The sequence below is a fragment of the Filicampus tigris genome, chromosome 10 (assembly GCF_054856515.1).
Source record: "Filicampus tigris isolate MCC_2025a chromosome 10, RoL_Ftig_1.0, whole genome shotgun sequence".
NCBI classification, from domain to species: domain Eukaryota; kingdom Metazoa; phylum Chordata; class Actinopteri; order Syngnathiformes; family Syngnathidae; genus Filicampus; species Filicampus tigris.
Genome location: NC_141226.1, coordinates 390001 through 460000, shown reverse-complemented (window position 1 = coordinate 460000; position 70000 = coordinate 390001). Strand labels below are relative to the sequence as shown.

The following is a 70000-nucleotide window of genomic DNA, read 5'->3' as shown; positions in this document are numbered from 1 at the left end:
AAGAAGTAAGAGAGAAAAAAAATAATAAACATTTAAGAATAAATAAATATATATATATATATATATATATATATATATATATATATATATATATATATATATATATATATATATATATATATATATATATATATATATATATATATATATATATATATATATATATATATATATATATATATATATATATATATATATATATATATATATATATATATATATATATATATATATATATATATATATATATATATATATATATATATATATATATATATATATATATATATATATATATATATATATATATATATATATATATATATATATATATATATATATATATATATATATATATATATATATATATATATATATATATATATATATATATATAGGCGGCACGGTGGTCGACTGGTTAGCACGTCCGCCACACAGTTCAGAGGTCGTGGGTTCGATCCCGGCTCCGGCCTCCCTGTGTGGAGTTTGCATGTTCTCCCCGTGCCTGCGTGGGTTTTTTCCGGGCACTCCGGTTTCCTCCCACATTCCAAAAACATGCATGGTAAGTTGATTGGATACTCTAAATTGCCCCTAGGTGTGATTGTGAGTGCGGATGTTTGTCTCTGTGTGCCCTGCGAGGAGAAGCGGTACAGATAATGGATGGATATATATATATATATATATATATATATATATATATATATGGTCGGCAGGTAGCACGTCTACATGCACACTGGGGTCAAGCCAGCCGCCCCTAATTTCCTTTATATCAGGCATTACGGTAATAGGTTGCTGACGAGCAGCGAAAGCCCCCTTCAGAATAAAAACACTCCATTACGCTGAACTGGACGTCAATCCTTCGGGTTAGAAATAAATATTATCAATGTTATCTGTGTTGTGGCCGAATTTGTGTTTTGCCGTGTTACTGTTGTTGGTTCTGAGGCTAAATGAAAGCATCGCGCGGTTCGCTGTATGGAAGGGGGTGCGGGCAAGAGAGGAGCAGCGGAGGACGAAGGAGAAGGAGGCCGTGACATTTTTTTGATTTAACGGTTGATGTACTATATTGGCGTCGGCTGCGGTCCACAGTAGCCGTTTGGACTAATAAAATGCGTTAATTATACTACGTCTGAGGGCGTGTTCTTGGAAGACGCTACAATATATTGAATAAGCTCTCTGTTATAACGCAGCTAGTCCACTTCTGAGAGAATGTAGAATGGTTAATTTGAATCTTGAGATGCAAGAGTATATGAAATATAATATAAATATGTCTGCAAGTATAATTTGTTTTTATTTTTTATTCAAACTAAACCAATTGACTTTGAAAAAAAGTCCATTCGCGAATGACACAAGACCACCCCAGCTGTCCACCAAAGGAAGTCCCATCCAAATTCGATGTCCATCCATCCATTTTCGATACCGCTTATCCTCACAAAGGTCGTGGGGCGTGCTGGAGCTTATTCCAGCTGTCTTCGGGCAGTAAGCGGGGGACACCCTAAATTGGTTGCCAGCCAATAGCAGGGCACAGAGAGACAAACATCCGCACTCACAATCACACCTGGGGCAATTTAGACCAATCAACTTACCATGCATGTTTTTGGAATGTGGGAGGAAACCGGAGTACTCGGAGAAAACCCACGCAGGCACGGGGAGAATATGCAAATTCCACACAGGGAGGCCGGAACCAGGATTGAACCCACGACCTCCGAACTGTGAGGCGGACGTGCTAACCAGTCGGCCGCCGTGCCTCCCCAAATTTGAAGCTCCATTTCAAAATAAACGTCCTTGAAATATGCACATTTCACTGTCATCAGGCCTGATTTTAAAAATTCATTAAAAATATTCCTTCAGCTATCATAATAACAGACCAGTTATAGAGGACACTAGACAACCACGGCTGTCCACCAAAACAAGTCCCATTTACATCTGATGTGGCATTTCAAAATAAAAGCCTCTTGAAATATGCACATTTCACTGACATCAGGCCTGATTTAAAAAAAAAAAACGTTAAAAATAATCCTTTAGCTATCATGACACCAGGCCAGCTCTGTATGACACTAGACCACCCCGGCTGTCACCTAAATAAGTTCCATCCAAATCTGATGTGGCATTTCAAAATAAAAGTCCCATTTTTGACTGTCATCAGGCCTGACTTTAAAAATTCATAAAAAGTATCTATTATTATTGATATTGTTATTACTATTATTTGTCATAGTAGTAGTAGCCATCGTAGTTGTAGTAGTAAAAGTTTCATATAGTAGGACACATGGATGCATCCATTGGGATATTTAAAGAGTAAGTCAACCCAAATATGTTTTTTTCAAGAATATGTTCGATGCAAGTCCACTAGTTGAAACAAGGCATTCTGATTAGTATTGTGCAATTTGAGTTCAGCAGAGGCGGCACGGTGGATGACTGGTTAGCACGTCCGCCTCAGAGTTCAGAGGTCGTGGGTTCGATCCCGGCTCCAGCTTCCCTGTGTGGAGTTTGCATGTTTTTCCCATGCCTGCGTGCGTTTTTCTCCAGGTACTCCGGTTTCCTCCCACATTCCAAAAACATGCATGGTAAGTTGATTGGACTCTCTGAATTGCCCCTAGGTGTGATTGTGAGTGTGGATGTTTGTCTCTGTGTGCCCTACGATTGGCTGGCAACCAATTCAGGGTGTCCCCCGCCTACAGCTGGGATAGGCTCCAGCACGCCCCGCAACCCTTGTGAGGATAACCAGTATCGACAATGGATCGATGGATGGAGTTCAGCAGAAAAATCTATCCCTTTTTCACGGCTGACCTGTGCTATGAAGCTGAGCAAATACCTGAGCCCTGGGCAGTTGTGATGTCATTTTCAGTCAACAGACGTTCTGGAGTCAACCAGTCTTCTCTCAAACGTCTCCAGTTGGTCCAAAATGCTGCTGCCTGCCTACTAACTGGAGCTCGGAAGATCAAGCACATAACACCAATTCTGGCCTCCCTTCTGGCTCCCAGTTCATTTTAGAGATGGCTAAAAACGAGTGGACTTTGCTGTTTAACTCATATTCCTCAAACACAATATTAATCAGTATGCCGGGTTTCAATTAGTGGGCCTGCTAGGAACATATTCTTGAAAAAAATGTGTTTGGGTTGATTTTCCCCTTAAGTTGCATAAATGTAGATGTATATAAAAATATAATATTAATATTGGTTTAGATTCTGGAGCCTATCACAGCTGACGATAGCTGAAACTGGTCGCCAGTAAGTCGCAGAGCACACACACAGTGTCACTGAGCGGGAAGCAATCCCATGCTGCCCGCACACAACTCAGGAGAGTATACCACTTCACCATCAGCAACTGCATTAATCTGTGAGTGTTTTAAACATGTACTTTCAAATGTGGGTTCAATGTGGGATTAATGCGGCCCGTGAACTCAATGTGTTTGACACATCGACTCTATACCATTTACCGTTCACTTTCACTCAAACAACAACTGACACTGGTATGGAGAAAATTACTCTTTGACACTATGCAATACCGATCACAATCAATATTATAAATAAGTAGTCTAAGATCTTTAGATTAATCTTCAAGGCTTTAAATGTGTTTCTTTACACAGTTTGTGAATCAACAACTTCATTTGAAGAGCAACTTTCTAACTTTGATGCATCCATCCATCCTTATCCCTGTGTCAGGTCAGAGAGGATGCAGCTTTAGCAGGGAATCCCAGAGTTTCGTCTCCCCAGCCAATTCTCCCAATTCTTCTTGAGGATCCCAATATGTTCCCAGGCTGCCCGGGATACATAAGTGTCCTTGGTTGTCCCCAGGGCCTCCTGCCCCAACTTTCTAACTTGGTGGAGCATTTTTTTTTTCAGGTTAATCCTGGGGAACTGAAGCAAAGGTTTTATTAAACAATAAAAAATACAATATAATTTAAGAATGAATAATTGCTTTTTTAAATATTTAGAATAAACAGTTTGTATTTCTTAAATACACATTGTGAATAACCACACACATTATTTTCTTGTCTAAAAGCAAAGAAAATTGGATGAAATAAAAGAGCTCTGCTGTAATATAATTTCTCATAAAATAAAATGTATTTCGTGAAATGTGCATATTTAAGGGGACTTTTATTTTGTAATTCCACATCAGATTTAAATGGGACTTTTTTGGTGGACATCTGGGGTAGTCTAGTGTCCTCCAGAACTGGTCTGGTATCATGATAGCTAAAGGATATGTTTTAAAGATTTTTTTTAAATCGGGCCTAATGACAGTGAAATATGCATCTTTCAGGGGACTTTTATTCTTAAATGCCACATCAGATTTGGATGGGACCGGCTTTAGTGGACAGTTGGGGTGGTCTAGTGTCCTCCAGAACTGGTCTGGTATCATGATAGCTAAAGGATATTTTTTAAGCGATTTTTTAAAATCAGGCCTGACGACGGTGAAATGTGCATATTTCAGTGGGCTTTTATTCTGAAATGCCTCATTAGATTTGGATAGGACTTGTTTTGGTGGACAGCTGGGGTGGTCCAGTGTCTTCCAAAACTGGTGTGGTATCACGATACCTAAAGGATAATGTTTAACGATTTATTAAAATCAGGCCTAATGACAGTGAAATCCGCATATTTCAGGAGACTTTTATTTTGAAATGCCTCATCAGATTTGGATGGGACTTGTTTTGGTGACAGTGTCATACACTAGTCTAGTGTCATACAGAACCGGTCTGGTATCATGATAGCTAAAGGATCATTTTTAACAATTTTTTTTAAAATCAGGTCTGATGCTTTGGTGGACAGCCGGGGTGGTCGAGCGTCATACAGAGCTGGTCTGGTATCATGATAGCGAAAGGATCATTTTTAATAATTTTTTTTAAATCACGCCTGATGACAGTGAAATGTGCATATTTCAGGGACCTTTTTTTTTTCTTGTCCAGAAGCAAAGAAAATTGGATTAAAAAAAAAAGCTCTGCTGTAATATAATTTCTCATAAAATAACTTTAGTGAAATATGCATATTTCAGGTGCCCTGCATTTGGCTGGCGACCAATTCAGGGTGTCCCCCGCCTACTGCCCGAAGGCTGATGGGATAGGCTCCAGCACTCCCCGCGACCCTTGTGAGGATAAGCGGTACAGATAATGGATGGATGAATGGACGGATATTTCAGGGGACCTTTATTTTGAAATTCCACATCAGATTTGAATGGGATTATTTTGGTGGACTAGTGTCCTCCAGAACGGGTCTGGTATCATGATATTTTAAGAATATTTTTGAACGATTTTTTAAAATCATTCCTGATGATGATGAAATATGCATATTTCAAGGGGATTTTATTTTGAAATGCCACATTAGATTTGGATGGGACCACTTTTGGTGGACAGCTGGGGTGGTCCAGTGTCCTCCAGAACTGGTCTGGTATCACGATAGCGAAAGGATATTTTTTAATGATTTTTTTTAAATCAGGGGTGACGAGAGTGCAGCTTTAGCAGGGAAGCCCAGAGTTTCGTCTCCCCAGCCAATTCTCCCAATTCTTCTTGAGGATCCCAATATGTTCCCAGGCTGCCCGGGATACATAAGTGTCCTTGGTTGTCCCCAGGGCCTCCTGCCCCAACTTTCTAACTTGGTGGAGCATTTTTTTTTTCAGGTTAATCCTGGGGAACTGAAGCAAAGGTTTTAAAGAACAAAAAAAAAGACAATATAATTTAAGAATGAATTATTGCTTTTTTTAAATATCTAGAATAAACAGTTTGTATTTCTTAAATACACATTGTGAATAGGTCCACTGATAGTGTAGTGGTACACACGCCTGAGTTGTGTGTGGGCAGCGTGGGATCGATTCCCGCTCAGTGACAGTGTCTATGTGTGCCCTGCGACTGGCTGGCGACCAGTTCGGGGTGTAGTCTGCCTTCGCCCATTGACGGCTGGGATAGGCTCCAGCAACTCCCCGCGACCCTGTATAGGATAAGCGGTTTGGAAGATGACATGACATGACATGACATGACATTGTGAATAACCACAAACATTATTTTCTTGTCTAAAAGCAAAGAAAATTGGATTTTAAAAAAAAAGCTATGCTATAATATAATTTCTCATAAAATAAAATTTATTTAGTGAAATGTGCATATTTCAGGGGACTTTTATTTTGAAATTCCACATCAAATTTGGATGGGGCTTGTTTTGGTGATAGCCGGAGTGGTCTAGTGTCATACAGGACCGGTCTGGCATCATGATAGCTAAAGGATAATTTTGTATGTCTTTTTTTTTTTTTTAAATCAGACCTGATGACAGTGAAATGTGCAAACTTCAAGGGGCTTTTATTTTGAAATGCCACATCAGATTTAACTGGGACTTGTTTTGGTGGACAGCTGTGGTTGTATAGTGTCCTCTATAACTGGTCTGTTATTTCAATAGCTGAAGGAATATTTTTAATAATTTTTTTAAATCGGACCTGATGACAGTGAAATGTGCATATTTCAAGGACATTTATTTTGAAATTGAACATGGAATTTGGATGGGACTTCCTTTGGTGGACAGCTCGGGGGTCTCGTGAGTCAATTGGATTAGTTTGAATAAAAAAAAATATATATATACTTGGAGACATATATCCACATTTCAAATACTCTTTATTTTTCAATACATCTCAAGATTCAAATTAACCATTCTACATTCCCTCAGAAGTGGACTAGCTGCGTTATAACAGAGAGCTTATTTAATATATTGTAGCGTCTTCCAAGAACAAGCAGTCAGACGTAGTATAATTAACACATTTTATTAGTCCAACCGGCTACTGTGAGCCGCAGCCGACGCCAGCCAGTACAGTACAACAACCGTTAAGTTAAAAAAGTGTCGGCTCCCTCTCCGTCCTCCGCTTCTCCTCTCTCGCTCGCACCCAGTCCTCTTTAGCGAGCCGCGCGACATGCACCGCATGATCCGACTGTGAATGTTTCTTCAACGAGGGAGCAAAACGTCAAACTTAAATAGCGAGGTTTATTATATTGTAGCTTCTTCCAGGAACACGCCGTCCGACGTAGTTTAATTATCACGTTTTTATTCATCCAAGTACAACTGCTCACGCTCTTCTTTCTCCGCTGCTTCACTCGCATGCTGTACGATGCATTCATGGACCTCGGAAGCTCAGCAACACACAAATCCGACCACAACACAGATATGCAACCCACTTTGTTACAATATGCTGTTGAACATTCAAAGATTTCAATGCCTGAAAAGTGAATACAATTTCATAAAGACTGTTTAAAGTTACTGTATTTTTCCATTATAAAAATAGTTTTAATATAGTTAGCAATAATTGTAACTGTTATTGTATGTATTTTTTTCCATCACAAAAAGTGTATGCGTGTACTGTAATGACAACTCGGCTTTAACTTGCATATTTAGATGTGTCATAGGCTGTTGCCGCTGAGTGTTTAAAGATTTCAAATAATTATATATATATATATATATATATATATATATATATATATATATATATATATATATATCCATCCATCCATTATCTGTACCGCTTCTCCTCACAAGGGTCGCGGGGCGTGCTGGAGCCTATCCCAGCTGTCTTTGGGCAGTAGGCGGGGGACACCCTGAATTGGTTGCCAGCCAATCGCAGGGCACAGAGAGAAAGAGAGGCACGGGGAGAGCATGCAAGCTCCACACAGAGAGGCTGGAGCCGGGATCGAACCCACGACCTCTGAACTGTGAGGCGGACGTGCTAACCAGTCGACCAAATAAAAAAGAAACATCCCAAAGTTTGCGAAGTTAGACGTCTTCAAAAACACCTCATTGTATGCATTGAGTACAGCTGTTGCATTTTTCTTTTTCATTAGTTGTAAGGACCTGAGGTAATTTTCTGTGAGGTCCTTTATGAAGACAGAGAAAAGAGATTTTGTCTTCTTCCATTTGGAGCTGTGGATGAAATATTTAGCTAACAATATCAGGTTGTTTAACATCAGTTCACATACGTTGTCCTTCAAAATGAGACAAAAAACAATAACATCCTTCGTAAGAGGAATAGAAAGAAAGAACGATTTTCGTTGAGATCCAGTCCTGAAAGTCCTTCCAGAAAGCCATTGTGTAAGTACATTCAAAGAAAAGATGAACAGTAGTTTCAATATCAATTTCACAGAAAGTACAATTGTTGTAGTCAATGCCAAATCTCAACCTTAGCAGCTCATTGGATGGAGAAATGTTGCTTAAAATTTTGAAGTGGACTTCTTTTATTTGGGGACTGACTGGATATTTGATGTATTGAGTTCAAATTTTCATTATGTTAGATTGTGAAAATAACTGGATAATGGAGTTCCGATTTGATCTAATTGAAAAGAGTGTCTCAGTCAGGAAAAGGCGTAATATCTTTTTTTTTCCTGAGTCAAAAGGTCATTGTTTTTAAATTTGAGAATATTCAAATCTGTCATATAAAATTGTTTGTCTATGTTTTGAACCAACAATTTGGTTGGTATTTTTATCACCTTGTTAAATTCGGCTAGAGTACTAGATAAACCATATTTAGAACAAGTTTGAATGAGACAACCAGTTCCCTCGGTCACCAAGTAGTTGATCCCACAGTGGGGAAATTTTCATCGTTACAGCAGCAAAGATATAGGTCACACAGAGACGGCGGCATAATGTAGCCGTTAATGTATAACATTAACAGTAAACATTCAGAATCAAAAACCAATGTAAATCCACGCAGTAACCATGTGTATATACACATGTATATACACACCAACATACATCTACATATAAAGTATGAAGAAAGACTTTTTTAGCCTGTACATAGTACAGAGGAAAAAAATACTTTAAGTGACAGTGCTGCAGTGAAATATAAGGAACAGCATTGGATAAAAATAAAAATACAGTAGTGGGGAATGTTGAGTATTGCACAATGTAAGATCAGGTGGAGGACTGCACAATTGCACTAATGTCCGCCAGATTATAGAGACTACTCGATGTTCTTGTTAAACAGTCTGACAACAGCAGGCAAGAAGGAGCAGCAGCGTCTCTCCTTTGCTCACCGAGGGTGTAACGGTCTGTCACTGAAGGAGCTGTGGAGTGCTGTTAGAGTGCCCTGGAGGGGGTGGGCCGGGTTGTCCAGCATTGATGACAGTGTAGCCATCATCCTCCTGCCCCCCACTGAGTCCACCAAGTCCAGGGAGCAGCCCAGGACAGAGCCCTCTTGACCAGTTTGTCCAGCCGCTTCTTGTCCCGAGTCATAAAAGTTCCTGAGGAGTGTCCCCTGAACCCCAAAAGACCTCAGTCTCCTGAGTAAGAAGAGTCTGTTCTGACCCTTCCTATAGAGAGTGTCTGTGTTGTCGCTCCAGTCCAGTTTATTGTTCAGATGAACACCCAGGTAAGTTGAGACTCTCTCAACATCTGTTCCCCGGATATTCACTGGTGCAGTTGCAGAGTGTTGGCGCCTCCAGAAATCCACCACCATCTCTTTGGATTTCCCAGCATTGATCAGGAGGCGGTACTGCTGGCACCAGTCCACAAAACCCTGAGTAAGTTCTTTGTACTCCCGATCGTCTCTGTCTGTGATGAGGCCGACAATCGCAGAGTCGTCAGAGAACTTCTGCAGGTGACAGGCAGGGGTGTTGTAGTTGAAGTCCGAAGTGTAGAGGGTGAACAGGAAGGGGGCCAAGACAGTTCCCTGCGGCACCCCCGTGCTGCAGAGGAGCACGCCAGACACACAATCCTCTGTCTTCACATACTGTGGCCGGTTTGTGAGGTAGTCCTGGATCCATGTGGTGAGGTGGTGGGCGACTCCCGCCCGCTCCAGCTTGTCTCCCAATAGGGTGGGCTGGATGGTGATGAAAGCACTGGAAAAATCAAAGAACATGATCCTCACAGTGCTCCCCGCCTTCTCCAGGTGGGAGAGTGAAGTGTGGAGGAGGTAGATAATGGCATCATCCACACTGATGCCAGGCTGGTGGAGTAAATTTTAAGATATATTAATACAGCCATAGCTATAATGCCCCTATATGTTAGGTTGGGAGATATCGCCATCAAACCATTGGAATGCTCCTAGCTGAGGGGGAGACATCCTGCAGACCTAGGGGGATCAATAGGTCACTGATTCTTCTGGGGGTGAGCCAGGGGCGCTTAGAAAGTGAACATGTGTGCAAACAGCCTTGGGACTTGCCTGGTTTAAACTGACCATCCTCAAGGTAATAAATCTTAGGGGGGTGCAATTTGAAGTAGACTTTGGGGCGCCTCTCGCCCTGTGGTCTTGAAGGTTTTTAGGCGGGAAATAGACAAAGGAATTAGCTATTCAAGTGCGCCCAATGCATGTGTAATTATCAAGTTTGATTCATCCTGCTCCCCATAAGAAGGGAGACGCGAGACGGGAGGAGCGCGCGCCGCAGCAACTCGGACAGCATCAGCTGTATTGGTCTCGATAAAATCTTGTTTCCAATCAACTGAAATGTCGGAGAAGTCTTTTCATCATCCACTCAGCCAGGCCTTGCGTCTGCTCTGGACAGACGACATCGACTGACCCTGCTCAACTAAAGAAAATACACGACAGAATTGGCGTCACGAACAGGATTCGTGCTCCACTCGGGAGGCTGCGGCCCACTGGGACACAGACGTGCGACATCCAGCCAGCTGATAATAAGGTGAGTCGTTCTGCTCACTTTGGATGTTGTACTTCTGTGTCGAGCGGCTGCTTGTGGTCCCGGGGCAGTTAGGAGCCTGTGTGTGAGCGAGTCTGATGGCTGGTTGATCATGGAAATGTGCTCCCTGAGTTTTTATTTTTATAAATATAAATAATAAAAGGGGAAAAGCCCGTCGTTAAATAAGAAACAAAATAATAGTAAGAATAAAATAAATACAGCAAACAAAAATAGGACATTAAACGGGGGAGAAATGTGCACAAGAGAAATGGAAAGACATGTCTAGGAGATGATGAGAAATTAGATGAAAAGAATTGAAATGAGAAGTGTGATTGAAAAATGTTCTGAGGGATGAACATTGGAATGTTGCTGAAGATGTCCTGCAGGGTATGTGGACATTCTTGGATGATGTGAAGGTGTTCTGAGGAAAATGAACATCTTGTATGTTGCTGGAAATGCCCTGCAGGGCACGTGGACATTTCGTATGAGGTGGAAAAATGTTCCAAAGAGAGAACATTTGAGATGAATGAGATTACGACATTTGAATTTAACTACAGATCCTGGCCAGGATGTCTATCTTAGTTTTGGTGTGAATGGAAAGAGAAAAGAGATGAAGAGAAAAAAGATGAAGTGAAAAGGGAAAAGAGATGACGTCATAAAAAGTTCGGATGAGTCCAGAATTGGAATGGAAATGGAAGCCGAGAGAATAGAGCACGCTGCCGCGCACAAGTTTGGGAACAGCGCGGGCACGGGGCATAATTGAGGCACGAGGGGCACAACGGTAATGACGGCGAGGCCAGTAGTCGTTGGTGCCTCTGTTGCTTTTAGACTGCGTCGTGTCCGAGCTGGTGCGATTCCGAAGCTAGGAGAAGCAGCCGGTGATCAATTGTGCCCTATTCAAAGCCGCGTGAAATTTGACCTGGCAAGCGGACCATATTGTCTTACGGAGTAACCGCGGGGTCTGAGAAGAAATGGATGCATACGTGGAATTTTTGGCCCAAATTAAGGGGTTAATAATGGTATACCAATAAATAGAATAAACTTATTTGGTGCGCACCATAGTAATATTTGGAAGCCTGCAGGAGTAATGTTAAAGAGATAGAAAGCGCTATAGAGAATGTAAAAGTAATACGATGACAATAATAATAGTACCAATAATATGATAATAGTGATATGATGATAAGTATTAATGATACTTATTGTAGTTAAAAGCCGATCATTTAAAATGCAGCCCTGTGCTGCTGCGTCGAGCGAAAGCGGCATCGCGGTCCTAGGAGGCCGAGAAATACATAGTCTCGTCAAGTTATTAAAATGAATATTCGTTTGGAAGACGACGCTAAATGATGATGCATGTGCGGTGATGTGTTAAAATATGTATCGTTCAATGTGTGTGAGCGTGTGCGCACGGTGGAATCCGCTCGTGTGTGTGTGCGTGTATGTCTGTCTGTGCGTAAGTAGCAAGTGGCCGTTTGAGTGAAATGTGCTTTAAAATAGAGCGTGTTGTGGTGGGAAAAAAGCGAGTTGTGAAAGAATGTTCGTAGAGGCTGATTAAATGTTATGTGTGTGTTGAAGTGAGGTGTGTAAGACAGTGCTGAATTTAAGGAAGTGGAACTAAATTCTGATTAGAGCTGGCGAGATGGTTTGTGTCATTTTTGTGTGTGGTGCTTGGAACAATACTAAGTATTTAAAGCTTTACTAACTGAAATAAGAGTTGTGAGTGCCTATTTGAAGGTTGTGGGTTGTAAGATGAAGAAACGTTTGTCCTGCTTGCTGCGTCCCTCGTCCCATGCGGGAGGAACGAGTGCGCTTATGCCCGTCTCCGAGTGCACGCTGGCAGCCGAGCGGTGAATTGCTTCCTTACGAGGCCATGTGTCGTGACCAGAGGGGATACGGTCGACTGTTTGTGCTCGTTGCAGGGGTGCACACCTGCGGTGAAGCCATGTTGGCCGAGCCCTTTTTGGGAGGACAGAGTGGCTGAGCGAGGTGGAGCATCTCAGCTCCGGTGGCAGGGGCGGAGCTGGGAGTATGTTGCGCGGGGCGGGCTTGCGTCTCCTTGTGGGAAGGGGGGTGCAGTCATGCTGTTGTGGAGGAGCAATGTGTGATTGAATGAAATGTGATTTACTAGTTGCAATTATAGGACGCCACTACAAGGCAATATTGATAAGCATATGGAATAAATAAGTTGAGTAGAACTATGTGAGCAAGGAATTTAGGAGTGCTAGAATGATAATGCTCTAATCCTGGCGCCCCTCACCACAGATAGAAAGGGGTAGTGCACGGAGCATGTGACTTGGTCAGCTCTAGGCTGGCTATGTGGAAATGCCTGGTGAGAATAGACACAGACTAATAGTAACAATTTGAATTTAGATGGTGCAGCAATAGAGATAATGGATAGATTTTGAAATATAAGCATGTGCCTTTGATGAGGAAGTGATTGAATATGCAATGTTGGATTTTTCTCAACTGACACCTTTTCTCTTTGCATGAGAAGCCGAGAATTGTGGACAACATTTCCAAAAGGACGGAGACACGCATCAGGTCTACAACCATCCGGGAGAAAGTGCCGCAAAACAGGACGTCCCCATAATCAAGGCCAGCATGGGTTTCGTCGACAGACTCCTTTTTACAAAATAGGCCCACAAACTGCTTACAGAACTGTGACATGGGATTAGTATTAATGATCTTGGCTTCAGACTGATTGAGATACATTTATCAATTGTTTTTAGATGGATCTATTTTAACCAAATATTATTCCAAGCATTCATATAAATTATTTAAGGCTACATCGTGATCAAAGGAACTGTTTTTCTACTAAAATCAAACAAAGAATAACAGAAATGATAATAATAATAATAATAATAATAATAATAATAATAATAATAATAATAATAATAACGGTAACTGACAGTGGAGGTCATTTGTAGGACATATGCGTATTAGATATCTAATAGTTTAATGCCAACTACTATTTAGAATTGGAGACTTACATTTAATTTATTAGCAAGACAGTTACAACTAAATATTGGAACGAATCTAAGAGATAAAAGGGGGGTAGCGTGTCATAGTTTCATTAATCTTCTGAGGTTGGCAACCTATGTTGTGCAGTTCTCTTGTTTGATGTAGTTCTATATTGTGCAACTACCCACTTTGTAATTAAGTTTGATTCAAGAGGAATTTATTTTGTGGCATGTCCCACTACACGAACAGACACTCAGTCTGTTGCCAAGTTTTTTGTGTCAGGAGGTCATAAACCAGTGGGGACTTCCTGATTGAATATCTTCAGATAGGAAGAGTTTGTGGATAAAACGGTCAAAATTATCAGACAAAAAATTAGGGATAAAACAGCAATTAGGAGCAGTATATCACCCGCAAAGCCAAGGTGTTTGTGAAAAAATGAATGGAATTTAAAAAAACAAAACAAAAACGAATTGCTAAAATTTGTCATCATACAGGATTGGACTGGGCGGCGACGCTTCCACTCGCACCGAAGGTGTGCCAATCTAGTGAGCTTCGTGAGTTGCATATGACGCCACGAGTTAAGTACAGACAGCATCGCCGTGCTTGTGAACAAGTGAAAAAGGGCCAATGTTTGTTAACGTTGGAGGACGAAGAGAAAGTGTAAGTCAAGCATTTAACAAGGATACATAGGAACATTTCTACAGGTTTCTACAAGCAAGATGAAACACAAGAGAGATGCGAGCCAGATGCCGATACACCTAAGGATTCCAGCGGGCGTGGTGGACTCCAGAAAGACCATGGCCACGGCAGGTTCCCTAGAGTGACCCTAAGATCCTTTTCTAGGACAGGAGCTCGATCCGTCACCTGGGACCTGATGGGTGCTGGCAGTTCAACAGAAGGAGGACAACAGTGGTGAGACCTACTTCTTTGAAGTGAGAAGTGAATGACCGGAGGTCATCGCATGTGAGTAAGTAAAACCGTGTATGAAGTATGAGCGAACAGTTTGATTGGGAATTAAAATACCACTGGGTATTTGATTCCATGTAATAGAATGTAATATAGTGGGATTGGAAACAGCAGACTGGTGTGGATGTGAGAGCAAGAATTCTCTACCTGAAAAGGTTGTGAAGGATCCGAATCTATATGAATGATTTCTTTTAGCCAACAGGTTAACCAAAAACCAAATTGGGAACTACACATTGCATAATCAGTTAAAAGTCTCAGAGTCAGAGTGCTCTGACCTGTGCATGGGACCAGCTGGTGAGGATTGGCCCATGGGCAGGGCAGCCAGGGAGGAGATTGTGTTTGGATTTTGGGGACAGTATAGACGTGAGGGCTGCAGGTTAAACCGCGCCCCTTTTCTGCCCTTGCCCGTCTCGGGTGAGAGCATTCGCGAGGATGGAAAAGCTGTCCAGATCTGCTTATTGTATGATTTCTGAACTTTAGAGATGTCAAAAAAAATTGATGAGAAAATTCAATCGACTTGTGTGAGGCTTTATTTACATTGGATACCTTATCGAAAGATATACGAACACGCATTGAGTAAGTAGTTGTTTTGTGGATTGCTAATTGGGCTTATGGACTCCAGACCTACAAAATATTCCAACAGTTAAAGTGAAAATTACAATAGCAAATTTGAATTGCTGTAGTACTGATAAGAAACTAGTTTTTAGAAACAACCAAGGTGTTGATAAACTGGACCAAATTCTCTAAAATAGGTATAGGAAGTGAGAAAATAAAACCGAGGGATATACTGCAGTCTAACGATTGGAAATTTGTCAGTGGAAAATATAGGATCTTGATAAAATAAAATACTTAAACACATGGATAACTACTTACGGCTCTATTGATTAGTTAAATAAACAAAAAATAGCTGCGTTGCAGGAATTAAATGTTAAGAAAACCCGGAGGAGAAAACTTAAAAAAGATTAAGACAAATGGTTTAGAAGGAAAAGAATACTGGATGAAAATAACTTTAAAAGGTGGGTGAAAAGGAATGTGTTGAAGAATAAAGAAATGTGAGTGACATCAGGTTGATGTTGTGGTAAAGAAGGATATTGGGCAAGAGACTGACATCAGAAAGGAAATATGGAAAATCTAGTGAGACTATAAATCTGAATTAGTGATGTCAAGATTGTGGCGTTAACAGGCAGTACTTAGATTTTGTAATTGATCGCGTCAAAATATTGGATGCATTTAACACATGCGTAGAATGAACACTGATGCATGATCCCACTCAGAAGTGCACAGTGCGCAGTAGAGTGGACGCGTGTCACCCTGGGGGAATAGAGAGAAGCATTTTGAAAGGAGATGGCAGCTTTAAATATCAGAAAGGTGAATAAATTGGTTTGCCTCGGTGAATCAGGATGAGTAGAGAAGATGACTGTCTTGTTTTGTGTTCATAAAGCCAGATAAAGGAGGAACACACGAAGTGCTGATAGCACCTACAGCATAGCATAGCATAACATCAGACAGTCACGTTCGTGTGCACTTAGGGGGTGACTTGGAAAACATAAGCTCTGAGAATATTACAAATATCAACGGTACACACACATACTTTATTTACACATATGGTTTTCAGATTTTTCTGTCACTGTTCTGAAGCTCTTAGCGCTTTTGTTTTTGTGGTGAATGGGTGGTGCTGTCACTACAGAAGGAGTGTTGATGGCTGCAATCTGGAAATTTTAATTTTCATCGCATGAAGATTTGTTGTTGTGGTGAAGAGATGCATTGCATAGGAACAGTATGTTGAATGTATATATCCGTCTTTTGTCTTTCCATTCCAACAGCGGTTTGCAGAAAGATATGCCATATTTTAGAGATGATTCGAATTGCGATTAATTACGATCAATGATTTTTATACCATGTGATTAACTTGATTGGAATTTTTAATTGGTTGACAGACCTAGTCTAAATATACACAAATTGTAAAAATGACTGCATGTGCTAGCGGCATAAAATAAGAAATAAAACAAAAAACTGAAAATATCTTAAGTAATTGGATGAATCAGTAGTTTTTGTGAAACGTGGTAAGGGTTAGTGTTGAGCATGGGGCTAGACTTGTCATTTATAGCAAGCCCTTATCTAGGGGATGGATTGTAAAGGTCAGTTTGTGACCTCGGAGTTTAGTACGGACCAGGCACGGAGTGCCCTGAGGGAACACGTTTGCAGAGAAAATTCCTCAGTTAGGAGTTATAGGACAGGAACATGTGTTGGCGATGGAAGATAACACATTTAGACAAAGCCTCATTAGGAGACATGCAACAAAGTCTCAAAGTTGGACAAGAACTTTGGGTAGAAGAAAAAAGCGCGCAGCGTCAGAAGTCATCTAGGCTTGACTAACCAATGAACTTACTCTGTTGAATAATATACGAATAACTAAAATAAAGTAAAATAAACTATAAAAAGGGGCTGATATGTTGAATCATGGTCTACCACATGCTTCAAAGGGGGGGAGCAGTGGTACTATACGCCAATAATATACAACTTATGGTTTTTATTTTTATTTAAAAGGGGATCGATGATTATTTCTCACCAATGTTTTATGAACGGCACTTTACAGGAAACTTCCAAGCAGCACATTTTTACATTTTCTTCATGTTACTTAATTTTTATTGCATGATCATTAGTTAGATGCCGGCTCCAGGTCATTATTCAAAGATCTCAAGGTGGGGTTGATATACCAATAATTGTTTTTATAAGATCTTGAGTGTTTACAGAAGCAGCTGCCCAGACTGGCTGCTGGTGGTGAGACATGGGTAGGCCTGAGAAAAAACTGACGGATGGCATGTGCCTGTGGTGTGATGACGTGTGGTCGCGATCAGCTTGACATACTGTCAGCCGAAGTTAAAACTCAACTTATGAAAGACCCTGCACTCATGGCAGGGGGCAAGAGTTATTTTAATTGTCAGGTGTCTCACCATTTGAAATTTTTTGTTGACAGATAGAGGACATGCGGGAGATAAAGAACATGCAAGGACACATTTTGAAGTTACAATTGGCACAGGTCTGACAAGCGGCTACTGACAACATACAAGAAGGGAAAAAGAATAATAAATTGCAAGCAGAAAAGCAGATGTGGATGGCGCAGGGATTGACAAGAGGATGAGGCAGGAGTTGTGAAAGGGGGATACACTAATGGAGGCAGGGGAAGCGCTTGCCAACCAACCTCCATCAAGTCAAGCATGATGGACACTGGTACTGTCAATGTATTGCTCCCCCACAGATGCAACAGCACCTCCAGTGGAACCTGGAGGGACCCAACTCAATGAGGAAGCTATGGAACTACATGCAGCAGAGGTGGATGCAGTCCATGAAGGGGAGACGATCACCTAAATGGGCTTTGCAGAGGTGCCCATGAGTCTGTCGATTTCGATACCATTTAAGACAGAAATTGATGGACATACACATAAGCACTAATGTGTCCTGAGAAGGAGGGGGAGCTCCAGTGAAGCTGATGGGCAGAGATCATATTATCAAAACCGGGGCTAACGTCATTTGCAGCCCAGAGGGACTGACAATGCAGTTCCCAGAGGGGATCGTGATGGACTATGGATGGAAATTGTCCGTTAGATGTAATGGCGTAACATGAACTATGTTTATTGGGCCTGACTTCAAACAGAAACAAAAGGCGGGAGGCGGCGTCTACTTGGCCTTCCTGAGGTGGAAGCCCTGGATTGACTCTCATGCCTCTGCAGCCCTCAGATCGATCCCCCCATCTCACACTGCTATGACAGAAATGATAATCTGGTTTACAGAGAAACATCTGAGACAGTATAGTGATATGTGTCACAGACCCATCCTGCATAGGTTTTAGGGTAGTGTAAATAAAAAACAAATAAATAAGATATATTATAATAACATAAAAGATGGAAAATTTGAGCTGTGAATTGGGGAAAATATAAAGGTTCTTGTTTTGAATATGACTCAGTAAAATCAGTAATGACGTTGATCAGAAAATTATTGGCTACATGATTCATTTAGTGTTGCTGGCGGAAAAGAAACCAACTAGTGATAGACAGATACCAATGATTAGAAATAAGAATTTTCATACTGGTAATAAAGAGAACATCAATTCCAGTGCCGGTAGCATGCATTTGTCAATATTGTTTGCATGAATAATCTGAGAAAATTCCCATGTGACTTGATGACAATTCAGAGCAGGTGTTGAAAGCACTGGAGAAATCAAAGAACATGATCCTCACAGTGCTCCCCGCCTTCTCCAGGTGGGAGAGTGAAGTGTGGAGGAGGTAGATGATGGCATCATCCACACTGATGCCAGGCTGGTATGCGAACTGGAGTGGGTCCATTGAGGAGCTCACCAGGGGGCGCAAGTGGACAAGGACCAGTCTCTCCAGGGTCTTCATCAGGTGAGACGTCAGCGCCACTGGTCTGAAGCTGTTGAGCTCCTTCGGGTTGGGGGTCTTTGGCACCGGGACCAGGCAGGATGTTTTCCACAGCTGGAGGACTCTGCCCAGCTTCAGGCTCAGGTTGAACATTAGCTGGACAATTCCACACAGCTGGTCTGTGCAGAATTTGAGGAGCTGGGTGCTGATGCCATCTGGACCCGCTGCCTTCCTTGCCTTCATCTTCTTCAGCTGGTTCTTCACCTGAGATGTTGTGAAGGCCAAGGCTGGGCAGGAGGGAGTGGTGACTGTCTGGTGACTGTGGAGAAAAGAGGGGAGGGGGTGACACACCCAGCAGGAGAAGTAGGTGGAGGCTGCAGCAGGATAGACTGAGTGGGGGCAGGCATCTGATTGAACCTATTGAAAAAGAGGTTCAGCTCATTTGCCCACTGCAGGTCGGGTCTTGGGTTGTCCGTGGCCTGAGATGGTCTTCAGGCTCCTCCAGACTCCTCTGGCATTATTCTGCAGCAGCTGCTCCTCCATCCTCTTCCTGTAGGACCTTTTCCCCTCTCTGATCCTCCTCCTCAGCTGGCACTACACAGACTTCCGCTCCTCTTTGTTGCCTGATGCAAAAGCCCTCTTCTTCTCCTTCAGGAGAGCTTTTATGTCTGGTGTAATCCAGGGTTTGTTGTTGGAGAAACACCTTACTGTCCTGGTGGGTATGGTGTTCTCCATGCAGAAATTTAAATAGTCTGTAACAGTGTCCGTTAGACTACTAATGTCTTCCCCGTGAGCATCGCTGAATTCTTCCCACACAGTCCTGCTGAAACAATCCTTTGAGGACTCCTCCAGACCATCTCTGAACCGTGCGGGTCACAGCTGGCTGCCTGCGGACCAGAGGTTTGTACACAGGCTGGAGAGCCACCAGGTTGTGATAAGCTTTTCCCAGTGGGGAGAGGGGCAGTGATGTGTATGCCTCCTTAGTGTTGGCATGGAAAAGGTCCAGTGTTTTATTGTCTCTGGTGAGGCAGGTGACATACTGTGTGAATGAAGACAGAGAGGAGGAAGGAGCGTCATGATTTAAGTTACCAGAAATGAGTAGCAGGGCATTTGGGTGCTGTATTTGTAGCCTGCTCACAGCTGCAGTCAAGGCATCACAGGCTGCATCGCTGTGTACACGGTCACTGCGATCACATGACTAAACTCTCGCAGGATATAGTATGGTCTCATGCCGACAGCTCAATGTCCCTACTCCAGAGCTGCTCCTTAATCGTGATGTGCCCAGGATTACACCATATATCGTTCACAAACACAGCCAGCCCTCCTCCTTTTCTCTTACCACTCTCCAGCGTCCTGTCCGCGCGTAGGATTTGGAAGCCGTCCAATCCTACGACCGCGTCCGGCGTTAGCGCTGTGAGCCACGACTCCGTGAATAGCATCAGGCTAGCCTCCCGGAAGTCCCTCTCATGCCGGGTTAGCGCCGTTAGCTCGTCCATCTTGTTGGGGAGAGATCTAACGTTCCCCATGATAACAGACGGGAGGACGGGATGGTATCATCTCCTCCTTGCCCGGCGTTTAACCCCCGCATGAGATCCCTGTCTCTTCCTCTTCAGCTCGCGGGGGATATTGGGTCTCGCTCCTGGAGCCGGCGCGGGGTTAGCACGGAGTGCTAACAGCTGATCCCGGCTGTAAACAATGGAGCCGCGGCTCCCCGCCAATTCTCCGGATACGATCATGCAAAAAATAGCCTGCAGCAGCAGCAAAAATACCGCAAGTTGGATGTCCATTGCTGCGTGAGTTTACAAACATCCACTATGTGTAAAAGGAATAATTATAAGGTACAAAAACACACGAAAAGGCTCACCGGTGAGCCGGAGCTGCTGTTACGGGCAGCCACTTGCGCGGCGCCGGAAATGACGAAGAAGAAGAGGAGGAGGAAGAGGAAGAGGAAGAGGAAGAGGAAGAGGAAGAAGAAGAAGAAGAAGAAGAGGAAGAGGAAGAAGAAGAAGAAGAAGAAGAAGAAGAAGAAGAAGAAGAAGAAGAAGAAGAAGAAGAAGAAATGAAGAATTGGGTAATCGACCAAATATTTTTTCCATCCAATGTCTCAAGAAAAGAGACTTGCCTTTGCTCAGCACATATCAATTGACTGCGGTCAAGCTATCACACTTTCAATTTTCTGTGGTCAAGCTATCTGCTCCTATGGTTTTGCGTGCGTGCGTTTTATAAACCTTACCGTACATGCTTTTCCACATGTCGCAACTGTGCACAAAATACAGTGCACAATGCAAGTAGAAAATCATTCCAGCGGATTCTTCTTCCAGGTGGCCCATACTATCAGCATACAAAGTTTGGACTGATTTTACTGTACAGTTAATTAGAGGCAAAGTCTGCACAAAATACAGTACACACATCATCATTTCCCTCAAGTTTGGACTGCCATAAAAAACATTCCTCCGATTAGTAGGAAATAATTCCAATATTCTTGCTCCTGGTGGCCCACACTATCACCATGTGAAATTTGGACTGATTTTACTTTTCTTTTTTTTTCAAAAATTGGAGGCAAAGTGCACAAAATACAGTAGATATAGAACAGAAATGATAATTTCCCTCAAGTTTGGACTGCCATAAAAAACATTCCTCCAATAGGTAGAAAATCATTCCAGTGGATTCTTGCTCCAGGTGGCCCAAACTATCACCATGTGAAATTTGGACTGATTTTACTGTACAGTTTTTTCAAAAATTGGAGGCAAGGTCTGCACAAAATACAGTACATACAGTACAGAAATCATAATTTCCCTCAAGTTTGGACTCCCAAAAAAACATTCCTCCAATAAGTAGAAAATCATTCCAGTGGGTTTTGATTCCTGGGGGCCCATACTATCAAAAAACAAAGTTTGGACTGATTTTACTGTACAGTTTTTAAAAAAAATTAGAGGCAAAGTCTGCACAAAACTTCATACAGTACATACAGTACATAAATCATTATTTCCCTCAAGTTTGGACTGCCATGTGTTTTCAATCAATTTTAATGTACTTTTATTAGTTTATAAATGTGTTAATGGTCTTTGGCTATCTTATTTATCTGATTTGCTTTTATCATACCAACCCTCGCGGATCCTGAGGTCCTCTGGCGCCGGCATTTTAATTATTCTTAGGGTGAGGAACAAAACGCCTGGCGAGGCTGCATTCAGCTATTTTGGTCCTCAACTTTGGAATAGCCTGCCGGAGGACGTCAGGTCCGCAGAGACTGTTGATATTTTTAAGAGGAAGCTCAAGACCTACCTTTTTAGTTTGACTTTTAAATAATTTTAAGTAATTCATCTTTTTCTTTTTAATGGGGACTATTTTTATCTTATCTTACTGATTTTAGTTCTTATATTATATAACTGTTTTGTCTTTTAGTTTTGTTGTTTTCTGTTGTTAACTTTTAACTCCAGTGTTTCCTCATGGGGCGCCTCCGCGTTGGCGGGGGTGGGGTGGACGTGGCTGCCCTTGCCGCAGAGGGCGTCACCGCAGGGGCTCTTGAGTTGCAGGTGACCGGGGGCCTCTACACCAGGTGTGGGGTCTCCCCAGCTGATCTGGGCCGGGGGTCTCGGTGATGGTGGCACTCCCTGTGCCCATGGGCTGTCATTCCCCTCAGCGTAAATGAGCCCCCCTTGGGTACCCTTTCCTCATATGGTTTCTCTTTGCCCTGTTGTCTTTTTTAACAGTTTATCAGGTTGTGTGCGTGTACTTGTGAGTGCTGATGTACTGGCGGATATATGTCTTTGGGTTTGTTGAGAGGGAGGGCGAAAGCGGGTCTTCCTTTTATGTTGTGTTTTGGACATTTTTATTGCACAGCACTTTGAGTTGCATTTTTATGTATGAAAAGTGCTATAGAAATAAATGTGATTGATTGATTGAATAAATAGAAAATCATTACAGTGGACTATTCTTCCTTGATGCCCATACCATAACCATGTGAAATTTGGACTGATTTTACTGTACAGTTTTTTTCAAAAATTGGAGGCAAAGTCTGCACAAAATACAGTAAATACAATACAGAAATCATCATTTCACTCAAGTTTAGACTGCCATAAAAAACAATCCCTTAATAAGTACAAAATCATTCCAGTGAATTATTGTTCCTGAAGAGGAATACTCTCGGCATGTGAAGTTTGGACTGATTTTACTATACACTTTTTTCAAAACTTAGAGGCAAAGTCTGTGCAAAATACAGTACACAGTACAGAAATAATCATTTATCTCAGGTTTGTACTGCCATAAAAAACATTCCTCTATAAGTAGAAAATCACTTCAGTGGATTCTTGCTCCTGGTGGCCCATAGTATCAGCATGTGAAATTTGGACTGATTTTACAGTACAGTTTTTTCAAAAATTAGAGGCAAAATCTGTGCAAAATACAGTACAGTACAGTACAAAAATTATAATTTCCCTCAAGTTTGAACTACCATAAAAAACATTCCTCCAATAAGTAGAACATCACTCCAGTGGATTCTTGTTCCTGGTGGCCCATACTATCATCATGCAAAGTTTGGAATCATTTTGCTGTACAGTTTTTTAAAAAGTTAGAGGCAAATTCCGCGATAGATACAGTATATACAATACAGAAATCATTCCCTTCACGTTTGAACTGCCATAAAAAAACATTCCACCAACTAGAGAATGCAATTTCTGGAGAAATTGCATGTGAAGGCGAAGGAAGCTGAATAAAAACTACGGAATGTGTTGGAATGAAGTTGAATGAAGTTGAATGTAGTTGAATGAAGTTGTATGCTACTGAATTAAATTATATGATACTGAATTATGTTGAATGATACTGAATGAAGTTCGATGACCTCTATGACTGTGCAATGCGTTGAAACAATACTGAATGAAGTTGAATGAAAGTTGAATGACTTCAAATCGTAGGGAATAGCCTGGAATGAGGAGGACATCAAAAACGAGAAGGGAAGAAAAGACTTCCGGTTCATTTGCGTCACTTCCGGTCCATTTACGGGTCATTCGGGTGTCACTTCTGGTCCATTTCCAGGTCATTTGGACCACTTCCGGTCCATTTACGGGGCATCTGGTCACTTCCGGTCCATTTCCAGGTCATTTGGACCACTTCCGGTTCATTTCTGGGTCATTTGGGTCATTTTGGGTCCATTTCCGGGTCATTTGGGACACTTCTGGTTCATTTCCGGGTCATTTGGGTCACTTCCGGTCCATTTCCAGGTCAGTTGGGTCACAACCTATTAATTTCCGTGTCATTTGGGTTCACTTCCTGTTGAATATGGGTCACTGATTTTGGGTCCAACCCCAAGATGGCCGCCGCATTGGAGAGACCTCGAGGTGAGTAACCCCAGTCTTGCTAATGTCCCTGCACAAGATGGCTGCCGCATTGGAGAGACCTCGAGGTGCGTATCCCCAGTCTAGCTAATGTCCCTGACCAAGATGGCAGCCGCACTGGGGAGACCTCGGGGTGAGTATCCCCAGTCTAGCTAATGTCCCTGCTCAAGATGGACGCCGCACTGTGGAGACCTCGGGGTGAGTTTCCAGAGTCCAGCTAATGTCCCTGTCCAAGATGGCCGCCGCACTGTGGCGACCACGGGATGAGTATCCCCAGTTTAGATAATGTCCCTGCCCAAGATGGCCGCCTGTCCAAGATGGCCGCCGCACTGGGGAGACCTCGGGGTGAGTATCCCCAGTCTCGCTGATGTCCCTGACCAAGATGGCCGCCGCACTGGGGAGACCTCGGGGTTAGTATCCCCTGTCTAGCTAATGGCTCAAGATGGACGCCGCACTGTGGAGACCTCGGGGTGAGTATCCTCAGTCTATCTAATGTCCCTGTCCAAGATAGCCGCTGCACTGTGACGACCACGGGGTGAGTATCCCCAGTCTACCTAATATCCCTGACCAAGATGGCCACCGCACTGGGGAGACCTCGAGGTGAGTAACCCCAGTCTTGCTAATGTCCCTGCACAAGATGGCTGCCGCATTGGAGAGACCTCGGGGTGCGTATCCCCAGTCTAGCTAATGTCCCTGACCAAGATGGCAGCCGCACTGGGGAGACCCCGGGGTGAGTATCCCCAGTCCAGCTAATGTCCCTGCTCAAGATGGACACCGCACTGTGGAGACCTTGGGGTGAGTATCCCCAGTCTTGCTATTGTCCCTGACCAAGATGGCCACCGCACTGGGGAGACCTCGGGGTGTGTATCCCCAGTCCACCTAATGTCCCTGACCAAGATGGCCGCCGCACCGGGGAGACTATTTGGTGAATGAGTTGAAAGTGTGGGAAGTAGGAATTTTGGGGGTGTTGAAAAGTTGAATGTGAGCTGAATGAGTTGAATGACTTGAATTTGTGGACATTGAAATGGTGTAAATGTGAAAAGTTGAATGTGCCAATCGAAATTAATGGGGAATAGTTGCATTTTTGTGGGTTTTTTACAGGTGATTAAGTTTAATTTTTTCGAACCATTTGCCCTCAACAAAAGAAAGCGGCAGCATGTCGCGTCATTTTACAAATTAGTTGGGTAATCTTTTCTGTGCGGTGAGCATCGCAGCGCCTGGCTGGAACAAACGCTCTCATGCTCGTCTAACTGGCCCCGCCGCCATCGACCTGCAGGTTCACATCGAGATTTACTTTGGATGTGGTTTCTCATTGCCCCGAGAAAGTGGTTGTAAGCGAGTTTATGCTTACAAAGCCTACAGACGACCTTGTTATAATCTGCTGCATCAAAATACTGCCAAACGGTGCCGTTGTTTTTCGTGGTACCTTGGACAGAATTTACTTTTCTTCCCCAAACTTAGTGTCCCCGCCCCCTACTATGTGTGCGCGTGGGCGGGGGGCAGCGGAGCAATTCTCTCTCTTGGCGCTCAGCTTGTTCACAGAGGCCGAGGCGTGAGGAACAAGATGCGTGATTCTTAATGCAGCGTTTAGCCGACTAGTAAAATACTAAACGTTTAATAAATCGTAGACGGTTAAATGGTTAAACGACTAGTCACGCACATCCCTAATATATATATATATATATATATATATATATATATATATACACATACATACATACTCTCGATATATATATTGGGATGGAGGACAGGGGGCAACAAGTTTTAAAAAAGGGACGGACTAAGCAAGGGCGGAGGTGGATTTTAGTCCTGCACGCTAATCAACCCTCATTAATGTGACGTGGTCACGAGGCAGCCACAGTTCATCTCAACCTACTCGGCGAAATGGGCAATTGCCGAAAATTGCCTCACAACACTTCAAACGCGCCACTAGTTACCCAACTGCGCAAGAGATTTTTCAACAGGAGATACAGCGCGTGTACTACTAGTACAACAAGAGATGAGACCCAGTAGCACAAGCATCATCAGAGTCAGCACACCGTCAACAAATATTGCTGTCTTGGTAAAGTTCAACTGCTGTAAAAAATGAAAGAAAGTAAAAACATACCAGGCATAACAAGCTCCTCAGTCACGGCCTGGTCTTTTTTTCTGATCTCACACCAGATCCGCCGAGTGTACAGGACACTGTGTGTGACGTAGTACTCCCCGATGCTGATTGACTACCGCAAGGCGAAGAGGGAAAAAAGGTAATTTGTTTAGCCACGCCAAAGGGATGGTACAAAATGCAGCACGTACAGTACAGAAATCATCATTTCCCTCTAGTTTGAACTGATATAAAAACCATTCCTCCAATAAGTAGAAAATCATTCCAGTGGGTTCTTATTCCTGGGGGCCCATACTATCAGCATGCGAAGTTTGGACTGATTTTACTGTATATATTTTACCAAAATTGGAGACAAAGTCTGCACATAAACTTCTCGCACATTTGAACTGTTTGTGCTATGCATGTCTTGGGATAATCAAAAACGCACCATATTATTGAGGGTGCTGCTGAGGGTGGGAAAAATAGGAAGAGGAGCGGGGTCTGCAGGCCATCTGACCATGTCAAGACAAGCATGACCTTTTCGAAATGTGCAAAGTTCATTTGTATAAAGCACGGTGTGGTGTGATGACAACATTCACGTGCTGTGTGTCTGTACAAAGTAAATTTCTTAGACTATATATTTCTCTGTATTTGGTCCCAGTCTCAACAGAGCAAAATTTACACTTGGAAGAGTCTAATATTCAAAATAAATTCTGCACAGAAAAAAAATTGGAGAGTGATTTACTTGAAAAAAACTCTTTCACAAGCTTTTTCACTCCGAAATTCAAAGCAAATTTTACAAGGAAAGTTTTTGAGTCAATTTTACTTGCATTTTGTTGGTCTGTTTTAAAAGAGTTTCTTGAGGATTGAGGAACAAACCCACAAACTTCAGGTTGGGAGATGGCCAACCCTAAGCCTTTGCCATCCTAAAGTGATTTTTGTAAATTGCTCATGTCAGGTGGAATACGCACACCCACACGGGCACACATACGCACACGCGCAGCAAGTTCAAATTCCGCTAGCTTGTTTTTTGTTCATTTTTTGTTTAAAAACAGTGCATTGATTTTTGTTCATTTTTGGTTTCAAACACTCCATTTAAAAAAATAAAATTTAAATGTCATTTTTTACTGATATGTAAGAGTAGCATTTTATATGGTTGGTCTTTCAAAAGTAAAAAAGTGTTGAAACTTAAAAAAAAAACATGACCATGTTTTATTTTTCCTGAAAAATGCGTGGATGCAGACTTTGCCTCTATTTTTTGAAAAATCTGTACAGTAAAATCAGCCCAAATTTCACATGATGATAGTATGGGCCGCCAGAAACAATAATCCACTGAAATGATTATCTATTTATTGGAGGTATGGTTTTTATCACAGTTGAAACGTGATGATAGTATTCCTCTTCAGGAAGAAGAAAACACTGGAATGCTTTTCTACTTATTGAGGGAATGTTTTTTATGGCAGTCCAAACTTAAGGGAAATGATCATTTCTGTACTGTATGTACTGTATTTTGTGCACTTTGCCTCTAATTTTTTAAAAATCTGTACGGTAAAATAAGTTCAAACTTCGCATGCTGATAGTATGGGTCCCCAGGAAGAAGAAATCCACTGGAAGGATTTTCCACTTATTGGAGGAATGTTTTTTATGGCAGTTCAAAGTTGAGGGAAATTATTTCTCTACTGCATGTACTGTATTTTGTGCCGACTTTGCCTATATATATATTTTTTAAAAGTACAGTAAAATCAGTCAAAACTTCGCATGCTGATAGTATGGGCCACCAGAAAGAATAATCCACTGGAATGATTTTCTACTTATTGGAGGAATGTTTTTATGGCAGTTCAAACGTGAGGGGAATGATGATTTCTGTACCGTATATAAGGTATTTCACACAGACTTTGCCTCCAATTTTTAAAAAAACTGTACAGTAAAATCAGTCCAAACTTTGTTTTCTGATACTATGGGCCCCCAGGAATAAGAACCCTTTAGAATGATTTTGTACATATTGGATGAATGATTTTTATGGCAGTCCAAACTTGAGGGAAATGATGATTTCTGTACTGTATTTTGTGCAGACTTTGCCTCTATTTAAAAAAAAAAAACTGTACTGTAAAATCAGTCCAAACTTTGCATGCTGATAGTATGGGCCACCAGGAAGAAGAATCTACTGGAATGATTTTATACTTATTGGAGGAATGTTTTTTATGGCAGTTTGAACGTGAGGGAAGTGAAGTGCACTGGATTTTGTGCACAGTTGCAACATGCGGAAAAGCATTTACCGTAAGGTTTGGGATACGTGCGCACTCAAAAACGTAGGGGCGGATAGCTTGACCATGAAAATACGAAAGCGTGATAGCTTGACCGCAGTTATCTATTGTTCCAATAAGGAGTATGAGGCGGACTAAAGTTGTGCGTGTGTAGCAATTTACAGCACAGAAGAGCTTGTTTATGAAATGAGGATAGTTTGACTGGTAATCGTTCAATCTTAAAGTCGCTTGTAAGGATGAAATCTATTCCTCCTATTTTTTTAAATAGACCTCTGGGGATACAAATGCTATTATTGTTTAAAAGGAAGGATTTAAGCCATTTTATTTTTAACACTGCATTTAAACATTCAAAATCAATGGCTTGTAAACCCTGATCCTTAAAGTCTTTAACAATCTCAGATTTCTTAATGTAATGAGTTTGTTTTTTCCAAATGAAATTAATATTAAATTGGTTAATAACTTGTATGAGTTTGTCCGGTATTGCCAGTGAGCATGCAGGATAAAAAGGCTCTGTCCTGGGCTGCTCCCTGGACTCTGTGGACTCGGTGGGGGACAGGAGGATGTTGGCCAAGCTGTCATCAATGCTGGGCAACCCGGACCACCCCCTCCAGGGCACCCTAACAGCACTCCACAGCACCTTCAGTGACAGACTGTTACACCCTCGCTGTGCAAAGGAGAGATTCCGCCGTTCCTTCTTGCCTGCTGCTGTCAGACTCTTTAACAAGAACATTGTGTAGTCTCTACAAACTGGCGGTCATTAGTGCAATTGTGCAGTCCTGCACCTGAGCTCGTATCGTGCAATACCCAATATTCCCCACTACTGTAATACCGTGCAATACTCAACATTCCCCACTACTGTTAGTCTAGTTTTATTTTTATCCAATGCTGTTCCTTACATTTCACTACAGCACTGCAGCACTGTCACTTAGAGTATTTTTTCCTCTGTACTATGTACAGGCCGAAATGAGTGTTCCTCATATTTTTTATGTAGATGTAGGTTGGTGTGTATACACATGTGTATATACACACGTTACTGCGTATATCTACATAAGTTTGATTCTAAATGTTTGCCGTCAATGTTATACATTAATGGCCACATTATGCCGCCGCCCCTGTGTGACCTATATCTTTGCTACTGTAACAATGAAAATTTCCCCACTGTGGGATCAATAAAGGCATTCTTATCTTATCTTATCTTATCTTAAATATACATCGAGCCAAGGACTCCATTTTAGTTGGTCCGTTCTACCAAAAACTGTTAGGTCTCTTTGCAACCACATATTTAGTTTTGATTAGCATTCCTGGATTATATTTTGAATGTTTAGGCTTTCACTCATATGCGTATTTTTGGTAATATGTATTCCAAGGTATTTTGAAACAGTTTTAATAGGAATGTTAAAGGCCTGTGAAAGATTACTGTCATGTATAGCCATTAACTCACATTTATTATGATTAAGATCCAGTCCTGATGCTTTCGAAAAGGCATTAATAAATTCTAGGCCTTCAGGAATTGAATCAAAGAAAAAGAAGATTGTTGTGTCATCAGCTAATTGGCTAATAAAAAGGGAGAAATATTGCATCCTTGCTTGACTCCCCTGTTAACGGTGAAACGAGGGGAGGTACCTTGAGGTAGAATTATTGAGCTGGTTGTATTATTATAAAAGCATTTGATAATATTACAAAATTTTGAACCAAATCCAAATAAGTGCAATACTTTAAACATATATTGGTGTTCTAATGAATCAAATGCCTTGTAGAAATCAAGGAACAGAATAAATCGTTCATCAACAATTAGGTGGCTATAATGCAATAAATCCTGAACTAACCTGATATTATTGTGTATACATCTGTTGTTCATAAAACCGACTGACTCTCACTAATGACATGGTCCAGAACTCCTTTAAGTCTGATAGTATAAATATAAGTTAGTATTTTGTAATCATTGTTTAGGAGCGGGGCGGCACGGTGGTCGACTGGTTAGCACGTCCGCCTCACAGTCCAGAGGTCGTGGGTTCGATCCCGGCTCCGGCCTCCCTGTGTGGAGTTTGCATGTTCTCCCCGTGCCTGCGTGGGTTTCCTCCGGGTACTCCGGTTTCCTCCCACATTCCAAAAACATGCATGGTAAGTTGATTGGACTGTCTAAATTGCCCCTAGGTGTGATTGTGAGTGCGAATGTCTGTCTCTGTGTGCCCTGCGATTGGCTGGCAACCAATTCAGGGTGTCCCCCGCCTACTGCCCAAAGACAGCTGGGATAGGCTCCAGCACGCCCCGCGACCCTTGTGAGGAGAAGCGGTATGGATAATGAATGAATGAATGAATGTTTAGGAGCGTGATTGGACGATAATTATCCAAAACCTTTTGAACTTTTCCTGGCTTCAGAATTAGTATGATGACACCTTATTTCGTGGTAGCTGGCAACGAGAAGTTAGAAATTGTTTCTTTAAAAACCTAAAAGAGAATAGATCTGAGTGAAGGCCAAAAATGTTTGTAAAAATTAGAAGTTAGTCTATCTGGTCCAGGAGATTTATCTACTTTTAAATATGTGACAACTTTGGCTAATTCTTCAATTGTAAAGTCTTTATCACAATTATCTCTCATGTCATTAGCAATTTGAGGAGTGAGATCTTTAATTTGATCTAGAAAGATATCAGCAGCTTTTTCAGAAAATGCTGAATTATACAAGTTTTGGTCAAATGTACTTATTTCTTTTGCTATTAAAATTGGATTGGTGCATTCTTGCTCATTTAACAATAAACAACTAATGGAGTTATGTTATTGACGCTTCTTTTCTAACCTACAGAAATACGCTGAATTTTTTTCTCCTTCAATCCATTTAGACCTCGACCGAATATATGCTCCTCGAGCTTTATCTTCATAAAGGCGATCCAATTGAGATTGTAACGATACAAGTTTTATTTTATCATTTTCTGTTGGAGTTATGCAACTAGTAATCATAGTATTTCCATCACCACTTTTTCCTCTATTGAGTTATTTTGTTTCTTTGTTTTTACAAAAGGATATTGAGTGTTGACACATTTTACATGAGGTTTTATGTATGAGGTTAAAGTGTTATCCTGTAAAGTATTTTGAATAAGGTCCTCAATGTTTTCACAATAGTCTTCATGTTTTAAAAGGCTGGAATTACATTTCCAGTAGCCTTTTTTTCTGTTGGGCTGTAATTGCTGTGAAATGACTAAATCTATACACCAGTGGTCAGTAAGTGGTGCAGGGAATATTTCACTCTTTGTTATGTGACTAGGCATTGTTGTCGCTAATAACCAGAAGTCCAAATGAGATTTTATACTTGCATTTGGTTTGGACCAAAAAAATTGTTTTTTATTTGGATATTTGTCTCGCCAAGGATCATGGAGGAATAAATCATTACAGAACGGAATCAAGTTATGGTTAGGTTTTGTACTTGAGAATTTGGTTTGGTTTTGTCGTATTGTATAATTATTTGGGTCCAACAGACGACAAGTCTGCAAGCATTCAACAAGTTACTTATTTATTTTCCACACTTACCCTCCTTCACACTTTTCGGCCTTCAAAATAAAAGCATACCAGCAAACTACTACAGAGCAGGTTTGCTACGGCGTATTTCCGGAAGTAGGGAAGACGCCAGAAGAAGTGCATGAACTCCACCTTGATGTGCCAGCGTCATCCTTGAGTGGTGCACGCAGCTTGACTGTACTCGTAGAGACAAGTTGTTTTGAAACAGTTGTGTTCCAAGTCGGGGGGCGTCGCTTCAAAAAGACAGCGACAACAATGGATATCGTGCCTGCTACAATCATAAAGGGACCGAGATGACTAAACAATGCATTTAATTTTATTCCGAAAACGATCTGGAAGGTGACGGCTATGGGGGAACGTGGGTGAGTAGCTCCTTTACCCACACATACGTGATATAACACCCACGCCGCTGCCAAATTAGCTTGCTTTGCAGCAGCAACGAGCTGCGTGGTGCATCCTCTCCTCTGGGGGAAACTGTATGTCATTGCAACATGTGACATGATGGACCAATCAGCGCAGCAACAATTCCTTATGTGAGCTTGGCATGTGTTGCAGACCTGTCGCCAACAGCACAATGCGTAGGTCATGTGACTCAATGCGGCAGTTGTCGTCGCGCCGATGCGGGGGTATAAAGAAGCCTAAAAATAAGTCTTTCACCGAGTAGGCCGAGATGAAATTTGGCCACCTCGCGGCCACATCAAACGTATGAGGGCCGATTAGTGGGCCGGACTAAATTCCACTTCCGTCCATGCTTAGTCCAGCCCTTTTTTAAAATTTGTCAGCCCCCACCCCCGCCCAAAAAATGGGCAACCGGCCGGGCCGGAGGAATCAGTCCGGCCGGGCCGGAGGAATCAGTCCGGCCCCAGGACGGACTGCCCAGCTCTGGTAAAAAGCCTTTATCAAAAAAAATACAAAGTAACAACAGAGATCAGGACAAGAAGAGAGTTTGCATCCTCACTCAAAGAAGGTTTGACGTACTGACAATGTGTCAGTGTGTAACTCAAACTTTAAACTGTAAGACTTTAGGCCTATATGACATCATGAAGGACAAAGAATAAAAGGACGATAAAATCTGCGGAGCAACTGTTCCAACACGTAAACAACAAGTCATAACAGTAAATTCTGCAGCAAAATAAAAATCAAGAACGGATCGGAGAAGGCCAGACAAGAGGTTCCTGGTGGAACCAGTCCGTTGGGTGTCCAGGAGGCCAGACCAGAGGGTCTTTGCAGGACCAATCTGGTGGGCGACCCGGAGGCCTGACGAGAGGGTCATGGCGGGGCCAGTCCGGTGGACACAGGGGATGAAGGCAGCCTTGCCGGTGTAGCAGAATCCAAGAGCAGCCGCAGAGGTTGGCCACCAGAGCCGAGTCAGAGGGCAGCCGAAGGCCTTACACCGCCAGAGCAGAAACAGAGGGCAGCCAAAGGCCTTGCACCATCGTAGCAGAATCCAAGGGCAGCCGCAGATTGCGCTGCCGGAGCCATCGTAGCAGTATCCAAGGGCAGCCGCAGAGGTTGCGCCGCTGGAGCAGAATCAGAGAGCAGCCAAAGGTCTTGCGCTGTCGTAACGGAATTCAAGGGCAGCCGCAGAGGTTGGGCAGCCGCAGAGGTTGCGCCGCCGGAACAGAGTCAGAGGGCAGCCGAAGGCCTTGCGGCACCAGAGCAGAGTCAGAGGGCAGCCAAAGACCTTATGCCATTGAAGCAGGATCAGAAGGAGGCTGCCTGTACTTGTCGAGGTGCTGGGAAGAAGGGTCTGGCACTGCTGAGGAGCCGGTATAGGAGATTGTAGTTGCTGGGGTGCCGGGAAGGGGGCCTGACACTGCCGAGGCACTGGGACGGGGGCCTCGGACGGGGGCCGGCATTTGCTGAGGCGCTGGAATGGGGTCCTGGCACCACAGAGAGGCCGACCTGAGAGCCTGTAGTTGCCGAGGTGCTGGGAAGGGGGCCTGTCACTTCCGAGGCATCGGGACTGGGACCGGCATTTGCTGAGGCGCTGGCAAGGGGCCCTGTCTCATCAGCCTGCCACCAGAGGTTGGGACGCACACGAGACACGAGGGGTTGGGAGTACAGATAGTGAGGAAGGTAAACTAGAAGAAACGGGATGAATGGGACTAGGTGAAGAAGTACACAGTGAACAAAGTGTCGAAAAAGTTGGGAAGTGTAGTGGCTTGGGTAAAGGTTCATAATGACGTGACTTGGAAAAGGCTGAATTATGGGAGGAACCAGAATCTCTACTCGGGCGTCTACGTTGGCCACCCTGCGGGCGGTCCCATGTAAATGGCCAACCGGGCACCCAAGCCAGGGTATGATGGAAAGTGTTCTGGAGTGGACTATAAGGAATCGTCATCAGAAAAACATGACAACAACTGACAAGGGCTTGAATAGTGACTTGGGAAGGGACTTGGGAAGGGAGTGTCAAAATCTGAATCGGAAACTAAGGGATCATCATCGTACAAAAATTGAGGAGGGCTTGAAAAAGCAGGAAGCCCAAATTCAATGTCAGAAGCAGAAAGGAGATTAACCAAATCATGGCCATCTTCACAGTCACAGAATTCTGAGTCTAAAAACAAAACATTGGCTGTTAAACTAGAAGGGCACTGTACAAAATTAGGACAAGTAGATGGCAAAGATGAGAGAGATATGGAAGAAAAGACAGAGCTTACACGAAGGGTTTGGGGGTGGTCAGCAGGCTGAGGGCGGTTGGAGGCAAACCGGGACTTGCGATGGCTTGAGCGACCCATCGTGGAGGAGCGACACGAGAGGTTCCAAATGAAAAAGCAAAGCAGCAGCCGGCGAGACAATCACTCCATGATTGGAGGTGGAGGGATGTTTAGGAGCAGGTGGTGATGTCTTCGGCTTGAGCTATTGTGTCTGAGTCTGCTGGGTCCATGACGGGTCAGTACATTCTGTCATGTGAGGATCGGGATTTGGACCCATATGCAGATATGACACGGACGTTGAAGAGTAAAGAGTCTTTATCAACAAAAATACAAACTAACAACAGAGATCAGGACTGGAAGAGAGTTTGCATCCTCACTCAAAGAAGGTTTGACATATGTGACAATGTGTCAGTGTGTAACTCAAACTTTTAAACTGTAAGACTTCAGGCCTGTATGACATCATGAAGGACAAAGAATAAAAGGACCATAACATCTGCAGAGCAACTGATACAACATGTAAACAACCAGTCATAACATTAACACTGAGAATCCAGTGACCATCACAGCTGTCGATCATTGTTGCAATTTTCCCCGTGAAGTCTTTAAAGAGATTTGCTAAACCTGCAGACCTGGATGTACCATGTGAAAAAATATCCCCTATATTGTTTGCCCCCCTTTAACTTGTCCTGGACTTTATAACACACAATCTTGACATGAATTAAATTGAAGTAACTATTGGAAGTGTAATCAACAACTTGCTCTTGCCGAGCCTCATATCCAAGAGGATCTGTAAGCGGTCATTATTGTAGCAAAACATTAACAAATGCGGATTTCAATCCACAAAAGTGTAAAAAGAATTAGAATCCGTAAACATAGTCACAAATGAGAGAATCACAAATGCGTATTGAGAATCTACAAATGCCTAACTGAAGTCACAAATGTGTAACGAGAATCTACAAATGTGTGACTGAAGTCACAAATGTGTGACAAAAATCTGCAAATGTGTACATTGATTTGTATGCACAATGTGTATCTTGGTGATCTGTAAACACCTGGTCTCTTTATTGGCTGTATTCGTACATGTGAGTTTTGCTAGTCCTGCCATACAGGAGTCACAAATGCGTACTGGGACTTGTGAATATGTGTCTGGAGACTTGTGTGGCTCTGTAGCTACACATTCAGACCACAAGGGGACCTAGTATTTTAGAGCTGCACATAGCTTTTGGGTCTAGCAAACCGAGCTGGCAGCTATTCATGGGGTCCGACATGCATGATGTAGTTGTAGTTATTGTACATGCCTCGAAATGCGTTTTGTTTCTGGTTTTAACTTCTTTTTTTCCGTTTGCCGGTGCCGGTGTGTGTCGGGTGGATGAAAACAACGTTGGTGTGCACTTTACACTGCGAACAAGAGATATCATGAGCGCAAGGAGCCGCGCAAGGAGCCGCGCAAGGAGCCGCGCAAGGAGCCGCGCAAGGAGCCGCGCAAGGAGCCGCGCAAGGAGCCGCGCAAGGAGCCGCGCAAGGAGCCGCTTCCTTGTTTGCAGATAAGTATAAGTGGTGTTGAAAACTGCTAGCTATGCTGTTGATTTGCTATGTAAAGTTTGGCGATGTTTATTACATGTAAAGTTTGCCTCAAACGTTGCTAGCTGGCCAGCTTCAGTCATAAAGAGCTAAGCCACATGTAACCCAGTAGAGAAAACGTTATATTTAATTTCAATGCACCATTTTACTTTGAAAAACATTTATTTTGGTAAAAGGAAGTGTGCATCTTCTACCTTAGTTAATTTCCCTTGTGTAATGTCACTTAGGTGATAATGACTTTCTAATTGGACAAAGTCAAGTTGTCCCGCCTACTCGAGACGGGGTCTCGAGTTCACCTTGTTTTTTCGTTCTTTTCCGCTTGGATGCCCAACTGAAAGGTTGCGTGACAATTTCTTATGAGTGCTACTGCTAATATACGGTCTCGGTGGGTGAGAAACATATTAGAGTCGAAGTAAATGTGACCAATATTCAAATGCTAATTGGGAAATGTTTTATTTTAAAAGTGTGAATCCCAGCGGGGACTGAGGGTCCATGACAGTCCGACCGTGTTCATACTAGAACGTCGTCTTGGTGAGTCGCCATGTGCTACGACGTAAAAATGATAATGCTAGGCTAACGCGAAGCTAACGTTAAGCTAATGCTAATCGCGAGTGGTAATATACTGCTTATTTGCTGTAAGAAACTTGATTGTACTTGTTTAAAGATATTTCTAAAGCAAGGTTTAGGTTGACAAATGAATATGTAAATATGTTTTTGGTGAATTATATTACATTTAGATGTTGAATGCTCATTTTGATGTAATGTGAGTTTAAAGTGGAATATTGAATTACTCAACTACCCGTTGGTAATACAATTATTTCTTGATTTAAATGATTAATACATGTTAATCATAAAACATAGGGTTTATAAGGAATTGAAGATAAATAGAGAAATATGTTATTGTTATTGCATTGGTTAATTTCATGTGTAACAATGATATTTTGGAAAACATGCATGTATGTATATGAATAACTGTTTTCGAATGTGATATTTGAATGCAGTGTTTGAGAAATTGAGAACTACTGTGAAGCTATAGCGACTGATAAGACTGCAAATTGATAATACTTTTATTAGCTACATACAATAATACAATTATTGTTATGCAGGCTAGGTTTTTTACCTTGGTACAGACATTGTACAAGAAGATTTGAGAAGATTCATTATCATTCAATGGAGATGGCGAGCCTGTGCCCAGAACCCCAACTGAGATAAGAAAACCTTCTTCACTACCCTTTCAGAAACATCACGTGGTAACAAACCCAACTACCACTATTACACCACTTCTTAAGATAAGATAAGATAAGAATGCCTTTATTGATCGAACAGTGGGGAAATTTTCATTGTTACAGTAGCAAAGATATAGGTCACACAGGGGCGGCGGCATAATGTGGCCATTAATGTATAACATTGACGGCAAACATTTAGAATCAAACCTATGTAGATATACGCAGTAACATGTGTATATACACATGTGTATACACACCAACCTACATCTACATAAAAAATATGAGGAACACTAATTTCGGCCTGTACGTAGTACAGAGGAAAAAATACTCTAAGTGACAGTGCTGCAGTGCTGTAGTGAAATGTAAGGAACAGCATTGGATAAAAATAAAACTAGACTAACAGTAGTGGGGAATGTTGAGTATTGCACGGTATTACAGTAGTGGGGAATATTGGGTATTGCACGATATGAGCTCAGGTGCAGGACTGCACAATTGCACTAATGACCGCCAGTTTGTAGAGACTACACAATGTTCTTGTTAAAGAGTCTGACAGCAGCAGGCAAGAAGGAACGGCGGAATCTCTCCTTTGCACAGCGAGGGTGTAACAGTCTGTCACTGAAGGTGCTGTGGAGTGCTGTTAGGGTGCCCTGGAGGGGGTGGTCCGGGTTGCCCAGCATTGATGACAGCTTGGCCAACATCCTCCTGTCCCCCACTGAGTCCACAGAGTCCAGGGAGCAGCCCAGGACAGAGCCGGCCCTCTTGACCAGTTTGTCCAGCCACTTCTTGTCCCGGGCCGAGACGCCGCCTGCCCAGGTGACCACTCCCTGGAAGATGACCGATGCAACCACCGAGTCATAAAAGTTCCTGAGGAGTGTCCCCTGAACCCCAAAAGACCTCAGTCTCCTGAGTAGGAAGAGTCTGCTCTGACTCTTCCTATAGAGGGCGTCTGTGTTGTCGCACCAGTCCAGTTTATTGTTCAGATGAACACCCAGGTACTTGTAAATTGAGACTCTCTCAACATCTGTTCCCCGGATATTCACTGGTGCAGGTGAAGAGTGCTGGCGCCTACCGAAATCCACCACCATTTCTTTGGATTTCCCCGCATTGATCAGGAGGCGGTTCTGCTGGCACCAGTCCACAAAACCCTGAGTAAGTTCTCTGTACTCCCGATCATCTCCGCCTGTGATGAGGCCGACAGTCGCAGATTCGTCAGAGAACTTCTGCAGGTGACAGGTAGGGGTGTTGTAGTTGAAGTCCGAGGTGTAGAGGGTGAACAGGAAGGGAGCCAAGACAGTTCCCTGTGGGGCCCCCGTGCTGCAGAGGAGCACGTCAGACACACAGTCCTGTGTCCTCACATACTGTGGCCGGTTTGTGAGGTAGTCCTGGATCATTTACTTCCGGCGCCGCGCGAGTGGCAGCCCGCTACAGTAGCTCCGGCTCATCGGTGAGCCTTTTCGTGTGTTTTTGTTCTTTAATATTACTCTACCTCATACCTTTTTCGTATAATTGATAGTCGTAACTTGCGTAGCAATGGACACCCAAACTGCGGTATTCTTGCTGCTGCTGATGGCTATTTTTTGCGCGATCGTATCCGGCGACTTGGCTTGGAGCCGAGCCCCCATTGTTTACAGCCGGAATCAGCTGTTAGCACTCCGTGCTAACCATGCGCCGGCTCCCGGGGCGAGACCCGATATCCCCCGTGAGCTGAGGAGGAAGAGACGGGGATCTCGTGCGGGGGTTAAACGCCGGGAAAGGAGGAGACGATACCATCCCGTCCTCCCGTCTGTTATCATGGGGAATGTTAGATCGCTCCCCAACAAGATGGACGAGCTAGCGGCGCTTACCCGGCACGAGAGGGACTTCCGGGAGGCTAGCCTGATGCTATTCACGGAGTCGTGGCTAACAACGCTAACGCCGAACGCGGTCGTAGAATTGGACGGCTTCCAAATCATACGCGCGGACAGGACGCTGGAGAGTGGAAAGAGGAAAGGAGGAGGGCTGGCTGTGTTTGTGAACGATAGATGGTGTAATCCTGGGCACATCACGATTAAGGAGCATCTTTGCAGCAGGGATATTGAGCTGCTAGCTGTTGGCATGAGGCCATTCTACATCCCGCGAGAGTTTAGTCACGTGATCGCGGTGACCGTCTACGTCCCACCAGCTGCCAGCAGCGACACAGCCTGTGATGTCTTGACTGCAGCAGTGAGCAGGCTACAAACACAGCACCCAAATGCCCTGGTACTCATCTCCGGTGACTTCAATCATGCCTCCCCTTCCGCCTCTCTGCCTTCATTCACACAGTATGTCACCTGCCACACCAGAGACAATAAAACACTGGACCTTTTCTATGCCAACACCAAGGAGGCATACACATCACTGCCCCTCCCCCCGCTGGGCAAAGCTGATCACAACCTGGTGGCTCTCCAGTCTGGGTACAAACCTCTGGTCTGCAGGCAGCCAGCTGTGACCCGCACGGTTCAGAGATGGTCTGGAGAGGCCGAGGAGGCCTTAAAGGACTGCTTCAGCACAACTGTGTGGGAAGTATTCAGCGATGCTCACGGGGAAGACATTAGTAGTCTAACGGACACTGTTACAGACTATATAAATTTCTGCATGGAGAACACCATACCCACCAGGACAGTAAGGTGTTTCTCCAACAACAAACCCTGGATCACACCAGACATAAAAGCTCTCCTGAAGGAGAAGAGGAGGGCTTTTGCGTCAGGCAACATAGAGGAGCGGAGGACTGTGCAGCGGCAGCTGAGGAGGAGGATCAGAGAGGGGAAAAGGTCCTACAGGAAGAGGATGGAGGAGCAGCTGCTGCAGAATAACGCCAGGGGAGTCTGGAGGGGCCTGAAGACCATCTCAGGCCACGGACAACCCAAGACCCGGACTGGGGGGGACCTGCAGTGGGCAAATGAGCTGAATCTCTTTTTCAATAGGTTCGATCAGATGCCTGCCTCCACTCAGTCTCTCCTGCTGCAGTCTCCACCTACTCCTCCTGGGTCCAGATGGCATCAGCCCCCAGCTCCTCAAATCCTGCACAGACCAGCTGTGTGGAATTGTCCAGCACATGTTCAACCTGAGCCTGAAGCTGGGCAGCGTCCCCCAAGTACTTCAAGTACTACCTAAGACTACGAAAGAGGACACTGACTGACTGACTTAAAGACTGAATATTACTGAGCTCAGTAGGACTCTGGTATTATTTTTTACAATTGTGAACTATGGTACCACATGCATATGGATGCCGGCTGTTAAGTTGTAAATAGTTTTGTTGTTTACATTTAATACATGTATTTTTGTTGCGCAATTCTGTCTCCAGCGATTTCATATGCACACCTGCCCTTACCACTATTGTAGCCTTCGAGAATCTAGAATCTGGTCCAATTTACTTGATATCAAAATAACACTATTTGAGTAGTCGGGGCTACACACACACTCACTGTGTGTGACCGGAATTGACATTCTGGGTTGGTTTATTATATTGGTGCAGTATTACAGTATACATCGTTCAGCAAATTTCAAAAAGTGATGAAAACAACCTTGGGATTGTGTTAAACAGAAGTAATTTGTAATTTTATTACACACTGTACAGTAAAGCTGTATTTTAACCCTCTTAGTGATATCACTTCTGTGATATTTTAATTCATTAAGCACTCACTGACTAACAATATTGCCACTAGGTAACACTCACATGCCATGAAATGGTGCTCAGACCATGTGTTGCAGCTAAGTTTATTTCATTCTATTCCATTTACAGTTAATTGAAACAATGCAGGAAAGTTATGTCATGGCTGTGTTAAACTTTTCCATCCTTATGACAAGGTTGTCCCATGAAAGAACTGGTCTGCCAGCGGAGCTATGGTAAATATGGCTTGTCCGAGACCATAACCACTATTTTTTTTTCTTTGTCTAGCAGCAACAGCAATGGAGTGACTCAAGACTCAACGTGTAGTGTTGACACCTGCTGGGCTGGCATCGATGACTGGCAAGTAGCCAACATTTCTTGTGTCCTGCTTTAACTTAATGTTAAATCCTGACTCTAGCTTTTTAGGTAAGCATGAGTTGTTTTATGCTCAGGAACTTGAGAATTGGATGAGCAGTGGCCTAAACCAATCAGAAGACATATGAGTTGTGCAGAGTCAGTCATGTGCCGAATCTTTTGCTGTGGGAGGCCTAGGGAGCTTGGGTGAAGATTTTGCTGTGTTCCGAATGACGTCTCCGTGTGAGAGCTGCATAATATTTTATCATGTTGCATGTGACGTGACCCCTCTGCTTCATTGTCCCCAGGTTGTCTGTCAGATGAGGGGGATGTGGAAGAAGAAGAGGAGGAGGTGTTAGTGTCAACTACTTAATGAATGATCACCAACATATACAAATACTTATTTTCAGTTTCTTGGCCATCCATGTAACAATGACTATGTGGCATATAGCATGACAACAAACCTTAGTTTTAAGGCCTAGATAGACCAAAACGACGTTGGTCAACAGTGACAGACACTTAACCCGTCTGTTGGCACGTCACTGGAAAAATACACCGCAACGACAGACAGCGACGCCAGAATTGGGTAGAGTAGCCAAAAATTGTGCTCAAGTAAAAGTACTGTGACTTCAGCATAATATGACTCAAGTAGAAGTAAAAAGTAGTCATCCAAATAATTACTTGAGTAAATGTAAAAAAAACTACTCAAAGCTGAGTAACTGTAGCAACGTCTCATTAATTTTTTCATTTTTTTTTAAAAACAACCATTCAATCAGACGAAAAGACAAAATAATCATCTTCAGGCAAATTAAAGTCTATCCAATCAATAAAACTAATTACATTTAATTAAAGGTAAATTCAAGTACTTTAATAAACAATAAAATAATAATAAGCGGTACAGATAATGGATGGATGGATAAATAAAATAAATAAATTAAGCACAAGTAGCACAAAATTTCAGCCCATGTACTTTTTTTTAACAGGCTCTGCAGGCAGAACAACAAAGTAGCCCATGAACTTGTATAAATTGTGTGTGTGTGTTTGTATGTGACAAAACATGCAAAAACAAACATTTTTCCCAAAGAATCTCCTCTTCTGTGTCTGCATAGTCGGCATTCCTGCGTGGCATTTTCGATCCGTTTCATCCAAAAACAACTCTTTGCCGAGCTGAAGTTGAAGTTGGTGGGGCTTGATGGCGAGCGCCTGGTGGCCGGGCCTGCACCCATGGGGCCTGGCTGGGCTCAGCCCAAAAAGGACACGTGGGCCCCCCTTCCCATGGGCTCACCACTGGTGGGAGGGGCCAAAGGGGTCGAATGCCGTGAGCTGGGCGGCGGCAAAAGAGGGACCTTGGCGGTCCGATCCCTGGCAACAAAAACTAGCTCTTGGGACATGGAATGTCACCTCTCTGGCAGGGAAGGAGCCCGAGCTGGTGTGTGAGGCTGAGAGGTTCCGACTAGATATAGTCGGGCTCACCTCCACACACAGCTTGGGTTCTGGTACCAGTCCTCTCGAGAGGGGTTGGACACTCTTCCACTCTGGAGTTGCCCAGGGTGAGAGGCGCCGAGCAGGTGTGGGCATACTTATTGCCCCCCGGCTTGGCGCCTGTACATTGGGGTTTACCCCGGTGGACAAGAGGGTAGCCTCCCTCCGCCTGAGGGAGGGGGGATGGGTCCTGACTGTTGTTTGTGCTCATGCACCAAACAGCAGAGCAGAGTACCCACCCTTTTTGGAGTCCTTGGAGGGTGTGCTGGAGGGCGCTCCACCTGGGGACTCCATCGTTCTGCTGGGGGACTTCAATGCTCACGTGGGCAATGACAGTGAGACCTGGAGAGGTGTGATTGGGAGGAACGGCCCCCCCAATCTGAACCCGAGTGGTGTTCGGTTGCTGGACTTCTGTGCTCATCACGGATTGTCCATAACAAACACCATGTTCAAACATAAGGGTGTCCATATGTGCACTTGGCACCAGGATACCCTAGGCCGCAGTTCAATGATCGACTTTGTAGTCGTATCATCGGATTTGCGGCCGCATGTTTTGGACACTCGGGTGAAGAGAGGGGCGGAGCTGTCAACTTATCACCATCTGGTGGTGAGTTGGCTCCGATGGTGGTGGAAGATGCCGGTCCGACCTGGCAGGCCCAAACGTATTGTGAGGGTTTGCTGGGAACGTCTGGCAGAATCCCCTGTCAGAAGGAGTTTCAACTCCCACCTCCGGCAGAACTTTTGCCACGTCCCGGGGGAGGCGGGGGACATTGAGTCCGAGTGGACCATGTTTCGTGCCTCCATTGTTGAGGCAGCCCTGTCGTGGCGGCAATCCCCGAACCTGCTGGTGGACACCAGCAGTAAGGGTTGCTGTCCAGCTGAAGAAGGAGTCCTATCGGGCCTATTTGGCCTGCGGGACTCCGGAGGCAGCTGACAGGTACCGGCTGGCCAAGCGGAATACAGCTCTGGCGGTTGCTGAGGCAAAAACTCAGGTGTGGGAGGAGTTCGGGGAGGCCATAGAAAATGACTTCCTTGCGGCTTCGAGGAAATTCTGGTCCACCATCCGGTGTCTCAGGAGAGGGAAGCAGTGCACCATTAACACTGTTTATAGTGGAGATGGGGTGCTGCTGACCTCAACTTGGGACGTTGTGGGTTGGTGGGGAGAATACTTCGAAGACCTCCTCAATTCCACCGACACACCTTCCACTGAGGAAGCAGAGCCTGGAGACTCTGAGGTGGGCTCTCCTATCTCTGGGGTTGAAGTAACCGAGGTAGTCAAAAAGCTCCTCGGTGGCAAAGCCCCGGGGGTGGATGAGATCCACCCGGAGTTCATAAAGGCTCTGGATGTTGAGGGGCTGTCATGGTTGACACGTCTCTACAACATCGCGTGGACATCGGGGACAGTGCCTCTGGATTGGCAGACCGGGGTGGTGGTCCCCCTTTTTAAGAAGGGGGACCGGAGGGTGTGCTCCAATTACAGAGGGATCACACTCCTCAGCCTCCCCGGCAAGGTCTATTCAGGGGTGCTGGAGAGGAAGGTCCGTCGGAAGGACGAATCTCGGATTTACTTTTTCCACTTGTGTACTATATGTGAGGTGACTGGGTGCGCATCATTGCAGCCTCTCGGTAGTCTCGTCCACTATTCTAATGTGCCATTGATTTACTCAGAGTCAAGCCGGATACTTTCCCCTCCGTATTTGTAATGATGTGTTTGCTCTAGTAAAGTTTTGTAAAAATCGGATAGTACAGTACAACAGCTGTGGTTATATGTCATAAGCGCAGCGCGCTCCCGGCCGGCCGGCACCGACGACTTAGACATCGCCGAATAAAGTGTGAAAGTGTTTGTTAGTTTTGTCTTCGGTTGTCTTAAAACAGCTTACCTTAACTACAATCCTGCATTGCATTTTTTCCAAAGGACTTTATTGATGTTATTGTGCAAAGATAAAGTTAATGCATGATCCACTCCGGCGGCCGTGCTTCTTCATTTTTAAGAAAAAGCAGGAAAAGAAGAAGGAGGGAAGATGAAGCGACCATTTTTACTTTCATTTTTCACAACGATGACGACAAGCGTTTTAAAGTGCAGGATTGGATGAATTACACAATGGCATTCTTGTTAAGGTAAGTCAATTTTATGATAAAAATGTAAACTTTAACGTACTTTTTAGCGAGCGTTCCGTCGTGATCGTCAGCTGCCGCGGTTGAAGCTCAATTCTTATCATAGCCTGCAGCTTGGTATTTATTCTTCATTTTGCATTTTTAAAGTTAAATTGATTATTTAACAAGTATTTAGAAGTGTGGTAACCATGTTGGGGGTTCGCAACAGCATAACAGAGGCGCAAATCCCCCGCAAAATAAAACTGTCCAATAAATATCATATAAAATAATAATAATAATAGTAATAAGTCAGATGCTACGTTGCGATTTTTCACCTATCGCGCCGAGTTCTGGTCCCCATTAACCGCAATAAATGAGGGATCACTGTAATACCCTTCCATACCACCGGCGGCGGTAGTCACTATTTCTCATGGTTAGAAAAATCCAACCGTAAAGCTGTTGGCCAGGGGTGGATTCAAAAAATGTAAACAATGCATTCAGTTATACAGTATTCTAAGCTCACGAACTCCCACGCGAAGTAAACCATCACGTTCTTGACATGGTATTGTGAAATACTTAAATTGTCAACCCTCACTTTTGTACTTGTAAGAAGATTAAGGCAGCGAAGGCGTGCTCACTCTTTATCCGCATTTGTCACTTCCCGTTGGTGCGCCGAGCGCTGCTTTGCTAGCTAAAAGCCAGTCAGAGTGACCAAATGTCGACGCTGATTCAACATGCATAAATGCCCCCAAGACACTTACTGATGAGTTACGACACCACGCCAGTGGTCACTACAACAAACAGATGGCGCATTCAGACGACACGACGCTTCACGACCTCCGACGTCGGTTTGGTCTATCTAGGTCTTTAAGGTTAAATCTCTGCACTGCCTCTTCTGCCACAGTACTCTCTGGTACCAAGGTCTTCATTGTGTGGAACTAAAGTTAGCACAAATTCTATTTAAAGCAAAAAATGATTTATTGCCTGGACATAATAAAAATGATTCATTGAAAGTAAATGGAACTAAAACTTGAGAGAATTTAATTTCAAAATGAGGATCATACAAACAGCCGTTTTCTGTTTGTGGAGTCACACGGAATCATACTGGGGCCGGAATCATACCTTCGACCTCGGAACTGTGAGGCGGACATGCTAACCACTTGATCCAGATTTTACAATCGGCTTAAACTCTTTGAACTTAACTGGGAAGGATTTTGTTTTCAAAAAATTTTCATAACTGTAAATATTGCGATTACTTTCAAACAGATCTGAAACATAAATTATACCCTTTTCAATCCAGGCTTCATTATATAAAGTTTTATACTTTATGGTAATGTTACAATTGTTCCAAATTATTTCTTTATGAGGAGAAAAATTATGCAGATGGCATAATTTCCATGCTATAAAGCCTGTTGATGACATTTTGAAAGTTTAAGTGGTAATTTTGTAATAGACGAGAGACCCTTTGTGCTCAAGCACACCGCCGGGTGACGTCAGCAGCATGTCCAGGTGGAGGAGATTTGACGCTGGGATTGGGGACCAGGGAGAAGACATTAGGGTACTAAAGGTTTACCTGGAGAGCTGTCAAAAGTAAGATAATACATTTTAAAATAAAATGCAAGTAAGCTACATTTTTTTTTTGCCGTTACTCATGACGCCAGTTTAGAAAAAAAAAACGCTCTAGCAGGTAAAAATGTGTTCCCCCCACTTTTCCGCATCCATTTTTAGATATGTTACAGTATTGTATACTGTAATCCCCTTGTTGCTTTGTTTTCTATTGTTCGATTTCTATTGTTTATCGCAGGCAAAAGATGTAGGGGAGATTTTCGTCCTGCCGATTATGTTTTCTAAAATTATTAAAGTTATTATTGTCCGCTTTCTTCACTCTTTAAAATCATTTTTATTTTGACATCTTTTTAACAAGCCAAAATGACACCTTCTACTTGTTGACAGCATCTCCCCAGCAGTGATGGATGCTTTTTTTGGGGGGGATCTTCATTATTCACGAAAGCTGACCTCAGCCCATTAACAAACTATCGGGACAGCTTTCTGCTGCAGCTCGAGAATAATAGCATTCTCTTGTGGTCTGAATATGTAGCTACAGAGCCACACAACTCTCCACCAGACACGTATTCACAAATCGCAGTACGCATTTGTGACTCCTGTACGACAGGACTGTGGCAAAAGTCACATGTACGAATACAGCCAATCAAGAGGCCCAGTGTTTACAGATCACCCACATACAGATCTCTGTACGTATTTAACCATGTGTTTGCACATTCAAATCAATGTACACATTTGCAGATTTTTGTCACACATTTGTGACTTAATTCACGCATTTATAAATTCTGGTGACATATTTGTGACTTCAGTTGTGCATTTGTAGATTCTCAATACGCATTTGTGACTTCAGTTACGCATTTGTAGAATCTCAATACGCATTTGTGACTTTAAGGGACACTTGGATGTGCTTAACATTGGCACTTATATGATAGGTTAGCATGTATAAATGACATCAGTACTATAATGCCCCCCCCCCAAAGACTCTGTAATAATGTAGTAATTTAAGGGCTTTTTTTCTGATTAGATTTACGACAAATTGGCACGCCCCCTTTTGGAGCTCGACTTGTTATTTTTTCGGTCTCAGCGGTCTACGTCGCAGGAGGGAGGCAAGCGTGGTAATATTGCTTGCTTTGTCAGTTCTGTTGTCTATAATGGCGACCGATCACCACCAAAATGCAATGCACATTACTACTCTTGTCTCTTGTCTTCAACCTGTGAAAGTACAAAAGTGTTCTGCACAATAGTTTATTGACATCAAACATGAGCTCATGATCACCTCCACAAAATCAAATATACCGTGGCGATCGCTTCTCCACTTACACAGGCTGAAACGGACAAGAGCATGAATGCACACACGAACCCCGACTGGTTATATTTCAGACATTTAGCTATGCTAAACTCGTGTCAACTCTCGGGGCAGACGGTGGCTGGCAGCGGGCAGGAATCAGGCGGACTTGGATCTATAACCGAACATGGAGAAACCGTAGGGGGCGCGGCCATTTTCCTCATTAAAAGGAGCATTATTCATGAAATCACTTATTTCCTAATTTCTCTAAAAATGAATGGATAAAATAGAAAATGACAACTCTTTTCATTTTCCTGATGAAAAAATATATAAAATGAACTTGTTTGTGAAAACATGGCCATTCCGACCCAAGTATCCCTTTAAGTTATGCATTTGTAGATTCTCAATACGCATTTGTGACTTCAATTACGCATTTGTAAATTCTCATTACGCATTTGTGACTGTGTTTACGGACACTGATTCTTTTTACACATTTGTGTATTGAAATACGCATTTGTAAATGGTTTTGCTGCAATATTGACCCCATAGATCTGGCCGGAGGAGGGGTACTGTCAGACGGGTACAGAGGTGGTGGTAAAGATTTGCAAATAAAAGCGTTTACATTTTCGACACGAAGTGGTGGTAGTAAAGATTTGAAAATAAATGTGATTAAAATAAAAGCGATTACATTTTCACACCAACTTGTAAAACACGCATTAACGCCGCTTACTATTGGCACCCCCCCCCCCTTTTTTTTAGTGACGATCAGGCAGCGTAACCAGCGACAGTAACGAGATTATGTTTGAAACTTATAGTTACTCCATAGGCTGGTAGACATCTGCTCCTGAGATTAGTACGAGCATAACCCTTAAAGCGCAGTCAAACCAAACATATTTTTTTCAAGAATATGTTCATAGCAGGCCCACTAGTTGAAACACAGCATTCTGATTAAAAGTGGGGGGGCACAAGAGAGGCAGCGACAGGTTGTCGAGCAGGCCTGTTTTTACTGTGGTCAGCAGGGTCATCGGGTCTCCAGGTGTCCCTCCCGGCCTCCACGCCCGACTGATCATCCCCACTCCGGGGACAATTGTAAGTCTGACACGGCTAACTACACCGGCCTCCAGGACTCTGATGCGACTGCCATCATGGACAACAGGGATTGCAAAACGGACCGCCTAAAACTGGAGGGGGAAATTATAGGTCAGATACATGGTATCGCAGTATGTGTGTTAGTGGATTCCAGGGACGATGATTTTTTTATTTTATTTTTTTTTATTGATCCTGTGGTGGTTCGCGAGTTCGGGTGCGGGGTAGATAAATCCAAGAACGTAGACGACCACGATGGGCGACCCCTGGCGGAAGTACGACATGTTATGGCACTTTTAACTTTAAAGATTTCCGGTAACCATGTTGCGACACGGCGTTATTTTATTATGCCATCACGATCGGCACCTTTGGTTTTTGGTCTGCTGTGGTTAAAATTGCATAATCCAGTTATTACATGGGATAGTCCCGTCATAATCAGATGGAGCACTTTTTGCTATGCCAGTAGAGTTGATCTGCCTTGATAATGTGCCCAGGATCTATCACGACCTGCGGCAAGTTTTTAGCAAGGATAGCACATCTTCATTACCACCACATAGACCATGTGACTACGCATTTGATTTAATCCCCAATTCTCCATATCCTGCGTCTTGTACTTACCCACTTCCATTGCTAGACTTCTCTCCTCTCCAGCCGTTTTTTCAAAATTGGATTTGCGCCGTGCGTACCATCTGGTTCGGATTAGGGAAGGCATGAGTGGAAAACGGCTTTCAAGACTACATTAGGTCACTTCGAGTTTATTTAGTCATTTAGTCAGAATTTAGTCATGCCAGTTGGTTTGACCAATGGCCCAGCTGTGTTTCAGAATTTTATTAATGATGTGTTACGTAATGTTCTGAATGTGTTTTGTTTTGTTTATCTTGATGATATTTTGATCTTTTCAAAAGATCTCCATGACATCAGCAACATGTCAAGATCATTCTACTAGTCGACGAGAGAACAAACTGTTTGATAAGGCTGAGAAAAGTGAATTTCACAGAGACCATTCAATTCTTGGGTTTCATCATTGAAAAGGGTCAGATTCGGCCAGATCCAGCCAAGATCCAAGGAGTGGTGGAATGGCCAACGCCTACCACTCGCAAACAACTGCAACGTTTTTTAGGATTTGCAAATTTCTACCGTCGATTTATCAGGAACTACAGTCAGCAAGCTTTACCGTTGACGTGGTTGACTTCAGTCAAGATTCCGTTCTCATGGAACGGGACGGCCGAAAAAGCTTTTCTAGAATTAAAAACGGCGTTCATGAATCCTCCGGTGCTGCACAATCCTAACCCTGATCCCTCTTGCGTTGTAGAATTGGATGCGTCTGATTCAGGAGTGGGGGCCGTACTGTCACAGCGTTCCCCGGTCGACCAGACACTCCCTCCCTGTGCTTTCTTCTCTCGTTGGCTCAGCTCAACAGAGTCCAACAACGACGTAGGAAACTGTGAACTCTTGGCCATTATTCTGGCACTCTAGGAGTGGAGACATTCGCTTGAGGGGACCAAGGAACCATTTGTTGTTTACACTGATCACAAAAATCTGGCCTACCGCCGAACAGCTACCAGACTGAACTCACGCCAAGCCCGGTGGGCATTGCTTTAGACTCGCTACAACTACACTCTCACCTATCGCAAAGGTTCCAAGAATGTAAAACCTGACACCTGACGCCTTATCTCGAATTCATGACCCCGCAGAAGGTACCGAATCTGAGAACATTGTCCCCAGGGAATGCATCGTGGGGGCAGTGAGATGGGAGGTGGAGCAAAGAATTCTGGAGGCGCTGAAGGAAAACCTGGTTCCTACCGGGTGCCCCTTGGGAAGAATTTTTGTATCCCCACCCTTGAGGTCCGAGGTGCTGCAGTGGGGGCATAGTTCCAGGGTGGTCTGTGTGAGAGAAATCGACAATTACATTAATGTCATGTTAAAAGTTTCATTTCCTTGAATGTCCTGTGGTGACCGTTTGTTGACCTCACCCACATAGTCTCCATATGCAGTAAAATGTGCCGTGCAAAGTGTCAAACAGGAAGCTGTCAAGAGAAGACGTTTAACCACAGACTGTTGCAAAGTGCAGATAAGAGGAAGTACCGCTATTGTCATGTGACTGTATCTTTGAATGCATACAGCTTGTACTGAATAAAAAGAGCATGTGGGGGGCACAGAGGCTGGCAGACTGGGAGAGAAACCACCTTGAGTGGCCTCTACTGCCCCGCGCATAAGAAAAGTCTATCTTGGCTGGTCTGAGTTGCTTTTTACAGTCCTCTATTAGGCTTGTCTCGGTCTTCCAAGTGGATTTCCCTGACATTCTAAAACGTGGTCCTTCGAGCCGGATGGTAACGCCTTCTCTTTGGTGGACGATCGACGACGACTGAACCAATCGGTGCACCATCAAAACCCACTGGGTCCTGGAAGTCCAACTTTCCACGAGGCCAGAAGTCGAACACCGCTCACCGGAGGAACACAAAAACCATCCAACGAACCCAAGTGACTCGACCAACGGAGAGATTGCAGGAACCTAAGGTCAGTGTATGGTTAAACTGACAGGATAGTAAGAATTGTTAGAGTTAATGATTCTGAAGTATAGTAAGGTGAAAACCTGACTATGGATAGTAAGGAATAAAGCTAATTCCCGAAGTGAAAGCTTGGCTTTCAGGACACAGAAATTGATCACTTCTGTGAGTGTGAGTGTGAATGTGAATGTTGTGTGAATGTCCTGAGTTAAGAGAATTCTAAAACTGGTGAACGGGTCGCGAGTATAAACGTCCAGAAGCTACCCGCTCCAATTGGGAGTAGAAGCTTGGTATCTGACACGACACCAGGCATGTAGCATTTTTCTCTGAACAAAGGAAAAATACATAAATAGAATGGTGAAAGCAAATAAGACCTCCAGTGCATGGGGTGTAGCCCAAGGAGGCAAGAGGGACAACAACTTGTTGTTATAGAGAAGAGTTGAAGAAAAAATACGGTTTGCAGAAGGAGATTATAAAGGGTCAACACAATTTGTGCAAAAATGGAGAAACAAGTATGTTTTTTTTCAGGTGATCTAGATGATAGTGAAGAATTGGGAAGAGTATTGAGTAAATTGGCGTTGAAAGATAAAGAAAAGAGAAAGAACAGTGAACACGGGAAACAATGGTTTAAGTATAAAGCCCTCGTTGTGACACCTCCAAAATTTGGAGTAAAACGAGCTAAGAAAACAGCAGAGAAAAAAAAAATTGATGAGGACTTAACAATGGCCGCTACAGCAGCCATTTATTATTAATTATTTTATTAATTAAGTATCATTAATTATTGGTAATAATTGAAATCACGATTATCCAAATGATTATTAATTTTTGCGTCAAAACAAGAACAGATTGAAACATGTAAAATATATTAATAATATATAAAATAATATATATAGTATAGATACTATAACAATTTAAGTTCCTTTTAGACTTAACATTTATTGAATTAATTATTTTGAAAAAAAATTAAAGTGCAAATGTATAAATTGAAGTATGGTTTCCTTGTATAAACAAATAGTGCATTGGAGTTAACTTGCTACTTATAAAGTGCCAAAGCAATAATACGCTTGGAGTAAAATGCTAATTTTGACAGAATAACAAACATGCTATTAGACTGTACATTTAGACCTTTGTCTGGAGTTTTTTTTGTTTTGTTTATTAAGTACATTTTTTGTTTTTAAAGTAATATTTACACAGTGTAAACAAAGTTAAAGTAATTTGCTTCTGATAACTTACACATTTAATATGTTGATTGGGTCAAACTAATTTAAATGTTGACTGTTACATACTAGTATGTAATCTATGCAATATTTTTAAATTACGGTAGGCCATATATAAACTGTATTACAATATAATGACCAATAATATATTTACAAATTTCATTTGAAGCAATTTGAAACAAAAATAAACACAAAGAAAATTGACTTCATATTAAAGACTACACAAGAAATTTAACTTAAGCCATAGAAATGTTTAGCATGGTTTCTATTTTTGTGCTAGTAAAAGTAGTGTATATTCGCACAAGATATGTTATTTAAAAGACATAACCTGAATTGAGAATTTTAAATTATGCACAAAATTTAGAGCAAAAAAGATTGAGAGTCACGAGACTAACATTTATTATACCGAAAATAAATAAATAAATAAAACACCAAGAAAGATCCTTATTATAAAAATGGAAAAAAAAAAAAAAGGCCATTTGATCCCTCCAAATTGACCCCAGAGAAACAACAATGGCTCAAAGAAGGCAGATGTTTTAATTGCACTAAAACAGGCCACATTGCACGACAATGCAAACAATACCAAAAAGATAGACGCATGCGGAGCCGTCCTCAGATGAGGAACTATGACTAGAATGGGGAAACACAGAGAAAGCAGTCATGAAGGCGGTAAAGCCTTCTGCGCCTCTGTTAGAACTCATCAGTACTTGCTTTGCCAAATTATGACAACCCTTTTGAATAAACAGTAACAGTTAAGCAAGGTTTTATGACCTCGGCGTTGATGCAAAAACATGGAACAAAAAGTAGGCCTGTAGCTTATTATTCACAACAACTTGATCCTGTGGCTAGAGCTACTCTAAGTGCGTCCAAACAGTGCTGGCCGCAGCATTGGCGGTCGAGACATCGGCAGAAGCAGTTTTGTTTCATCCTTTAACGTTGAAGGTCCCACATGCAGTCTCCGTGCTGCTCTTAAAAACGAAAATTATATTTTTGTCACCAGCGTGACACCCACACTGCACCGCGCTTCTCCTATCACAGGGACACATTAACATTGTAAGGTGTGGCGCATTAAACCCAGTGACACTTCTGCCCACACCAGTAGATGGCACGCCACACGACTGTGGTAGCCAAGTCCAAATTTCCACCAAACCCCGACTCGACCTAACTGATATGCCTCTCCCGACTGGAGAAGTAGTTTTGTTGATAGATCAGCTAGCAAAGGAGAAGACGGACGCAAAGAGGGTGGGATGCAGTTAAAACACAGACCAAGATTTTATTTCAAGGAACGTTGAAGTCAATGTGTTCAGCACAATTAGCTGAGGTATCAGCATTGATTCAAGCATGCAAAATGTTTCAAGGGAAAGATGTAACCATTTGGACAGACAGCCAATACGGCTGGGGTTCAGTGCATTGTTCTGTCAACGCTGAGCAAACCGAGGGTTCAAAACCACAACAGGAAAAGAAGTCGCCCACAAGGCATTACTTCAACAACTACTTGAAGTACAACTGCATAAAAAAATTGCAATTTGCAAATGTAAAGCACATTTGACAGGAAATTACCAAATCACAATTGGCAACTGATTATCTGATAAAGCTGCTAAGGAAGTGGCCCAGGGGATTCCCCCAGTTGACACAACATTAGCACATGAACTGTTTGCAGCAGAAACACAGAACACAACACAAGACATTTTGAATTTGCGACAAAAACAAGCACCACATACAGAGCAACATTGGGAAAAGTGGGCAAACCTAGATGACACAGGAATAGGGAAAATGGCCGACAGTAAGCCATGGCTACTTAAATCCTTATATGAGTGGGCAGCAAAATTTACACATGGATTGAGTCATGTGTCAACAGGAGGGATTATAGCACAGGTACACCAGCACTACCACACACATGGATTTACGCACTATGTAAAAAAACTTTTTTGCAAACGATGTAGATCCATCCATCCATCCATTATCTCCCGCTTATCCGAAGTCGGGTCGCGGAGGCAGCAGCTTCAGCAGGGAAGCCCAGACTTCCCTCTCCCCAGCAACATCCTCCAGCTCTTCCGGAAGGATCCCAAGGCGTTCCCAGGCAAGCCGGGAGACATAGTCTCTCCAGCGTGTTCTGGGTCGTCCTCGGGGTCTCCTGCCGGTGGGACATGCCCGGAACACCTCACCAGGGACGCGTCCAAGAGGCATCCTAATCAGATGCCCGAGCCACCTCAACTGGCTCCTCTCGACGCGGAGGAGCAGCGGCTCAACTCTGAGTCCCTCCCGGATGGCCGAACTTCTCACCCTATCTCTAAGGGAGAGCCCGGACACCCTGCGAAGGAAACCCATTTCAGCCGCTTGTATCCGAGATCTTGTTCTTTCGGTCATGACCCACAGCTCATGACCATAGGTGAGAGCAGGAACGTAGATCGACCGGTAAATTGAGAGCTTCGCCTTTCGGCTAAGCTCCTTCTTCACCACGACAGACCGATACAGGGTCCGCATCACAGCAGACGCTGCACCGATCCGCCTGTCGATGTCCCGTTCCATCTTACCCTCACTCGTGAACAAGACCCCAAGATACTTGAACTCCTCCACTTGGGGCAGAATCTCATCCCCGACCCGGAGAGGGCACGCCACCCTTTTCCGACTGAGGACCATGGTCTCAGATTTGGAGGTGCTGATCTTCATTCCGACCGTTTCACACTCGGCTGCGAACCGCTCCAGCGAGAGTTGGAGATCGCGGCTTGAAGAAGCCAACAGTACCACATCATCTGCAAAAAGCAGAGATGCAATACTGAGGCCACCAAACCGGACCACCTCGACACCTCGGCTGCGCCTAGAAATTCTGTCCATAAAGGTTATGAACAGAATCGGTGACAAAGGGCAGCCTTGGCAGAGTCCAACCCCCACAGGAAACGAATCCGACTTACTGCCGGCAATTCGGACCAAACTCTGGCATCGGTGGTACAGGGACCGGACAGCCCTTATCAGGGGGCTCGGTACCCCGTACTCCCGAAGCACCCCCCACAGAACTCCCCGAGGGGCACGGTCGAACGCCTTCTCCAAGTCCACAAAACACATGTAGACCGGTTGGGCAAACTCCCATGCGCCCTCGAGGACCCTGCTGAGGGTGTAGAGCTGGTCCATTGTTCCACGGCCAGGACGAAAACCACATTGCTCCTCCTGAATCCGGGATTCGACCTTCCGACGGATCCTCCTCTCCAGCACCCCTGAATAGACCTTGCCGGGGAGGCTGAGGAGTGTGATCCCTCTGTAATTGGAGCACACCCTCCGGTCCCCCTTCTTAAAATGACCCCTTATGATGAGTAAAATTAACGGACCACGTTTTCCCTCGCCCGGACGCGGGTCACCGGGGCCCCCTTCTGGAGCCAGGCAGAAAAAAAAAAATAAATAAATAAAATAAAAAATAAATAAATAAAAACGATGTAGATTTTTTTTTAAAAAAAACAACACACAATTATACTGAATTGAACAAAACACAAGGGAAACAATATTGTCTTATTATTGTTGATGTGTTTTCAAAGTGGATTGAACTGTTTCAAGCACCCACAATGATGCGAAAACTGTTGTAAAGCCATTATGTGAACGCATAATTCCAACGTTTGGAATTCCATCTGTAATCAGAAGTGACAATGGAACACACTTTGTGAACTGTTAAAGATTGACTTGAAGCGATATTATGTGTACCATCCACAGTCAGCAGGACTAGTGGAACGAACCAATGGAACAGTTAAAGCCAGACTCATTAAGACCATGAAAGAAACAAAGAGACATTGGCTGATTGCATTCCCATTGTAGCCACAAGAATGAGGATAGTACCTACAGGAGGAAAAACTCTATCCCCATTTGAGATTCTGTATGGATGACCATATAGACGTCCTGACCTTGCCCCAGAGCAACCAGTAGCAGGGCCCTCTATCCCTGTCCAAATGAAAAGGCTGTTTGACCGGAAAGAAATGCATAAGCACAATGACTTGCCAGTGTGTTCTACTCCACAGACGCGCCAGGTCCAGATTGGAGTCCTGGTCTTCCTCAAAGGTGCTGAGACAACCCCGTTGGGACAGTGAACGCTGGGATGGCCCCTTCCAGGTGATTGCAGCAAGTCCAACTGCTGTAAAGTTCGAAGGGCGTGACGGCTGGATCCACCAGTCACAGTGCAAGCTCCTTCGGTTGGTTCCCTGTTGATGGACCTAGCGACGCCAGTCCCTCGAAGTAGGATCAGCACCCAGTGCGCTGACTGCGCAATGTCAAAAGACCACAGTTGGAGGGAGGGTTTTCCGTGCTTGCACACCCCTCTCAGGAAGATGGAGCAGACCACAGGCCGGAAGCTGACCACAGTCCTGTCGGCTAAGGACACTGTTTGCATCCTTACAGGACTGTGCCTGATGGCAGTTGGCACACAGCCTTGTGACCAAGAAAACACCCACACTGAACAATCGCCTATTCATAGACTGCTGTCTACCTCTATCCTGGGAAATCTACAGCTTTTGACGGACAAAACAGGGACAATGATGAACTGGTCTATATGTTACTAGAGTCCAGCAAACAACCACCTATGTTGTCAATGATGATGTGGTGACACTTAACAGTACACACAGAGCAAAAAGAGATTAAGGAAGTGCTAATTCAATACTTCCGATTACACAGAACACCCCTGTTTATTTTGATGCAATTGGGCAATCTCGAAATATTCCAGATAAAGATAAATTATTAGATGAAATAAGTAAATCAGTAAATAAATAATTCACAGAGTTGCCACTTGTAGGTTATCTTTTTCCTCTTACCACGACACCGAACTGATCAATTATCTGAATCACAAGGTAAACGCTTTAACACATTTCACAGAAGCATTATTTACGCATACAGCTTTACAATTGCATGCAACTTCACGTGTGGCTTTGCAGAATAGGCAGGCATTAAAACTATATTAGCGGAAAAAGGAGGGGTTTGTCAACTGATTAAAACTGGTGATTGTTGTATATCCCTCTACACACATTGTCTAATGTATCGTTAACAGAAACCCTTACACTGCTTAGAGCTTACATAGAAAACTCAAAATATGTATGGAATTGAACCAAACACCTTTTTGCAATGGCTACAGGATACATTTGGAAATTGGAAAGGTATAGCTGTCGCTATAGCCGCGATTATCATTAGTATTCTATTATTATCCTGTTTTTGTATCTCTTTGTGGTATTCCCCTGTGCAAAAATGTGTACTGCCAAATTTTTGGATGTTGATGAACTGAAAGTAGCTGCTCATGTTCCTGTAGCTGTCTGAATACCAACAAGCGTACATGAACTCTAATGATAATGATGATTCTACTATTGTGTAATCCTTTTTGAAGATTTCACAGAAAAGCAATGCAGTTGTGAATGTTTGATGTTTCCGGGTTTACATTGTACATACATGTATTGGATCAGAAACAGCTTTAGTGCTTGCTATCTTTTGTTTGGCTACTGCTTGGGACGGGTTTTCTGCCTAAATGGCGTAGGACAGTTTTTCCTCCCACTCAAGCAATAGCTTTTGGGTGATGAATGGATGTTTATGTTTATATTATTTTAATCATGATATACAGGAGGGAAATGTGAGAGAAATCAACAATTACATTAATATCATGTTAAAAGTTTAATTTCCTTGAATGTCCTGTGGTGACCGTTTGTTGACCTCACCCACAGCCTCCATACGCAGTAAAATGTGCCGTGCAAAGTGTCAAACAGGAAGCTGTCAAGAGGCAGACTGTTGCAAAGTGCAGATAAGAGGAAGTACCGCTATTGTCATGTGTCTGTATCTTTGAATGCATGCAGCTTGTACTGAATAAAAAGAGCATGTGGGGGGCACAGAGGCTGGCAGACTGGGAGAGAAACCACCTTGAGTGGCCTCCACTGCCCCGCGCATAAGAAAAGTCTATCTTGGCTGGTCTGAGTTGCTTTTTACAGTCCTCTATTAGGCTTGTCTCTGTCTTCCGAGTGGACTTCCCTGACAGCCTGTCATCCTGGGATCGGCTGTACGCTCCGGCTGTTCGCTCAACAGTTCTGGTGGCTGGAGCTCAGAAAAATGTCATGGATTTTATCAAGGCATGTTCCGCCTGTGGTAAGGCAGACCACCAGCCATCGGCGGGGTTTCTGCGACCACTGCCCGTTCCGCCGCGCCTTGGTCCCTCATTACCCTGGACTTCATCACAGTCCTTCCTATTTCCCGAGGCAAGTCTGGCTGCCAGTTCCGCATATCTCAGCTTCTTCCGCTCAAAGGCCTCCTTCACTGCACCTCCCCAGGGCACAGATAACTCAATTAGATAAACTAGCTTGAGCGAAGTTGACCAGAAAACAAGGTCTGGACGTAGTTTAGTGGTTACTATCTCGGTTGGAAAGCACAGCTTTTTGCCCAAGTCTGCCAACAGCTTCCAGTCCCGTGCTTTGTTCAGTTGTCCAGTGTCAGCTGGAATGTGGTGAGGCTGGCTTGAGCCTTGCCCTCCCGAACGAACAGTCTTGGCTGCCAGCCAGCTGCGCAGGGTGGAAGGGCATTGACCCTCAGAATCAGAATCATTTATTAATGGCCACACAACAGAGTTGATGTAATTTGTTATCAGTATAGCAGTTAAAGCTCACATTTCTCCTGTCTCAGTTCCATCGTCAACATCAAAAATACACATCCATGTCAGTGCACAGGTTACATTAAGACGAAGATAAATTTAAAGCCTTCTGGCTGTTGGGAAAAAACTGTCCTTAAATCTAACAGACTTTATTGTGATGGACCTGTAGCGCCTCCCTGAGGGCATCTGTGTGAACAGGTGGTGAGCTGAGTGTGTATGATCTGAAGTGATTTTTACTGCTCTTCAGTATAGTGTGTCTAAGGGATGGATCGATGGGAGTGTGTGACGAATAATTCTGGAGGATTTGTTGATGATGCATTGAAGTTTAGAGCGAGAGTGACTGTCCAAATTACCATACCAGACTATTATTGCTGAGGTGAGAATACAGTACTTTCAATTATGGCTGTGTAGAACCGAAGGAGGAGATTATGCCGAATGTGGAATTTCTTTAATCGTCTGAGGAAAAAACAGTCTCTTGTTGGCCTTCTTGTATGTTTCCTCAGAATGCTGTATGAATTTCAGAGAGTTAGTGATGTGTGTTCCCAGAAATTTGAAAGACTCTGTGGTGGTTATTGTGTCTGTGCTGATGGACATGTGTGTTTTAGGTGTCGGTGAGTGTGAGAAGTCAATGATTAATTATTTGTTTTTGATGGATTGAGCTGAAGGTTGTTGTGGCACCAAGTGACTGCTTGTTCCACCTCCTCCCAGTAATGTTTTTCGTTATTGTTGGCGATGAGTCCAATTATTGTGGTGTCATCTGCATATTAGAGGATTGAGACTAAAGTGTGTGATGATGTGAGTGTGTTTGTGTATAGTGAGAACAATCAGGGCGACAGGACACACCCCTGAGGGGCGCCGGTGCTAAGGGTCAGAGGTCGGGATGAAAGGCTATTCATCCTGACTCGCTCTGTCCTTTCTGAGAGGAAGCTCCTGATCCAGTGGCACAAGGAGATGTTAATGTCCATGTCCATGAGTTTATTGAAGAGGTTCAGAGGGTCAATGTTGTTGAAGCGGAGCTAAAATCCATGAAGAGCACCCGGGCATAGGTCCGAGTGGTCTCCAGGTGTTGCAGGATCCTGAGAAGAGCCATGTTGACAGCCTCCTCCTCTGACCTGTTTGACCGGTATGCAGATTGAAAACTGTCCTTCAGAGGGTTGGTGAGTTATTTCAGGTGTGAGAGTATGATCCGTTCAAAAGACTTCATGATAACTGATGTAAGAGCAATGGGTCTGTAATCATTGAGACATCCATCTATCCATCCATTACCTGTACCGCTTATCCTCACAAGGGTTGCGGGCGTGCTGTAGCCTATCCCAGCTGTCTTCTGGCAGTAGGCGGGGGACACCCTGAACTGGGTCCAGCCAATCGCAGGGCACACAGACATAAACCAACATCCGCACTCACAATCACACCTAGGGGCAATTTAGAGTGTCCAATCGACCTACCAAACATGTTTTTTTTGGAATGTGGGAGGAAACCGGAGTACCCGGAGAAAACCCACGCAGACACAGGGAGAACATGCAAACTCCACACAGGAAGGTCGGAGCCGGGATCGAACCCACAACCTCTGAACTGTGAGGCGGACATGCTAACCGGTCGACCACCATGCCGCCTCATTGAGACATGTTATTTTATTGTTTTGGGGGACTGGCATGATGGATGATGGAGTCCTTGAAGCAACTGGGAACTGTGCACTGAGTGAGGGAGCTGTTGAAGATATGGGTGAATATTGGGGCCAGTTGGTATGCACAGTATTTCAGCACTGCTGGGTTAACACCATCAGGACCGGCAGCTTTCCCCTTTTTTGTTTTAATAAAACACGCTCTCACTTCCTCCTCCAGGATTAAGAATGGTGGGGCTGGGGGCGGGGAAGTAAAGGGGAATAGATGGGACTGGGTAACTGTTCAAACCTCACCGTTGACACTCCAATACATCTGCAAGACACTTTAATACCTGGTTATGACGCCAGGTATAGCGGCCTTGAGTGAGGCTGGTTGAGGGATGTGTCATACCAGTGACCAAGGCTTTTCACCGGCTTCTCAGAGACCGTTGGGATGGGTTCCTCGCTAATGTGGAAACAGTGGTCTGACAACTTGCCCTTGATAATTGAGATGTTCGAGATTTGTTTGAGTTGATCTTCATGCGAGCCCAATCAATGTTTTCCTGGAGCTTTCTTAGCAGCCGTGTAGTGCAGGCCTTGGTCGTTCTAAGTGTCGTTAGGTTGTCCATATAGGCTGGAGGAATAATATGTGAAGTTTAGACTGATTTTTTATTTTGTCATGTCATGTCATCTTCCAAACCGCTATATAGGGTCGCGGAGAGTTGCTGGAGCCTATCCCAGCCGTCAATGGGCGAAGGCAGACTACACCCTGAACTGGTCGCCAGCCAGTCGCAGGGCACACATAGACACTGTCACTGAGCGGGAATCGATCCCACGCTGCCCGCACACAACTCAGGCGTGTGTACCACTACACTATCAGCGGACTGATTTTTTATTTTTTCAAAAACTAGAGGCAAAGTCTGCACAAAATACAGTACAGACAGTACATAAAGGCCCTGATACACCAAAACGACGTTCACCAACAGTGACAGACGCTTACCCCCTCTGGCGTCCGGCCGGCTGTCGGCACGTCACGCTGGCAAAGCACACCGGAATGACAGACAGCGACACTGACCATTAAAGTACCTTCTGCGCATGCATAAGATGTAATACCCTTCCATACCATCGGCGGCGGTAGTCACTATTTCTCATTGTTAGAAAAATCCAACCGGAAAGATGTTGGCCGAGGGCGGATTATAACAATGTAAACAATGCATTCGGCTTTATTCTTCGCTCACGATGAACTCCCACAAGAAGTAAACCCTCACGTTCTTGACACTTGTCACTTTACGTTGGTGCTCCGCGCGCTGATTTGCTAGCTAACAGCCAATCAGAGTGAGCAAATGTCACGACTGGCGACGCCGATTCAACAAACGTAAATGCCCCCAAGACCAGTACAGATGGGTTACGACACTACGACGGTGGCCACTACACTAATCAGACGGTGCTTAAAGTCGCAACAACGCTTAACGACCTCCGACGTCGGTTTGGTGTGTCAGGACCTTAACTCATCATTTCCCTCACATTTAAACTGCCTTAAAAACCATTCCTCCAATAAGAAAAAAAGCATTCCAGTTGGATTCTTCGTCCTGGTGGGCCATACTGTTATCATGTGAAGTTTGGACTCATATTACTGTACAGTTTTTTTTTTTTTAATTAAAGGCAAAATCTGCACAAAATACAGTACATACAGTACATAAATCGTTTCCCTTAAGTTTGATATGCCATAAAAACATTCCTCAAATAAGTGTAAAATCGTTCATGAAAAATATGTATTGATTTCACAGCATATTACCCACAAATTTTCTTCTTTCTTTTTTTTCCCCATCTGGCTTTTGATAATGTAAGTTTGCTTTGAGTTTGAAATGGACACACAGATGCAGACTGTAACATAAGAACAAACTTTTTTTTAGGAAAAATATACAATAACATATTAACATCTTAAATTAAAATTTTGGTCTGTTTAGACTGGGACCAAATATAGTCTTTTAACAGTAATATATAATTTAAGGAATTTACTTTGTACAAACACACAGCACATGAATGTTGTCATCACACCGTGGTTTATACAAACTGTATTTTGTGCAGACTTTGCCTCTAATTTTTGAAAAACCTGTACAGTAAAAACAGTCCAACTTTCACATGTTTATTGTATTCCTCTTCAGGAAGAAGAATGCCCTGGAATGTTTTCTACTTATTGAGGGATGGTTTTTATGGCAGTTCAAATGTGAGGGAAGTGATGAGTTATGTACTGTATTTTGCGCAGACTTTGGGTTGTGAGGAGGACCCAAATGCAGGGAGAAAACACAGTATGATAATGAGTTCTTCATTGCTGAATGCAGGAGTGTTGCTGGCTGGACGGAATGGGTCTTTATCAGAAGCAGGAGGGAACAGGCAAGGCTGAGTCCAGTTCAAGGGACAGACAGGTGGCAAGCAATGGAAGGCAGTAGGCTGGAGCTGGTGAAGAAAGGCGAAGTTACTACTAGCTTCCCAGACTACTAAAAGACTTACTACAAATGGCCAAACGGAACTAACTCAATGACGAGCACATGACGTGTTCTGGCGGTGCAGGGGAGTTCATGGTCAGCTTAAAAGGACTACAGCTGATTGGGTGCAGCTGCTGCCCATCAGCACAGCTCTTAACTCTCACACACACACGCACACGCCGACACACACGCACACAGTCTCAAGGTGCAGACACAGCAGGCGTGACACTTTGCCTCTAATTTTTTTAAAAACTGTCCAGTAAAATCAGTCCAAAGTTCACATGATAGTATGAACTAGGAAGAAGAATCCACTGGAATGATTTTATACTTATTGAAAATGTTTTTTTATGGCAGTTCAAAACGTGAGGGAAATGATGTACTGTATTTTTTGCAGACTGTCTCTAATTTTTGAAAAATTGAGTAGGTAAAGGCGGCCCCGGTCATGACAAAGAGATAAAGGTAATGCTTACTCGAGGCTTCAATGTATGCAAAGATGCAAGACATCTAAGGTGTGGATGTAGTGGAATGAAAATTCAAGAGGCTTGAATTTCCCATGATATATAGAAGGTCACTTTGTACTTGACAAAAAAAATAGAATAAAGTGTTCCAAGTGCAGGGATGAATGAGCGTGAGGCTAGGATGATAGTTTGGAGTAGTTGTGTTTTAGTAGTAGAATAAATACTATGTTTCGGAATCAATGAATAATTGTTTTAACAATCATGATTTCAATCTCAATCATAAATTGTGATTATTTCTTTCCATAATCGCCCAGCCCTACTATCATGCATGTTTCTGGAATATGGAAGGCAGCTGGAATATCTTGCAAATGCCAAACAGGAAGGCCCGAGTCAAGCGTTTGATTACCTTGGTCCCCCCCGAAAAAATGAACTTCACTGGAAAAACACCATTTATTGCACTAATGCGAAAAGAACTTAAACATGAATATTTGTATTCTTTAGTCAAGTAAAATGTAACGTTTCCACGGCAAAACACAGCCAACACAAAGCTTTTTGCCGAGGTTACATCAGACAGACAGTTCTGTACTGAGGGCAGTTAACAAACAATGTTGCTCGAAATTGTTAAAATACAAACCTTGAAACGAACAAAAGACAGAAATCCAACACATTGATTTCCGCTCCAAATCAATTACTGAATATATTTTCTTCTTATATTGATTACACACGGAAAGCAAAACGTACCACAGAAGAACATTGCAAATCCAAATCTAACAATGAAACAAATCTTGCTGACAGAACTGATAGCAAAGTATGGACACTCCAAGAACAATACACTATTGTTTTCTTAAAAGTTACAGTGTGTAAAATCCACTTGCCACCTAGTGGTGACCTAATTGAATGCAACAACCTTAATTCGAAGCGTTTGCTTATGGTGCCTGAGAGAGACCACACTTTGCAAGCTTACCGCCAATTTCTTCAGCAGAAGTGCAAGCAAAATATCATCACAAACAACATTCTAGTATTCCCTCAAGTGTACCAATGCATTTGTTACACATGCTGTAGTCATGATGTTGAGGAACTGCTTTCGCTAAGTTCGTCTCCTTCGGGTACCCGTAGCGGAAAGATGGCGGTGAAACGTGTCAGCCTCCTATACATTTTTTTGCATTATTGAAATGAATAGTGGGTTTTTAAAATGAATGAACATTGAAAAACAAAAAAATTCTACCCTCCTTTAATGCTGACAGCGAGAGACTTTTTTTCCACTGGAAAGACACAAGAATGGCAGGACAAAGGTATTTAACTGCAACATAATGGATGGTTGAATGATACTTCAGCAGGAAGTTGGACTAGCTTCCCTTCAGTTTTTGAATAATGCCGAAGAAATAGTTCCTTAGCGCTCAAATACTGAAACTTAATTCTTTTTAAACAGGTTTCCAAAGTGTGGGACTGTGAGCCTCCCCTCAGGGAACATAAAAAAGTTGGGCCTCTCCAACAAAGGGGTCGGGGAATCGCAGAGTAACTTCATTAAAAATAACAGAAGGATACCGTGCAATAATCAATCCGCTATGTTACATCACAATATCTATGCACGTCAAGAAAAAGATTGCAGAAATACATAAAACATACAACAAAATGGATCAACTAAAAATCATACTCTGTTGAAAGCAGTAACATATTACATTTTTTTGACAAGAAATATGATTCCTCTATGGAGTATTTAAAAGCTCAACAAAGACGAGTTATTAGTTAAATTTAGCAGTACTATCTTTTTCGTCATCACTGTGTACTCATCAAGTGCACAACAGCAATCGATTTAACAGCAGTAGTACCGTTACCTGTTGCCATCTTATCATCACGTACGCTAATGATATATAACAATATTTTATCCCACCTGTACTACAAATCACCTTCCCTCTCTAACAAACGGATTTTCCACTCCCGTTATTTACATTTAAGCCATTTTCATTTAAATATGCTTATTAGCTTAGCAGGTTTGAAAACATGTTTTAATTCATTTTTCTCAAGATGCTGTACCTCCTTTTAAGTTCTCAGGTGTCCCCGCAGGGTAAGCACAGTTCACACTTTGAAAACCACTGGTGTAAAGCGATAGTCTGGAAGCTAAAAACAAATCGTCGCTGTCCTGTGAAAAACACGGATGTACAATTTGGTAAGTTTTTTAAAAAATTCAGGTTAATGGGATGTCTGTAACTTGAAAACCCCATTAACTTCTAATTTTTAACAAAAAAAATGAAAAAAATTGACAAATGTTTTACACACGACAAAATGGTTGTTTTTGTTGGCATTTTTACCAGTGACTTTAGACATCTGACTGAAATGTGTGTTGTACTACATACATCTTAAACATTGAGTTTTCAGCTCAGAAAGTTTGCAAAGTCACTCAACTCTGCTACAACCTGTTGTCTGTATGATTGATCTATATTGTGACTCTGTTGCGCTCTCCATTACTTGCATAAGCTGGGAAATATTTTTTTCCATTGTTTGGTTGTTGTCCGGCACACAGTGACATATTGCTTCCCTCTGACACCCTGAAGCAGAGAATAAAAATGGAGGTCATACGGTCAAGTGTGCAGTGTGTTGTGGTAAATATCAAATGTACAGGATTAAACTGGAAGATGAGGTTGGAGCTGAAGCATTAACAGTTAGGAGACTTGATTATCGAGAGATACTAGACTGAAGGTAGCAAATTGTTCTACATGATGCAAGGATGTCACTAGCAAAAGCAACTACAAACACATTAGTTGGAGAACACTGGCACAACATGACCACAATGTCCTTTTATAACCTTTCTACTGCACTATGACATGGCCTGTAACCGTGACCAGACACGTTATTAGTATTGCTTTAATTTAAGCTTAACAGCGTCTTAATGATGTCTCCTGCATCACTGTGAATGTCGTGCAATGATACTGCTGGCACATGCTTGCATTAACATTTTCTCCCAGTTAGACATCATGATCATGATCATCATTCCCAGCATAACATTATGTTTTAGCTCGAGGGGGATAAGGTGCACCTGGACCACCCACAAAGGTCCAAGACAGAAGCAGCACTTATCTCATAAAAATAATTTTGTATCCTCCCCACCACGGTTAGCAGATGCCTCAAAAGCATTTGTAAGACCAAAGAGTGTAAAATTATTAACAATAATACCATGTGTAGAGGCAGGGATGTTTCTTGTATATTGATATGGATAAGAGGTGTCTTTGTGTGTGTGTGTGTGTGTGTGTGTGTGTGTGTGTGTGTGTGGGCGGAGCTAAGTGTGTTGGGGTGTGTCACTGGGGTGGAGTGATTGCCTAATACCACCTGTGTCTACCTGAAAATGTTTTGTTTGCTTGGTACAGGGAGAGAGAAGGTAGGGTCAGATATTTCTGTTGACCGCTAGTTTTTACCATCCTTTTGTCCAACACTGCATCTTTGTTTTGATTCATTGTACAGTCGGAAGTATAATTTAATGAAGAGTTAAATAAACACCAACAAACTGCAGTAATGGCTTCAGGCTTCCATCTTGGATTCAGTGTGTCAGACAGAGCCCTGCTTTTCGCATCTCAGTGACTAATTTAGTTTTTTGATAGTCACGCAACACCATGGATATGACTGAAGATGTGAACTATGTACTTCTGTAGTTTCAACGTGGTTAAGAAAAGGAAATGCTGATTCCCAATCAATAAAAAAATGAAACGAAAATGACATAAAAAAGATGAAGGTACACTCAATGGTCCTCAATGGTCTCAGTCAAACTGTGTTCACCACAATATTTTATTCTGTCATATTTGTGTTTTGTGTTCACTCTCTTATTGCGAACTGTAGCTCACTGAAAAATAGCTGACAGCAACATCAGTCATAACATTTACCAATACCAACATCAGCTAAATATTCAATAATGAACAATCAGCCCTGGTTATGACCCATTAAAGGGGAGGTCAATCCCAAAAATGTCTTGACAATAATATGTTCAATGTTCCTCCACTAGTATAAAACACGGTATTGATTAATTTTGCGTTTGTGGAATATGAGTTTAGCGACAAAATCCACCCACTTTTCGCCATCTCAAGGGGCGGCCAATCGACTGAAAATGTTGCTCAGGGTTCAGGTAACGACCGATCATGGCTCACCTGTTTTCTGAAGCTGAGCCATGATTGGTCGTTATCTGAGCACTGAGCAACTGTGATGTCATTTTCAGTCCACAGAATGTGGCAAAATGACCGGCCCCAGAGATGGACAAAAACGGGTGGATTTTGCTGTTGAACTCATATTCCACAAACGCAATATTAATCAGAATTCTGTTTAGACTTGTGGGGCTGCATAAAACATATTTTTGTTTAGAACCTTTGTGGTTGACTTCCTCTTTAAGACAAAATACTGTTTTGTTGTTGTTTCTTCTTCATTCAAAAACATTAGAAATCTGTAGCGAAATGGTCACATGGTGCACCTGCTGAATAGACTTTTTGTCTTCCATTTCACTGACACATTGACAATGCAATAAAAACATTTGTCAGGAGAACATTTTGATCTGTCTCAACAGGATGAGCAAAGGTGATGTTATAGATGGCCCTGCTTTTAGTTCACAAAAATCGCATAAACAATTACTCATATGGAGCTGTAACAAATGTATTTTGTTGAGTGCCACATTTCCTCAAACAGTGATGGTGGTGGGGGGGTGTTAATCTCCGCAACAGCCAGATGTACAAGCTCACATTATCCGTTTATAATGGGGAATCCATCCGCTTATCCTCACAAGGGTCGGGGGCATGCTGGAGCCTATCCCAGCTGTCTTCGGGCAGTAGGCGGGTGACACCCTGAATTGGTTGCCAGCCAATTGCAGGGCACACAGAGACAAACATCCGCATTCACAATCACACCTAGGGGCAATTTAGAGTGATCAATTAACCTGCCATGCATCTTTTTGGAATGTGGGAGGAAACCGGAGTACCCGGAGAAAACCCACGCAGGCACGGGGAGAACATGCAAACTCCACACAGGGAGGCCGGAGCCGGGATCGAACCCACAACCTCTGAATTGTGAGGCGGACGTGCTAACCAGTCGACCACGGTGCCGCCCTAATTGGGAATCTTGTCTTTCTCAACGATTAAAAATGCAGTGCAATTAGAAAGACTAAGTTCTCTTCTTATTTCCTCACCTTCCATTTTGATTAACATACCTGCCAGTACAATGTGTGAGCCCTATAAAATAGAGGTGTGAAATTATGCAGGCATATATCCAGAATTATGTATATCATGTGTTGGTTTAATTGATTTATTTTCAACTAAATTCTCATGGCTTGGTTTCTACACAATGTTTTAAGCACTAATAATTTGGAACACTACAGAATGCCGACGTCATCATAGAATTCCGTGGCGAGTTACATTTTATCCTGCTGAGATGATGTCAAATTACGTTTGATGTACTGTATTATTATCTGCTATGCTGATATGCCATCAGCTACACATCCGCAATGAAAGTGTGAAGCAAATTCCGGTGTACCATGCCATAGCGTACCTACAGGAACCCAACCAAACTGTACCACTTTGTGGAAACATGGCAAGAGTAGATGTAACTTCAGCCATATGCTGTTATTTTTTTTTCAGAGAGAGAAGTTGTCTGTGGAGAGGCCTTCAAGCGTCTATTAGAGTCGAGGCAACTATTTGAGGAAATGTGACAAAATTTGGAAGTAGCCGTGACTAGTTCCACTCTTATTTTCACTAGGTTTGATTGGTCCACTGTGTCTCTCATGCACATCACTTGACCTGTTTTAATAGCTGAACTGGCAAGCAGGTTGTGACTCCAAGGACTGAAAGCAAGCTGCGCTCACATGAGATGCTGAATTTCATTTCATTGAACGAGATGTGAATTGACAGATTGTCCTCTGATAGGTCGGTAGCTCTTTGTCATGAGGCAGTCATATTGTCCGTGTTGCTGAAGCCAATGTTCAAACATTTCCTGTCAGTTTACAGCGTCCCAAAATACCTCCTACTGAACTAGTTTAGGTTCATAAATGTCCTGTAAAACTCAATTTTGATGCATTGAAGTTATATTCTCCTGCCCGCTGTCATGTTTGTTTGCTTTCACAACTGTCTATGTCTCC

General features: G+C 43.1%; 2 protein-coding genes across 11 annotated transcripts in view; one reads left to right on the top strand and one right to left on the bottom strand.

Annotated features, from left to right (window-relative positions):
• The first annotated feature begins 36534 nt into the window (after positions 1 to 36534).
• On the top strand, positions 36535 to 58676 carry LOC147140335 (uncharacterized). 4 transcript variants are annotated; one of them, XM_086043732.1, is made up of 7 exons: positions 36535 to 36701; positions 36781 to 36847; positions 37423 to 38355; positions 38591 to 41530; positions 41833 to 41876; positions 50347 to 51551; positions 56760 to 58676. In XM_086043732.1, the coding sequence occupies exon 4, from the start codon at positions 39073 to 39075 to the stop codon at positions 40672 to 40674; it is 1602 nt and encodes a 533-aa protein (XP_085899858.1). In that variant the 5' UTR covers positions 36535 to 36701; positions 36781 to 36847; positions 37423 to 38355; positions 38591 to 39072; the 3' UTR covers positions 40675 to 41530; positions 41833 to 41876; positions 50347 to 51551; positions 56760 to 58676. The 4 variants fall into 4 exon arrangements, with proteins under 4 accessions (XP_085899858.1, XP_085899857.1, XP_085899859.1 ...); XM_086043731.1 differs by adding an exon at positions 41623 to 41731 and having other exon boundaries at positions 50347 to 58676; XM_086043733.1 differs by lacking the exons at positions 50347 to 51551; positions 56760 to 58676 and adding exons at positions 41623 to 41731; positions 46554 to 50340.
• An 8968-nt stretch (positions 58677 to 67644) lies between these two features.
• fam110b (family with sequence similarity 110 member B) overlaps positions 67645 to 70000 on the bottom strand; it is a 49694-nt gene continuing 47338 nt past the window's right edge. For all 7 annotated transcript variants that reach the window (XM_086043735.1, XM_086043736.1, XM_086043734.1 and 4 more), the window contains one exon: positions 67645 to 70000. This exon is cut by the window's right edge and continues 973 nt beyond it. The gene's annotated coding sequence lies outside the window, so the exon portion shown is untranslated.

Bases quoted from the DNA above. Each gene is read 5' to 3' on its own strand.
- LOC147140335 (XM_086043732.1), top strand. From the start codon at position 39,073: ATGGACACCCAAACTGCGGTATTCTTGCTGCTGCTGATGGCTATTTTT.